This window comes from Pogoniulus pusillus, chromosome 40 (assembly GCF_015220805.1).
Source record: "Pogoniulus pusillus isolate bPogPus1 chromosome 40, bPogPus1.pri, whole genome shotgun sequence".
NCBI classification, from domain to species: Eukaryota; Metazoa; Chordata; class Aves; order Piciformes; family Lybiidae; genus Pogoniulus; species Pogoniulus pusillus.
Window position 1 is genome coordinate 7,334,260 of NC_087303.1, and position 60,948 is coordinate 7,395,207.

At 63.0% G+C, this 60,948-nt stretch overlaps 3 protein-coding genes across 7 annotated transcripts; 1 reads left to right on the forward strand and 2 right to left on the reverse strand.

Annotated features, from left to right (window-relative positions):
* Positions 1–19,398: 19,398 nt before the first annotated feature.
* GOSR2 (golgi SNAP receptor complex member 2) lies at positions 19,399–43,243 on the forward strand. Of its 4 annotated transcripts, none has more exons than XM_064174471.1 (6): positions 19,399–19,457; positions 24,037–24,101; positions 29,932–30,040; positions 33,751–33,883; positions 38,425–38,565; positions 40,672–43,243. In XM_064174471.1, exons 1-6 carry the CDS (start codon positions 19,429–19,431, stop codon positions 40,831–40,833), a joined length of 639 nt encoding a protein of 212 aa, XP_064030541.1. In that variant the 5' UTR covers positions 19,399–19,428; the 3' UTR covers positions 40,834–43,243. The 4 variants fall into 4 exon arrangements, with proteins under 4 accessions (XP_064030541.1, XP_064030544.1, XP_064030543.1 ...); XM_064174473.1 differs by lacking the exon at positions 19,399–19,457 and adding an exon at positions 19,986–20,008; XM_064174472.1 differs by lacking the exon at positions 19,399–19,457 and adding an exon at positions 20,916–20,941.
* Positions 30,646–33,014, reverse strand: LOC135191947 (uncharacterized). The gene is made up of 4 exons (XM_064174678.1): positions 32,979–33,014; positions 32,726–32,773; positions 32,200–32,483; positions 30,646–30,715 (listed from the first exon to the last, which is right to left on the reverse strand). Exons 1-4 carry the CDS (start codon positions 33,012–33,014, stop codon positions 30,646–30,648), a joined length of 438 nt encoding a protein of 145 aa, XP_064030748.1.
* Positions 43,244–45,067: 1,824 nt separating the features above from the next.
* On the reverse strand, positions 45,068–58,936 carry LOC135191912 (gametocyte-specific factor 1-like). Of its 2 annotated transcripts, none has more exons than XM_064174589.1 (7): positions 58,773–58,936; positions 56,378–56,475; positions 53,959–54,085; positions 53,093–53,170; positions 52,394–52,454; positions 50,560–50,645; positions 45,068–45,165 (listed from the first exon to the last, which is right to left on the reverse strand). In XM_064174589.1, coding segments are annotated over exons 1-7 (474 nt in total). In that variant the 5' UTR covers positions 58,795–58,936; the 3' UTR covers positions 45,068–45,163. The 2 variants fall into 2 exon arrangements, with proteins under 2 accessions (XP_064030659.1, XP_064030658.1); XM_064174588.1 differs by lacking the exon at positions 45,068–45,165 and adding an exon at positions 49,883–50,359 and having other exon boundaries at positions 58,773–58,935.
* Between the last annotated feature and the right edge of the window lie 2,012 nt (positions 58,937–60,948).

Below are 60,948 nucleotides of genomic sequence, written 5' to 3' on the forward strand. Positions count from 1 at the left end.
AGTGAGGTGTTCAGGGGGTGGGAAAGGTAGGGGGGGAAGCAGAGGGGAATTGCACCAATGGCTTGTGGCCAGCTGAGGGCTTCAGGCTGCTGGTGGCAAGAGGGGAGTCAGTTTGGCACACAGAGTGGTGGCACTGGGCAGGGCCAGTCCTTACGTGTGGTTACTGCTCCCTGGTACAAGGAGAGGACCATCCTAGGGGCACCTTGGCAGGCTGGGCAGGTGAGCCTGTGCCAGCCTCAGGAAGTCCAACAGGGCCAAGTGCAAGTCCTGCAGCTGGGTCAGGGCAGTCCCAGCCCAGGCTGGGGGAAGAGTGGATCGAGAGCAGCCCTGCAGGGAGGAGCTGGTGCTGGCTGCAGAGGCTCTCACCATGCCATGGCTTAAAGGTGAAAGAGGGAGCTTGAGAGTGGAGAGAGAAGTGCTTGGCACTGAGGGTGGGGAGAGCCTGTGCCAGGCTGCCCAGGGAGGTGGCAGCTGCCTCGTGGCTGGGGGCACTCCTGTCCCTGCTGGTAGCTGCCCCCCTGCCCGCAGGGCTCACCCTGGGCCACCTCTGGTGGTGCCCAGCACAGGGTCGCAGCTGACACAGCTCCTGCCTGCCCTGCTGCCCGGCCCAGGGCACCTGCAGGGGCACAGAGGTGAGACAGGAGCTGAGGCTGGGGGTGCTGAGCACCTGCGGGGCGGTGCTGAGCCCAGGCCAGAGCTGCCGCGGGGTGGCACAGAGCTGCCAGCGGGCAGCAGCCAGAGAGGAGCTGGGCAGGCTTTGGCCGTGCCCGAGGAGTTGCCCACTCCCGCAGGAGGCCTGGCAGGGGCAGCGTGGGCTGGGTGGGTGCTGCCTGCCCTGCGGGGAGGGTCTCTCACCTGCCGGCTGTGCACGGTGCAGGCTCACTGCAAGACCTTGGCAGGTGGCAGGACCAAACCATCCCCTTGCTTGCCAGACCCATTCCCGATGCCTCCAGCCGCTACCCATGGAACCACAGGAGGGGAGGGGTTGGAAGGCACCTCCAGAGCTCATCCTGTCCAACCCCCTGCCAGGGCAGGGCACTCAGGGCAGGGCACCCAGGAACACATCCAGATGGGGCTTGAAAGCCCTGAGGAGACTCCACAGCCTCTCTATGCAGCCTGCTCCAGGCTCCTGCACCCTCACCATAAGGAAGTTTCTCCTCCAGCTGAGGTGGAGGCTCCTGGGCTCAGCCTGGGCAGCTCCATCCCTGCTGGGGCAAAGCCTTCTCCGTGGGCTGAGCAAACACTTCCCAGCCGAGGTGTGCTCGCTGGCACAGGAGCCCACCCGTGTGCTGCTCCACCAGTGCTGCAGGCAGCAGCTGCCCTCAGGCCTGCCCCTTCAGCCCCGTGCTGATGTGCCTGTTCTGGCCACAGTGGAGGGCACTGCCAGCTGGCTTGGCTGCCATCAGGCCCCTCCAGAGCTGTGCCTTCGGAGGCTGGCCACAAGGCTTGGCGCTTGAGGGGGGCAGGACAATGGCACTTGGGGCACTGACTGAAGGGATCTGGAGCTGGGTGGGCTCAGCAGGTGGTGCTGGCTGCAGACCCTGCCCTTTGCTCCCCCACAGCCACAGCTGCACTTTGAGCCTCACCTTCAGCAAGAAGGACATTGAGAGGCTGGAGCAGGGCCAGAGAAGGGCAAGGAGGGTGAGGAAGGGTCTGGAGAAGAGAGCTGGGGAGGAGCAGCTGAGGGAGCTGGGGGGGTGCAGTGTGGGGAGGAGGAGGCTGAGGGAGACCTCATTGCTCTCTGCAGCTCCCTGAGAGGAGGCTGCAGCCAGGGGGGGTTGGGCTCTGCTGCCTGGGGTCAGGGGATAGGAGAGGAAATGTCCTGAGGCTGTGCCAGGGGAGGGGGAGGTTGGAGCTGAGGAACAATGTCTTTGGTGCCAGAGTGGTGAGGGCCTGGCAGAGGCTGCCCAGGGAGGTGGTGGAGTGCCCATGGCTGGAGGCGTTCAAGCAACTGTGGCCATGGCACTTGGTGCCAGGGTTTGGTGCCCCATGGTGGGGCTGGGTTGGTGTTGGACTGGCTGAGCCTGGAGGCCTATTCCAAGCCAAACACTGCTGTGGTTCATGTTCTCCTGACCTGGGGGTCCCAGACCTGGGCTCCAGCTGTGGCCTCAGAAGGGCAGAGCAGAGCAGGAGGAGAACTTCCCTTGCCCTGCTGCCCACACTGCTCCTAATGCCCCCTGCACACCAGTGGCCTTTTTGGCCAGGAGGGCACCCTGCTGGCTCCTGGTGAAGCTGTTGGTGCCTCAGGACGCCACTAAAGAGCCCAGAACTGGACCCAGCACTCCGGATTAGCCTCTCTGGGCAGCACCTTCACACCAAACAGGTTTCTCCTCCCGCTCAGGTGGCAGCTCCTGGGTCCCAGTTTGTGCCCTTTGCCTTTGTGCTGTCCCTGGGCAGCAGGGAGAGGATGCTGGCCCCGGGCTGCTCTCAGCCCTGCTCTGCAGGCCCAGCAGTGCCCCTTGGCTGTTACTCATTTACTGCTCTTATCCCTCCATCAGCTCTGCTTCCCCTCACCTGCCACCCTCCGCTGCCCAGCAGCTGCCCTCCTGCAGGGCTGCTTCTGCTCTGGCCAGCCCATGCAGGAGCTTTTGCAATGTCCACCCAAGCCACCCAACTGTGCTGCTACTTTGCAGCAGCCTGTCCCTGGGGAGCTTGGCAGCAGCAGCCTGCATGGCTGCCGTGTGGGGGGAGCCTGGGCAGGGCTGCTGAGCTCTGCCCCCAGCCCTGTGGCTGCCTCCTCACCTCCAGCACTTTTTTACTTATCAGATTTGGGGTCCTGCTTTCTGCTGCAGATTTTGTTTCCCCAGCTCTGGCTTGTGCTGGAGTTCTGCTCCTGGGTCCCTTTGTTAAGCTCTGGGAAGGCTCCTGGAAGAGATCCAAGCAGCAGAGAGCAAACTGCAGAGGGACAAGTGGAGAATCCTCCCCCAGAGCTGCCCGAGGGCCTGGAGGCTTTCTGCAGTGGAGGGAGAGCAGGAGGGGAGAGGGCACTGAGAGAGGCACAGAATGGCTTGGGTTGGAAGGGGCCTTCAAGAGCAGCCAGTGCCAAGCCTCCTGCCATGGGCAGGGACAGGTCCCATCAGCTCAGAGTGCTCAAGGACTCATCCAGCCTGGTCCTGAACAGCTCCAGGGAGGTCCCTTTCCAGCCTGAGCCATTCTGTGAGTCTCTGAGCCCCTCCAGGGGATGCTCTGAACCTGCAGCTCTGTCCACACTGCTCATTGTGCCCCTGGGGATGCTTCAGTGGGGAGGACTCAACCTGCTCACGCTGAAGATCTCCACAGGACATCCTGAGCTGAGGTCCAAAGGCTCCCAGCAGCAAGAACCCCTGGCAGGCCCAAGCCAGGCCACTGCAGCAGCAGCCACAGGAAGCTTTGCAGCAGGAAGATGAGCTCAGGCAAAACCTTCTTCTGCCTTCTCTGCTCTCTCCTGCACAGCTCCTGCCTGGAGGCTCACAGGTGGCAGCTCCTTGCTGCTGGCCCCACAGCTACCAGTGACTGCAGAGCCAAATTCCATGGGATGGGTTGGGCTGGAAGGGACCCTCAAGTGCAGCCAGTGCCAGGGACAGCTGCCACTGGCCCAAGGGTGCTCAAGGGCCTCATCCAGCCTGGGCCTGAACACCTTCAGGGAGGTTGTGGAGCACAAAAGCACCCAATGTGATCAAAGATCTTCTGTGCTCCACAACCTCCCTGGGCAACCTGTGCCAGGCTCTCACCACCCTCAACCTGTGCCATTGTCCCTCCTCTTGGTACTCCCAGCCCTTGTCACAAGTCCCTCCCCAGCTCTCCTGCAGCCCCTTCAGGCACTGCAAGGCTGCTCTGAGGTCCCCCTGGAGCCTTCTCTTCCCCAGGCTGCAGAGCCCCAACTCTTGGGCAGCAGATGGCACCGATCTGGCCTGCTGCAAAGCCTTGGGCACAGCTCCCCACATCATCCCTTTTGTCCCTGAGCTGGAGAGATGTGGATGTGATGGGTGGGCAGTGCAGTGGACAGAAGTTGGTGGGGTGATGGCATCCCACGGGGTTAACAGCTTGATGTGCAGTTGCCCATGGGTGCCTCAAGAGTCTGCATGGGGAACCAGGGCTGCTCAGTGCCCTCAGCAGTGGCACAGAGAGTGAGCCTGAGGCACCCTCAGCTCAGTGGGCAGTGCAGATGGCACTAAGCTGAGTGGTGTGGGTAAGAGCTGGGGAGGGACTTTGGACAAGGGCTGGGAGTGCCAGGAGGAGGGACAATGGCTTGGAGCTGGGAGAGGGGAGAGTGAGAGATGGTCTCGAAGGTCCCTTCCAACCCAAACCCATTCTGTGCTCACACCCAACTGCCTGCACTGCCCACAGCCAACTGCCTGCACTGCCCACACCCAACTGCCTGCACTGCCCACACCCAACTGCCTGCACTGCCCACACCCATCTGCCTGCACTGCCCACACCCATCCTGCCTGCACTGCCCACACCCAACTGCCTGCACTGCCCACACCCAACTGCCTGCACTGCCCACACCCATCTGCCTGCACTGCCCACACCCAACTGCCTGCACTGCCCACACCCAACTGCCTGCACTGCCCACACCCATCCTGCCTGCACTGCCCACACCCATCTGCCTGCACTGCCCACACCCAACTGCCTGCACTGCCCACACCCATCTGCCTGCACTGCCCACACCCATCTGCCTGCACTGCCCACACCCAACTGCCTGCACTGCCCACACCCATCTGCCTGCACAGCAAGGAGGCAAATGGGGTCCTGGGGGGCGTTAAGAGGAGTGTGGGCAGCAGACCCAGGGAGGTTCTCCTCCCCCTCTGCTCTGCCCTGCTCAGACCTCACCTGGAATCCTGCATCCAGCTCTCGGCTCCCCAGCTCAGGGGGGCAGGGACCTGCTGGGGAGAGGCCAAGGGAGAAGAGAAGCCTGAGAGGGGATTTGAGCAGTGTCTGTAAATGTCTGAGGCTGGGGGGCAGGAGGGAGGGGGCAGGGACAGGCTCTGCTGCACTGTGCCCTGGGGCAGGGCAAGAGGCACTGGGTGGAAGCTGCAGCCCAGGAGGGTCCAGCTCAGCATGAGGAGGAACTTCTGAGTGTGAGGGTGCAGAGCTGGGCACAGGCTGCCCAGAGAGGTTGTGGAGTCTCCTCTGGAGCCTTCCCAGGCCTGCCTGGATGTGCTCCTGTGTGCCCTGAGCTGGATTCTGTGGCCCTGCTCTGGCAGGGGTGGGGCTGGATGAGCTCTGGAGATCCCTTTCAAGCCTTCACCTCCTCTGAGCTGTGACTCACAGCTGCAATTCCTTCCCCCAGTGCCTGCCAACAGCCACAGTGTCCTGTGTGGAGGCTGAAGGCACAGCAAGGAGCTGATCACTGCAGGTCACAGAGTCACAGCTGGCATTGGGCTGGAAGGAACCCTCCAAGGACCTCCTGTCCAAGCCCCTGAGCTGTGATCTGTCATCTAAGGAGGTGCAAGGCACTGAGGCTACTGTGGGCAGGATGCTGAAGGGAGCTTGGTGGATCCTGTGATCCAGGTGGGCACAGCTGGCAGGACTCTGGCCACACTCTCCTGTGACTTGATCTCAGCACCAAGCACCCTGAAGTCCTCTTCAGGGTTCACTAAAGCTGAGCTGGGTTTGATTCCTGCTGCAGTTTGGTGGCATTTCAGCAGACCTGGAGACTCCCCCAAGCTTCCCAGGGCAGTGCAGCAGCAGCAGGAAAGCGCAAAGAGATGCTGCAAGCACAGAGAGAAGCTCAGAGAGAGGTGAACTGACTCAGGGACTCATCCAGCCTGGTGCTGAACACCTCCCTGGGCGACTTGTGCCTGTCTCACCACCTTCAACCTCTGCCAGTGTCTCTCCCTCTGCCCTCTCCCAGTTCCAAGCTGTTGTCCCTTCTTCTCCTGTCCCTCCCAGCCCTTGTCCAAAGTCCCTCTCCAGCTCTCCTGCAGCCCCTTTGGGTACTGCAAGGCTGCTCTGAGGTCTCCCTGCAGCCTTCTCCTCTCTGGGCTGAACAAGTAGCTGTGCTCCAGAGCCAGGTCTGGCCCTTCCAGAGCTGCTGAGGCAGGGGTGGCAGAGGGGCAGCAGCAGGGTGGCAGAGGGGCAGCAGCAGGTCTGGCAGGTGCTGTTCACTCGGGTGAGCAGCCCAGCCCCGTGCCTGCTCACCCCTTGCAGCCTCTCTGGCTGGTCAAAGGTCTCCCCAAGCATTCCCCATCCATTAAGTTCTGACCTTTCTCCCTCTATGTGGCTGAGCTTTGAGTTCTGGGATAGCTGCAGGCTATGGCTGCTTCTCCGGGGGTCTGTCAGACCCAGCTCAGCCTTCCCAAACCCCCCAGCAGCATTCCTGAGCTCCCACCCCCCCTCCCACCTCTCCTCCAGGAGCCTGAAAGCCAGGAGGAGCCTGCTGGCAGCTGGACATTCCTGGTGGGCACTGTCAGCTCTGCTGGGCCTCTCCCTCCAGAGACAAACAGCTCAGAGCTCAGGAGAAAAAGGTTTTGTGTCCTCCCCTGGGCAGGTTTTGACAGATTGGGAAGTTTTTTCCCACCCTGCTGTAAGCAAAGCAAAGGCTGTGGTGTGCTGGGGGCTGCAGGCAGCCTGGGCTGGGCTCAGGCAGACTTCTCCTTGGGGAACCTCTGCCCTGGAATGGGAATTTAGAGTCAGAATCAACCAGGTTGGAAGAGACCTCCAAGATCATCCAGTCCAACCTAGCACCCAGCCCTGGCCAATCAACCAGACCATGGTGCTGGGTGCTGAGCAGCTCCCCAGGAGCCTGCAGTGCCCTCCTGCAGCCCTAAGGCATCTGAGTGCTGGCTGCAGCCAGAGCAGAGAGGGCAGAGGGCAGGAGAGGGCATTGTGCCCCTTGGCTCTGCCCAGACCTCACCTCCAGTCCTGCCTCCAGCTCTGCTGGCCCCAGCAGAAGCACTCAGAGATGCTCCAGGGGCTGGAGCAGCTCTGCTGTGGGCACAGGCTGAGGGAGCTGGGGGAGGAGAAGGCTCCAGGGGGACCTCAGAGCTGCTGCCAGTGCCTGGAGGGATCCTGCAGGAAGGCTGCAGAGAGACTTTGGCTGAGGGGGTCTGAGCCAGGCCCAGGGGAATGGTTTGGAGCTGAGGCAGAGCAGGCTGAGAGTGGAGCTGAGGAGGAAGTTCTGCAGTGTGAGGGTGGTGAGAGCCTGGCACAGGCTGCCCAGGGAGGCTGTGGAGCACAGAAGATCTTTGATCTTCGATCACATTGGGTGCTTCTGTGCTCCACAACCTCCCTGGAGGTGTTCAGCACCAGGCTGCATGAGTCCCTGAGCACCATGAGGCTGGTGGGAGCTGTCCCTGCCCAGGGCCAGCAGAGTCTGGCTGCAGGCTCACAGAGCAGGTAGAAGTGTCTCAGAATGTCCCCACCAGAGCCTAATCCTCTGCTGCCTGCTCAGCCGTGGGAGAGTTCTCTTTGTCTCTTTAATTTGCTGCTTATCATCAAACCTCTCATTAAATACTGAGTACTGGGGGGGGGCACTGGAGGCTTTCTGCTCTGCCTTGTTTAATCCTTCAGCCCCTCCCTCCTCTCCTCCTCTCCCACTTTCTCTGTGGCACAGTCAGGCAAGGGGACAGGAGGCACAGCTTGGCACAGTCCCTGGGCAGAAGGTGAGGCTGCAAGGGCCCAGGTCGAGGCCAGGAGGGCAAACCAGAGAGTCACAGCATGAACCAGGCTGGAAAAGCCCTTTGAGGTCACTGAGCCCAACCTATCCCCTAACAGCTTCTGATCAGCTAACCCTGGCACCAAGTGCCTCATGCAGCCTCCCCTGGAACACCTCCAGCCATGGGCACTGCACCACCTCCCTGGGCAGCCCATCCCAGTGCCAATCTCTCTTGCTGTGAAGAACTTCCTCCTCACATCCAGCCTCAACCTGCCCTGGCACAGCTTGAGGCTGTGTCCCCTTCTTCTGGCCCTGGCTGCCTGGCAGCAGAGCCCAACCCCACCTGGCTACAGCCTCCCTGCAGGCAGCTGCAGGCAGCAATCAGCTCTGCCCTGAGCCTCCTCTGCTGCAGGCTGCACACCCCCAGCTCCCTCAACCTCTCCTCACAGGGCTGTGCTCCAGGCCCCTCCCCAGCCTTGCTGCCCTGCTCTGGGCCCCTTCCAGCACCTCAACAGCTCTCTGCAATGGAGGAGCCCAGAACTGGACACAGCACACCAGGGGTGGCCTGAGCTGTGCTGAACACAGAGCTGAAGGATGCCCTGCTCCTGCTGCCCACACTGCTCCTGCTGCCCACACTGCTCCTGCTGCCCACACTGCTCCTGCTGCCCACACTGCTCCTGCTGCAGGAATCCTCCTGTGCCGCATCAGAGCTCAGCTCTGGCTGCAGCACAGCCCCAGCACAGCCCTGGGCAGGGGGCAGAGCTGCAGGATGAGCCCCACAGGTCTGATCATTAGGAGGAAGATTAATTGTCTGTGAGTCAGGGGAATCCCCAAGGCACCCCCACAGGTGACAGCTCTGGGCTCTGGTCTCTGCTGCCTCACAGCACCTCGGGCTGGGGCTGAGCGCTTGGGCAGCAGCTCTGGGCAAAAGGAGCTGGCAGTGCTGGTGGGCAGCAGGATGCCCAGAGCCAGCAAGGTGCCCTCATGGCCAAGAAGGCCAAAGGCATCCTGGGCTGCAGCAGGAAGAGTGTGGCCAGGAGGTTGAGAGAGGTTTTCCTGCCCCTCTGCTGTGCCCTGGTGAGGCCACATCTGGAGTGCTGGGTCCAGTTCTGGGCTCCCCAGTTGAAGAAGGGCAGGAAAGTGCTGGAGAGAGTCCAGCAAAGGGCTGCAGAGCTGCTGAGGGGCCTGGAGCAGCTCTCCTGTGAGGGTCTTTTTAGTCTGGGAAAGAGCAGAGAGGATCTGATCAATGCTCACCAAGGGCAGGAGGATGGGGCCAGACTCTGATCAGTGCTCCCCAGTACCAGGACAAGGCCTAAGGGGCACAGACTTGAACAGGAACAGTTCCACCTAAACACCAGGAGGAGCTTCTTTAAGGTAAGGGTGCTGGAGCCCTGGAGCAGGCTGCCAGGGAGGTGCTGAATCTGCTGCTGCAGAGGCATCCCAAACCTCACCTGGATGTGTTCTTGTGTCACCTTCACAGTATCACAGCATCACCAAGGATGGAAGAGACCTCACAGCTCATCAAGTCCAACCCTTTAGCACAGAGCTCAAGGCCAGACCATGGCACCAAGTGCCACGTCCAGTCCTGCCTTGAACAGCTCCAGGGACGGCGACTCCACCACCTCCCCGGGCAGCCCATTCCAGTGCCCAATGACTCTCTCAGGGAAGAACTTTCTCCTCACCTCCAGCCTAAATCTCCCCTGGCACAGCCTGAGGCTGTGTCCTCTCCTTCTGGTGCTGCCACCTGAGAGAAGAGAGCAACCTCCTCCTGGCCACAACCTCCCCTCAGGTAGTTGCAGACACCAATAAGGTCACCCTGAGCCTCCTCTTCTCCAGGCTAACCAATCCCAGCTCCCTCAGCCTCTCCTCGTAGGGCTGTGCTCAAGGCCTCTCCCCAGCCTCGTTGCCCTTCTCTGGACACGCTCAAGCATCTCAATGTCCCTCCTAAACTAGGGGGCCCAGAACTGAACACAGCACTCAAGGTGAGGTCTAACCAGTGCAGAGAACAGGGACAGAATGACCTTCCCTAGGCCACTCTGCCTCAGCAGGGGATTGGCCTCCAGATGATCCCCAGAGGTCCCTTCCAGTCCCAAGCACTCTGTGATGCCACAGAATCAGAGCATGGTTTGGGTTGGAAGGGACCTCAGAGCTCAGCCAGTGCTGACCCCCTGCCATAGGCAGGGACAGCTCCCATAGCACAGGTTGCTCAAGGACTCATCCAGCCTGGTGCTGAGCACCTCCAGGGAGGCTGTGGAACACAGAAGCACCCAATGTGATCTTTGATCTTTGATCACATTGGGTGCTTCTGTGCTCCACAAGCTCCCTAGGAAACCTGTGCCAGGCTCTCACCACCCTCAACCTGTGCCAGTGTCCTGGCACTCCCAGCCCCTGTCCCAAGTCTCTTCCCAGCTCTCCTGCAGCCCCTTCAGCTACTGTAAGGCTGCTCTGAGGTCTCCCAGGCTGAACACCCCCAACCCTCCCAGCCTGTCCCCACGGCAGAGCTTCTCCAGCCCTCTGAGCAACTTCATGGCCCTTTACTTCCCTCCCAGTGGGCACCACTGCAACACTTCCAGCCCCTGGCAGGCTGCTGGACTGGGAGTGTTGCAGTCCCACCAAGGCAGTCCCAGCAGAAGGGTCCTGTTCAATGTCTTCATTGATGATCTGGAGCAGGGGATTGAGTCCAGCAGCAGTGAGTGTGCAGATGACACGAAGCTAGGAGCAGCTGTGGAGCTGCTGGAGGGTAGCAGAGCCCTTCAGAGGGACCTGGCCAGGCTGCATGGGTGGGCAGAGGCCAAGGGGATGAGATTGAACAAGGCCAAGGGCAGGTTCTGCACTTTGGCCACAACAACCCCAAGCAGCACTGCAGGCTGGGGCCAGAGTGGCTGAGAGCAGGCAGGCAGAGAGGGAGCTGGGGGTGGTGGGAGAGAGGAGCTGCAGAGGAAGCAGCAGTGCCCAGGTGGGCAGCAGAGCCAATGGCATCCTGGGCTGGCTCAGGAGCAGTGTGGGCAGCAGGACAAGGGAGGTTCTTGTGCCCCTGTGCTCAGCACTGCTCAGGCCACCCCTGCAGTGCTGTGTCCAGTTCTGGGCTCCTCCATTGCAGAGAGATGTTGAGGTGCTGGAAGGTGTTTGGAGAAGGGCAGCAAGGCTGGGGAGGGGCCTGGAGCACAGCCCTGTGAGGAGAGGCTGAGGGAGCTGGGGGGGTGCAGCCTGCAGCAGAGGAGGCTCAGGGCAGAGCTGATTGCTGCCTGCAGCTGCCTGCAGGGAGGCTGTAGCCAGGTGGGGTTGGGCTCTGCTGCCAGGCCCCAGGGCCAGGAAGAGTGATTGGCACTGGAATGGGCTGCCCAGGGAGGTGGTGGAGTGGCTGTGGCTGGAGGTGTTGCAGCCAAGCCTGGCTGGGGCACTTAGTGCCATGGTCTGGTTGGTTGGCCAGGGCTGGGTGCTAGGTTGGGCTGGCTGAGCCTGGAGCTCTCTTCCAGCCTGGCTGATTCTGGGATGTGTCTCACCTCGGTGCCATCCTCCTGCTCTCTTCCTGCAGTTTGGTTTCTAACGCCCAGGAGGACATTTCCCCACCAGCAATCTCCAAGCTGTAAACTTTTGACCTGAGCTAATTAATGAATTCCCCTAATAGAAGCAATGAGGTTCTGAGGCTCTGGCAATGCCTTGGAGGCTCTGGAGAGTCGGAGCCAAAACCTGAGCTCCCTAATCAGCTCTGCCGCTGCTTTCTGATCCATTGACTGAGTGCCCCCAGGCGCTGCCGCTCCGGGAGGGGCTGCGCTGCTGCTGCCTCTGCTGCTGCCTCTGCTGCCGCTGCCTCTGCTGCTGCTGCTGCCTCTGCTGCTGCTGCCTCTGCTGCTGCCTCTGCTGCCGCTGCCGCTGCTGCCGCTGCTGCTGCTGCTGCTGCTGCCTCTGCTGCTGCCTCTGCTGCCGCTGCCGCTGCTGCCGCTGCTGCTGCTGCCTCTGCTGCTGCTGCCTCTGCTGCCGCTGCTGCCTCTGCTGCTGCTGCTGCCTCTGCTGCTGCCTCTGCTGCTGCCGCTGCTGCTGCCTCTGCTGCTGCCTCTGCTGCTGCCTCTGCTGCTGCTGCTGCTGCCTCTGCCGCTGCTGCTGCTGCCTCTGCTGCTGCCTCTGCTGCTGCTGCTGCTGCCTCTGCTGCCTCTGCTGCTGCTGCTGCTGCTGTCTCTGCCTCTGCTGCTGTCTCTGCCTCTGCTGCTGCCCAGCCTGCGACTGGGCTCAGGCTGTGCTGAGCTCAGCACTCGGCAGCAAGGGCAGGAGTGAGCAGTGGCGAGCAGAGGGCAGGCAGCAAGGGGCTGCTTGCTTTGGAAGAGAGGAGGCTGAGGGCAGACCTTGGGAAAGGAGGTGTGGAGAGGCTGGTGCTGGTCTGTCCTGGCAGGGCATCAGTCACAGCATGAACCTGGTTGGAACTGAGGTCACTGAGTCCAACCCATCCCCTAACAGCTTCTGATCAGCTAACCCTGGCACCAAGTGCCTCGTGCAGCCTCCTCTGGAACACCTCCAGCCATGGGCACTCCACCACCTCCCTGGGCAGCCCATTCCAGTGCCAGTCTCTCTTCCTGGCCCTGGGGCCTGGCAGCAGAGCCCAACCCCACCTGGCTACAGCCTCCCTGCAGGCAGCAATCAGCTCTGCCCTGAGCCTCCTCTGCTGCAGGCTGCACCCCCCCAGCTCCCTCAGCCTCTCCTCACAGGGCTGTGCTCCAGGCCCCTCCCCAGCCTTGCTGCCCTTCTCCAAACACCTTCCAGCACCTCAGCATCTCTCTGCAATGGAGGAGCCCAGAACTGGACACAGCACTGCAGGGGTGGCCTGAGCAGTGCTGAGCACAGGGGCAGAAGAACCTCCCTTGTCCTGCTGCCCACACTGCTCCTACTGCAGGCCAGAACAAGAGGAATGGCCTCAAGCTGCCACTGGGCAGGGTCAGACTGGACATCAGGAAACATTTTCCCAGCAAGAGTGGTCAGGGACTGGAATTTGCTGCCCAGGGAGGTGCTGGAGTCAGCAGGCTTGGAGGTCATTTGGATGTGGTGCTTGGGAGGATGGTTTGGGGTGAGCCTTGCAGAGCAGGGGTCTGGGTTGGGCTGGCAGATGCCAAGGGGCTGTGCCCACTGGGATGCTCCTGTGCTTGTGTGGTTCTGTGGTGTTGGCCTCTCCTCCTGAGGAACGCAGCAGAGGCCTCCAGCTGCATTAGGCAGAGTTTCTTTGCTGCAGGAGGGTCAGGCACTGGCACAGGCTGCCCGGGGGGGTGGTGGAGTCTCCACCCGTGGGGGCTTCCAACCAAGTCAAGGAGGCACCTGGGGACCTGGTCTGGTGGTGATGGAGCTGCTGGCTCATGGTTGGACTGAGTGACCTTAGAGGTCTTTCCCAACGTCACTGACTCTGGGATGTCCTCCAGGAGTGAGCTGCCCAGGGAGGTGGAGTCTCCAAGCATGGCTGTGTTTGGATGCTCTTTGGGCTATGCCTCAGGCTGAGCTTGCAGGGCACTGCCAGCAGAGCAGCAGCAGCCCTGGGCAGTCCCTCAGGCATTGCTTTACCTGCAGTGATGGTGGCTGAGGGTCAGTGCTTGGACTTGCTGATCCCAGGGGCCCTTTTGCCTGGCTCAGTGACTCTGTGACACAGAAGCTGAGCTCTGAGCTCTCCTCAGGCCTGCTGCTGAGTTGTGTCTGCTCCTCTGGCAGCCTCCTGCACAGCTGCTGAGCACTGCAGGCATCTGCAGGTGTGGAATGGTGGAGAAGGACCTGGGGGTGCAGTGAGCCCCTGTGGCCAAGGAGGCAAATGGGGTCCTGGGGGGGGTTAAGAGGAGTGTGGGCAGCAGACCCAGGGAGGTTCTCCTCCCCCTCTGCTCTGCCCTGCTCAGACCTCACCTGGAATCCTGCATCCAGCTCTCGGCTCCCCAGCTCAGGGGGGCAGGGACCTGCTGGGGAGAGGCCAAGGGAGAAGAGAAGCCTGAGAGGGGATTTGAGCAGTGTCTGTAAATGTCTGAGGCTGGGGGGCAGGAGGGAGGGGGCAGGGACAGGCTCTGCTGCACTGTGCCCTGGGGCAGGGCAAGAGGCACTGGGTGGAAGCTGCAGCCCAGGAGGGTCCAGCTCAGCATGAGGAGGAACTTCTGAGTGTGAGGGTGCAGAGCTGGGCACAGGCTGCCCAGAGAGGTTGTGGAGTCTCCTCTGGAGCCTTCCCAGGCCTGCCTGGATGTGCTCCTGTGTGCCCTGAGCTGGATTCTGTGGCCCTGCTCTGGCAGGGGTGGGGCTGGATGAGCTCTGGAGGTCCCTTCTAAGCCCTCACCTCCTCTGAGCTGCAATGACAGGAGGTGAATGTTGCCCTGCAGGACCACACATGGACACTGCAACAAAGCCACACTCAGGGGCAGGAGGTGGTGATGCCAGGGGCAGGAGATGGTGACACCAGGGGCAGGAGATGGTGACACCAGGGGCAGGAGGTGGTGACACTCAAGTTGGGTGCTCCTGGCCAAGTCCTGCCTGCAGCTGCCAGCCCCAGAAGCAGCCTCCCCCCAGGGCAGTGTGCTGGGGAGAGCACCTCCAGTTCCCAGAGGTGCTGCAGAGGGGCAGCTTTGCAGCCACTGCCTCCCCTCCTGACCTTTGGGAGCCATCAGTGCTCAGGGGGGCTGCAGGCAGGTGTGAGCTCCTGGTGCTAAGGTGGCCTCCTGCTGAGCCTCCTCAGTGGGCAGTGTGGGACCCCGAGGGGAGCTACACTCCAGACTGGGCACTGCTGTAGCCCACGGAGAACCTTCTGCAGCCACATCCTGCTGCCCAGGGCAGAACAGAGGCAGAGCTGCAGCTGCCTGAGAGCTTCTCCAGCCCTGCAGAGCTCCATGGGCACTGGCACCCAGGAGGTGTTGCTTTATCTGAAGTGATGATGGAATGGACCAAAGGGGAGATGGAGTCCTCCCAGCATGGGCACCCAAAACCTCCTGGAGGGTGCAGCAAGTCCTGGAGCAATCAGACCACCCTCCCAGGCCAGGGAAGGAGCAGGAGCCTGGGAGGGAGCAGGAGCCTGGGAGGGAGCAGGAACCTCAGCAGCTAAGGAGACACCAACAGAACTCCCTGCAAGTGCCTGGGGGCTGCCTGGGGGCTGTGGCTAGCCCTGGGAATCCCAGAGCCAGCTCTGCTGAGCGAACTCTCCAAGGCCTCCTTAGAGAATCTTTAGCACAACTCTGCTAAGAAATTCTCCAACTGAACCCAGACCTTCTGCCTCCAAGCAGAAAGGAGCTTCCTGAGCCCACCCAGGGGCTGCAACTGGCACAAGCCCTGTGAGGAGAGGCTGAGGGAGCTGGGGGGGTGCAGCCTGCAGCAGAGGAGGCTCAGGGCAGAGCTCATTGCTGCCTGCAGCTGCCTGCAGGGAGGCTGTAGCCAGGTGGGGTTGGGCTCTGCTGCCAGGCAGCCAGGGACAGAAGTAGGGGACACAGCCTGAAGCTGTGCCAGGGCAGGTCTAGGCTGGATGTGAGGAGGAAGTTGTTGGCAGAGAGAGTGATTGGCATTGGAATGGGCTGCCCAGGGAGGTGGTGGAGTGGCTGTGGCTGGAGGTGTTGCAGCCAAGCCTGGCTGGGGCACTTAGTGCCATGGTCTGGTTGGTTGGGCAGGGCTGGGTGCTAGGCTGGGCTGGCTGAGCTTGGAGCTCTCTGCCAACCTGCCTGATCCTCTGATTCTCTGTTTCCATGACTCCATGACTCCATGGTTCCATGGTTCCACAAGTCCATGGTTCCATTATTCCATGTTTCCATGACTTCCTGTCTCCATAATTCCCTGACTCCCTGGCTCTATAATTCCATGTCTCCCTGGCTCTGTGACATCTCTCCCAGGTCAGTGCAGCTTTGCCCCTGCCCCCTGGTAGCTCTTGTGCTCTGTGCCAGGCTCACTCAGCCTCTGTGCACTGCCTGGCACAGAGTCTGGCGCCGTTAGCCCCTGGGGGGCAGTGAGAGCCCTGAACAGCAACAGCAGTGAGCAGCAGCATGCAGAAGGCAAACCCCTGCCTCCCACTGCACTCATCACCTCCACACCAGCACCCTGGCACCCCTCAGACCTCTGCCTGCCGGGGAAGGGACCTCTGGAGAAATCAGGGCAGCAGCAGAGACTTTGCCCTCACCTTTGAACTCTTCCACCCAGAGATGCTTAATTACATCCCTGCAGCTCAGAGCTGTGCTGGCTCCTGAGCAGAGTCTGTCCCAGCCCTCATTTGTGTACCCCACGGGGAAGGAATTCAGCTTTGGAAAGCCACAGCTGCTAAGGGCAGAGCCTGGATGGGATCTGGGATCCATGCTCAGAGGGTTGGAGGAGCTCCCTGTGGGCTTGGGAGAGCTGAGGTTGTCCAGCCTGGAGAGGAGAAGGCTCCAGGGAGAGCTCAGAGCTGCCTTTCAGTACCTGAAGGGGCTGCAGGGGAGCTGGGGAGGAGAGCAGGTTGAGGGTGTGAGACCCTGGCACAGGTTTCCCAGGGAGGTTGTGCTCCACAACCTCCCTGGAGGTGTTCAGGACCAGGCTGGATGAGTCCCTGAGCACCCTGAGGCTGGTGGGAGGTGCCACAGAATTGCAGCTGGGGGCTTGAGGGGCACCAGGTAGGGGGTTTGGGGGCACCACAGTGTCTGCAGATGGCTTGATAGAGAAAATCCTCCACGCTTGGCTGGGGCTGGCTGAGAGCAGGGAGGATGAAATCCTCTTGCTGCAGGAGATGCTGCCCAGGAATGACCTGGGGACAGCTCTGACACTGATAAGTGACTCTCTCCAGCCCCTTTTATCCTGTTTACAACACAGAGGCTTCAGCAAAACCTTTGCTCTGCTCTCCTGCTCCTGTCTCTTGTGTCTGAAAGCAGCCAAGCTGCCGAAGGACTCCTCCTGGCAGCACCTGAAGAGCACAGGAGAGGCTGCAGCAGGTTGCTTTGCCAGCAGGGCAAGGGAGGGGATTCTGCCCCCTTTTACTCTGCTCTCCTGACACCCCACCTGGAGCAGTGTGTGCAGCTCTGGAGCCCCCAAGACAAGGACATGGAACTTGGCATTGGCACTGCCTGCCATGGCATCCTGGTCAGCCAGCTCAGGAGGTGAGGGATGGCAGAGCAGGCAGGGAGGTGGATTAGGAGCTGGGTACAAGACAGAGTTGAAGGAGTGGTGATCAATGGTGCCAGGGCCAGCTGCAGAGCTGGGACCAGTGCAGTCCCCCAGGGATCAGTGCTGGGGCCAGTCCTGTCCAATATCTCCATCAGTGACACTGCTGAGGGCACAGACAGACAGAGGCTGCTCAGCAAGGTTGCTGCTGACACCAAGCTGGGAGGCTTGGCTGAGACAGCTGCAGGCTGGGAGGCCATCCAGAGAGCCCTGGGCACAGAGCTGGGCACAGAGCCCTGGAGAGACAGAGCTGGGCACAGAGGCACCAAGTGAGGCTCAACAAGGCCAAGTGCAGAGTCCTGCACCTGGGGAGGGACAATAAACTGCAGCAGCACAGACTGGGAGGTGACTGCTGGAGAGCAGCCCTGGGGAGAGGGAGCTGGGAGTGCTGGGGAAGAACATCCATGGGCAGCAATGTGCCCAAAGAGGGCAGGGGGGGCCTGGGGGGCATCCAGCAGAGTGTGCCCAGCAGACCCAGGGAGGTTCTCCCCTCCCTCTGCTCTGCCCTGCTGAGACCTCATCTTGAGCACTGCCTTCAGTTTGGGGCTCCCCAGGTGCAGAGGGACAGGAACTGCTGGAGAGAGCCCAAGGGAGAGCTGTGAGGATGAGGAGGGGACTGGAACTGCCTGGTGAGGAGAGGCTGAGGGCCCTGGGGCTGAGAGTCTGGAGAGAAGAAGCCTGAGAGGGGATTGGATCAATGTCTGTAACTGTCTGAGGCTGGGGGTCAGCAGGGGGGGACAGGCTCTAGGGGTCAGGAGGGGGGGACAGGCTCTGGGGTCAGGAGCTGGGGACAGGCTCTGGGGTCAGGAGGAGGGGGACAGGCTCTGGGGGTCAGGAGGGGGGGACAGGCTCTGGGGTCAGCAGTGGGGGACAGGCTCTGGGGTCAGGAGGGGGGGACAGGCTCTGGGGGTCAGGAGGGGGGGACAGGCTCTGGGGTCAGCAGTGGGGGACAGGCTCTGGGGTCAGGAGGGGGGGACAGGCTCTGGGGGTCAGGAGGGGGGGACAGGCTCTGCTCACTGCTCCCTGGGCTAGGCCAAGCAGCAGTGGATGGAAGCTGCAGCACAGGAGGTTCCAGCTCAGCACAAGGAGAACTTCTTGCCTGTGAGGGTCCCAGAGCCTGGCACAGGCTGCCCAGAGAGGTTGTGGAGTCTCCTGTGGAGCCTTCCCAGGCCTGTCTGGATGTGTTCTGTGTGCCCTGAGCTAGCCTGGATGGTGCTCCTCTGGCAGGGGTTGGACTGGATGAGCATTTTGGGTCCCTTCCAACCCCTCACATCTGTGAGCTGTGTGTGTGAGCTGCTGGCACAGCACAATGCCAGCCTGGAAGGGACCCTGGGATCATTGTTCCAACCTTTCATTTCCTGAACCTTCCTGAATTGGCCTAGAACTTTCTCCAGTGATCTGAGCAAAGCCTCTGCAGGGCTCTCAGCACTCACAGGGGGACTGAGTGCAGCAGATGCAAACCCAGAGCAGCATTTCCATGTCTGCAGGGGACCTACAGGGGAGCTGGGGAGGGACTGCCCAGAAGGGCTTGGGGGGGCAGGACAGGGAGCAGTGGTTTGGCACTGGGGCAGGGCAGGGTTAGGTTGGACATGAGGAGGAAGTTCTGCAGAGTGAGGGTGGGGAGAGACTGGCACAGGCTGCCCAGAGAGGTGCTTGTGGCCATGCCCAGAGCTGTTCAAGCTCAGCCTTGCTGTGTCCCTGTGCTGCCTACTGCAGCTGGAGGTGTCCCTGCTGCCTGCAGGGGGTTGCACAAGATGCCCTTGGAGGGTCCCTTCCAGCCCAACGCACTCTGTGGATTTAGTTTTGCCATCTTTTGGTACCTGTAGGCAACACCAACCTAGGGCTGGGCAGTGCCTGCAGGGGGCTGGAGGAGCAAATGTGCTGGGCTGCAGCCAGAGCAGTGCGGGCAGGGCAAGGGAGGGGACTCTGCCCCCTGGCTCTGCTCTCCTCAGCCCCCACCTGCAGCCCTGGGGGCAGGTCTGCAGCCCCCAGCACAAGGACATGGAAGTGTTGGAGCCAGCCCAGAGGAGGCCACCAGGATGCTGAGAGGGCTGCAGCAGCTCTGCTCTGAGCACAGGCTGAGAGAGTTGGGGCTGTGCAGCCTGCAGAGGAGAAGGCTTCCAGGAGAGCTTGGAGTGGCCTTGCAGGATGTGCAGGGGGCTGCAGGGGGACTGGGGAGGGACTATGGGCAAGGACTTGGGATGCCAGGAGGAGGAGGAATGGGTTTGGAGTGGCAGAGACGAGGCTGAAACTGGATGTGAGGAGGAAGTGAAGGTGGTAAGAGACTGGCACAGGTTGGCGGTGGTGAGACCCTGGCACAGGCTGCCCAGGGAGGTTTGTGGGGCACAGGAGCACCGAACGCGGAGCCGTGCCCGGGGCACTGCCAGGCTCCGGCTCCCTGCGATGCTCCCCGGGCGGCACCGAGCGGCGCTGCTGCAGCTCCCCCTGGCGGCCGCTGGCGGCGCTGCTGCAGCTCCCCCTGGCGGCCGCTGGCGGCGCTGCTGCAGCTCTCCCTGGCGGCCGCTGGCGGCGCTGCTGCAGCTCCCCCTGGCGGCCGCTGGCGGCGCTGCTGCAGCTCTCCCTGGCGGCCGCTGGCGGCGCTGCTGCAGCTCCCCCTGGCGGCCGCTGGCGGCGCTGCGGGAGCGGGGCCTGGCCGCGGCCGGCGGAAGCGGAAGGAGCTGCGGGCGGCGGCGGCGGAGCGGAGCGGGGCCGGGGCCGGGCCGGGCCGGGGCATGGAGGCGCTGTACCAGCAGACCAACCGGTGCGCGGCGGCGGGCGGCGGGCGGCGGGCCGGGGCGGGGCGGGTCGGCACCGCGGCCACGCCGGGACTCGGGACCGGGGCCGGGGCGGGCAGCCCGCGGGGCGCGGGGGGCGGCCGAGGGCGGACACCGCCTGCGGCCCAGAGGCCTCTCGGCGCCCGGTGAAGGCTTTGGCACCTCCTCAGAGGCTGCCGCGGAGCGTGGCCGTGGGGAGCGGTGCGGAGCGCGGGGAGCAGGGGCCGGGCCGGGGCTGGCAGCGGCGCCAGTCGCTGTCGGCCACGTCAGAGCGAGAGCAGCGCAGGCTGTGGGGGGGGCTCGGGGCCAGGCCTCGGCTCGGGCTGCGGACGTGCCCCGGGCCGCAGCGGGGCGGCAGCGCTCCTGAGCCCTCCGGACCCTGTGAGCCCCTCGGGAAGTGTCTCCTGACCTCTGCTTTCCAGGCAGCGCCGATCCGGAGGGAGAAGTGTGCAGGAGTTGCGAGTCAAAGCTAAACGATTCTCGCAGCTCTGATTTATAAGCAGAAACTTGTGGGAAGGAGGCCAAGAGGCAGCGCAGAGTGGGCACATTTCTCTGGCCAGGGAGCTCTGCTGAGGGAGGCAGTGAGGGAGCTGGGGGGGTGCAGCCTGCAGCAGAGGAGGCTCAGGGCAGAGCTCATTGCTGCCTGCAGCTGCCTGCAGGGAGGCTGTAGCCAGGTGGGGTTGGGCTCTGCTGCCAGGCAGCCAGGGACAGAAGTAGGGGACACAGCCTGAAGCTGTGCCAGGGCAGGTCTAGGCTGGATGTGAGGAGGAAGTTCCTGGCAGAGAGAGTGATTGGCACTGGGATGGGCTGCCCAGGGAGGTGGTGCAGTGCCCAGCCCTGGAGGCTGCATGAGGCCCTTGGTGCCAGGGGTCAGTGAATCAGAAGCTGTTAGGTGAGAGGTTGGACTCGGTGATCTCAAAGGGCTTTTCCAGCCGGGTTCATGCTGTGATGCTGTGATTCAGGAGACGATTACTGGGTGCTGAGAGTGGCCCTGAAGCTGCTGCTGGTCTGTGGCAGTGACTGGCAGTGAGGAGAGGAAGGAGCTTTGTTTGCCTCCCATTTCCACGTTGCCTCACTCTGTGACCGTAGAATGGTTGGCAGAGTCCTGTGAGGGTCCTGCAGCCCCTCCCTGGCATGTGTCTCACCAGGGCAGGCTGCTCGCAGTCCTGTCCGACCTCACCCGGAACCTTCCTGGGTGGGGATCTGCCTCCTCCCTGGGGCTGCAGTGCCTGAGCCGTGCTGCTGCTGAGCTTTGTTGTCGCTCTGGGGGCACTCTGCTGGTTTAAATAATCTCCCAGCCCTCCTGCTCCTCCTGCAGCAGCTGTTCTGAGCCAGCTGCACCTGCTAAGGCCTGGCTGCTGCACCTGGGCTCCCTCCGAGCCGCCTCAAAGCAGGGTGAGCCTCGGGCTGCCTGCGGCCCCCTGGGGGAACAACCTGAAAGCAGAGCTGCAGAACAAGTCTGGGCTGCAAGGTGCTGCACTCTGAGTCGGCCCTGGGGGGAGTTCCGAGGGCTGTGCTGCTGAGGACATCTCAGGAGCCCCTGAGCAGCACAGAGCTGAGCCTGGGAGCAGAACATCTCCTGACTGGAAACTGAAACTGTGACAGCAGGGACAGGGAGGGGATTCTGCCCCTCTGCTCTGCTGAGACCCCCCTGCAGTGCTGGGCAGCTCTGGAGTGCTCAGCACAGGCAGGGAGCTGCTGCAGCAGGGCCAGAGGAGGCCACAGCAGTGCTGGCAGGGCTGGCAGGGCTCTGCTGTGAGGCCAGGCTGGGAGAGTTGGGCTTGGGCAGGCTGGAGGAGAGAAGGCTGCAGGGAGACCTTGTGGTGGCCTTGGAGTGCTGGAAGGGCCCAGCAGAGAGCTGGGGACAGAGCTGTGAGCAGGAGCTGCTGGGCCAGGCCCAGGGGGGATGGTTGGAAGGTGAGAGAGGAGCTTGAGAGTGGAGAGAAGGGAGAAATGTTTGGCAGTGAGGGTGGGGAGAGCCTGTGCCAGGCTGCCCAGAGAGCTGGGAGCTGCCCATGGCTGGCAGCAGTGCAGGGGAGGCTGTGTGGGGCTGTGAGCAGCCTGCCCTGGGTGGGAGGTCCCTGCTGGCTGCAGGGTGGCTCTGGATCAGCTCTGGGGGTCCCTTCCCACCCAAACCAGTCTGATTGTCTCTCACATCTCACAAGCTGGTTGCAGAGGTCTGGGTTTGTGCTGTGGCCATCGAGTGGTGCCCACAGCAGGCAGGGAGGCAGCAGTGGGGAGCAGGGGCAGTGCTGGGGGCAGGTCAGGATCCCTTTGCATTGGTTGGAGCACAGCCCCTGCTGGCTTGGCCCCTACTGGCAGTCTGCCCCCAGGTGCTTGCTGCCCCCAGGTGTGGGCACAGCTCCACCTGTGCCATGAGTGCTGAGCAGGTTCAGCACTGCCTGGCTGCAGAGCTGCAGCAAGGGGAGTGAGAAATGGGCCAAGCTGCCCTGCCTCTGTGCACTGCTGTCCCCTCCTGCCAGCAATGGGAGGCTTGAGGCCTTCTGGAGGCTTTTAGTTTGCTCTCCTCTGCTGCCTGTCATAGAAGCACCTGGGCTGGAAGAGACCTCCAGAGCTCATCCAGCCCAACCCCTGCACACAGCAGAAGCATCTGCACTAGGTCAGGCTGCCCACACAGGAGCACAGAATCCTGCTGAGCCTCACCCTGAATGTCTCCAGGGATGAGGTCTCAACTACCTCTCTGGGCAACCTGTAGAGAGTTCCAGCAGCTTCCTGGTGCAGAACCTGCACCTCACATCCAGTCTCAATCTGCTCTGCCTCTTGCCCTGTCCCTGCAGGCCTTTAGGGCCTCTGCAGCCTGCTTGGAGCCCCTCAGGCACTGTCAGGCAGCGCTAAGGTCCCCAGAGCCTCTTCCCCAGGCTGCATCCTCAGCTCCCCACACCAGCTCCTCCTCTGCAGTTTTAGGATTTTAGCTTCCTGTGGAGCCTGTGTGCAAGTCACCTGCCATGGGGGTGACTGGAGGTCCTCTGGGGGACCATTCCTCCTCCCTGGGCTAGTTCTGCTCCAGGCCATCCCCTGCTGGCATCTGCAGCCCCAGTGGGAGCTGTTTCCTGTGTCCTGCCTTTGCTGTGTTGTCCTCTGAGCCTTTGCCAGTTCTTCTCTTTCCTTTGGGAGAAGGGAGGGACAAGGAGCTGGGTGAGGAGATTGAGGCACCCCCAGGGAGGCTGCAGGTGGCACCAAGCTGGGGGCAGTGGTGATCTGCTGCAGGGCAGGAGGCTCTGCAGAGGGCCCTGGGCAGGCTGGAGCCAGGGGCTGAGGCCAAGGGGATGAGGTTCAGCAAGGCCAAGGGCTGGGTCCTGCACTTGGCTCACAGCAAGCCCAGGAAGGCTCCAGGCTGGGGTAGAGTGGCTGAAAGTGGCCAGCAGAAAGGCCCTGGGGGTGCTGGTGGACAGCAGCTGGAGATGAGCCAGGAGGTGCCCAGGTGGGCAAGGAGGGCACCAGCAGCCTGGCCTGGGTCAGCAGTGGAGTGGGCAGCAGGAGCAGGGCAGGGATTGTGCCCCTGGGCTGGGCACTGGGGAGGCCACAGCTGGATGCTGGGTGCAGGTTTGGGCTCCTCACTGCCAGAAGGACATTGAGAGGCTGCAGCAGAGCCAGAGAAGGGCAAGGAAGGTGGGGAAGGGTCTGGAGAAGAGAGCTGGGGAGGAGCAGCTGAGGGAGCTGGGGGGGTGCAGTGTGGGGAGGAGGAGGCTGAGGGAGACCTCATTGCTCTCTGCAGCTCCCTGAGAGGAGGCTGCAGCCAGGGGGGGTTGGGCTCTGCTGCCTGGGGTCAGGAGATAGGAGAGGAAATGTCCTGAGGCTGTGCCAGGGGAGGGGGAGGTTGGAGAGGAGGAAAATGTCTTTGGTGCCAGAGTGGTGAGGGCCTGGCAGAGGCTGCCCAGGGAGGTGGTGCAGTGCCCATGGCTGGAGGTGTTCCAGAAAGCTGTGGCCATGGCACTTGGTGCCAGGGTTTGGTGCCCATGGTGGGGCTGGGTTGGTGTTGGACTGGCTGAGCCTGGAGGCCTTTTCCAGCCCAAACACTGCTGCGTGTCTGTGGCAGACCCTGTTGGTGCTGCAGCTGGGCAGTGCCCACCTGTGCAGGGGTTCAGCACTGGGGGGGTTGTTCAGCTCTGCTGCCTCAGGGCTCTGCACAGGGCTGGGAAGGTCTCATCTGAACCAACTCTTCCCTCAGGCAGATCTCTGCTGGGAAGGGACTCTGGGATCTGCTCTGCATGGCTTGGGCAGAGCTTCAGCTGGGAGAGTGGCACAGGGAGAGCCCAGCTGAGGCTGTCCCCAGGGCAGGGAGCTGGGAGTGCCCTGCTGCTGTCTGAAGAGGCAGCAAAAAGCTTTTTCCCCTGAGTTTGTAACCCCAAAGTGCCTGAAGCAGATTTGACTGCTGAAGGGCAGGGGAGAGTGTGTTCAGTCCTGGCCTCTGCACTCAGGGGCATGTTGCTGGACTCTGGTCTGTTCTAGAAAGTCCTTTGCAGGAGCAGAGCAGCTGCAGGTGAGCTGTGGGGCAGTGCTTTGGGCTGAAGCTGGTCCCTGACCTCTGCTCCTTGTCTTTGGCAGGCAGCTCCACGAGGTGCAGTCGTACATGGGGCGCCTGGAGACGTCCGACAAGGCCTCGGTGCACTGTGAGTAGCTGCCTGGGGGCTGGAGTCAGCATCAGTCACTGCAGCAGCTGACCAGTGAGGACCTGGGGGGTGCTGGGTGCAGAGCTGGCCCTGAGCTGGCACCGAGCACTGCCAGCCCTGCCCCAGCCCTGCCCTGGGCCGATCCCCAGCAGGGTGGGCAGCAGGGGCAGGGAGAGGATTCTCCAGAGGCTCTCCCAGAGGCTGAGGCAGCTCTGGAGGGCCCAGCACAGACAGGGACCTGCTGCAGCAGGACCAGGGGAGGCCACAGCAAGGTTGGAAGGGCTCTGCTGTGAGGCCAGGCCAAGCGAGTTGGGCTTGGGCAGGCTGGAGGAGAGAAGCCTGCAGAGAGAGCTCAGGGCAGCCTTGCAGTGTCTGAAGGGGCTGCAGGAGAGCTGGGGAGGGACTTGTGACAAGAGCTGGGAGTGGCAGGGTGAGGGACAGTGGCTTTGAGCTGGGAGAGGGGAGAGTGAGAGACCCTGGCACAGGTTGCCCAGGGAGGTTGTGGAGCACAGAAGATCTTTGATCACATTGGGTGCTTTTGTGCTCCACAACCTCCCTGAAGGTGTTCAGTCCCAGGCTGGATGAGGCCCTTGAGCACCCTTGGGCCAGTGGCAGCTGTCCCTGGCACTGGCTGCTCTTGAGGGTCCCTTCCAGCCCAACCCATCCCATGGAATTTGGCTCTGCAGTCACTGGTAGCTGTGGGGCCAGCACCAAGGAGCTGCTACCTGTGAGCCTCCAGGCAGGAGCTGTGCAGGAGAGAGCAGAGAAGGCAGAATAAGGTTTTGCCTGAGCTCATCTTCCTGCTGTGCTTCTGCCATGGACAAGCAAAGCTTCCTGTGGCTGCTGCTGCAGTGGCCTGGCTTGGGCCTGCCAGGGGTTCTTGCTGCTGGGAGCCTTTGGACCTCAGCTCAGGATGTCCTGTGGAGATCTTCAGCGTGAGCAGGTTGAGTCCTCCCCACTGAAGCATCCCCAGGGGTACAATGAGCAGTGTGGACAGAGCTGCAGGTTCAGAGCATCCCCTGGAGGGGCTCAGAGAATCCCCTGGAGGGGCTCAGAGACTCACAGAATGGCTCAGGCTGGAAAGGGACCTCAGAGCTCCTCTGCTCCAGCCTCCTGCCATGGGCAGGGACAGCTCCCACCAGCCCAGCTTGCTCCAGGCCTCATCCAGCCTGGTGCTGAACACTTCCAGGGAGGTTGTGGAGCACAGAAGCACCCAATGTGATTGAAGATCAAAGATCTTGTGTGCTCCACAACCACCCTGGGAAACCTGTGCCAGTGCTCCACAGCCTCCCTGGGCAGCCTGTGCCAGGCTCTCACCACCCTCACACTGCAGAGCTTCCTCCTCAGCTCCACTCTCAGCCTGCACTGCCTCAGCTCCAAACCATTCCCCTGGGCCTGGCTCAGACCCCCTCAGCCAAAGTCTCTCTGCAGCCTCCCTGCAGGCTCCCTCCAGGCACTGGGAGCAGCTCTGAGGTCTGAGGTCCCCCTGGAGCCTTCTCCTCCCCCAGCTCCCTCAGCCTGTGCCCACAGCAGAGCTGCTCCAGCCCCTGGAGCATCTCTGGTCTCCTCTGGCCTCACTCTCTGAGTCCTTCTGCTGGGGCCAGCAGAGCTGGAGGCAGGACTGGAGCTGAGGTCTGAGCAGTGCCAAGGGGCAGGATCCCCTTTGTTGGAAGCTCAGAGTGTGGAGGAATTGTGGCTGTGTCTGTCCTGACTCTGCTCCCCCAGCACCCCCTTGGCAGTCTGCCCCAAAAGGTGCCCAGCCCAGGGTCTGGGCTGCTGCTGAGCTGCTGCCAGCAGCTGAGCTTCCATCTGCACCTGAGGAGGGCACAGAGCAGGCAGGCCTGAGGGTGCCTGAGAGAGCCTGGCCTGTGCCCTGTGCCCCCCTGCTCCTGGCAGGGCTGCCATAAAGCACTGTGGCAGGACCCTTGACCCCTCAGCTGACAAATGGATTTTGGACCCACAGTGGAGCCTTGGTTGCTGCCTCGTGATGGTTTGGGGGTTACCCCGCCCCCCCACACTTTGTATTTGCCCCAGCTAACTCAGACGGACCCTGGGAATATAGATGAAGCAATTTATTTACAGCTAGCAGAATTTACAAGCAGCTATTTACAATATATACAGTTATATACAATTATATACAGTTATATACAAAGGATAAACAATACAAAAGCACAACTCCCCTCCCAGAAACCTGAGTCCCCAGGAGGGGCTCTCAAACCACCCCAACACCTCCCCCGGCCCTCTCAACCTTACCCCAGTTCTCAGGAAGAAAAGAGATGCAGCCAAGAGGTTAGGGAGCAAGGTTAGTAGGAGCAGGGTTAATGAGATGTGACCAGGTCTAAGGCCAAAGCAAGAGTGAGAGACCAAATGGAGAATGTTTTCTTCTTCTTCCCAGAGTTCTCAGCGTGACTGTGAGAGAAGTAGACACAATTGTTTTTCATTTCACTGCCTGTTATCTAGTTCTGTTACCAAAACATTCCAGCTTGCTTCAAACTAGCACACCTCAGTAGCTGCTGATGGCCCTGGGGCACTGACAGGGTGGGGCATGTGCCCTGACTTCTGCCATCCTGGAAGTGTCTGTGGCAGGACCTCGCTGCAGAGAGGGCTGTGGTGACCTTCCTGTCCCAAAACGGGCACTTGGCTGCTGCTGCTCTCTCTCCCTGGTGGCTGTGCCAGCTGCCAGTGCAGTGCCAGCTTCCCCAGCTGCTGGCCACTGGGTGGCGTTTTGGAAGCTCTGGGTGTGGAGTCACACAAGTGTTTGGGCTGGAAGAGGCTCTGAGGTCACCATGGGCACCAAACCCTGGCACCAAGTGCCATGGCCACAGCTTTCTGGAACACCTCCAGCCATGGGCACTGCACCACCTCCCTGGGCAGCCTCTGCCAGGCCCTCACCACTCTGGCACCAAAGACATTTTCCTCCTCTCCAACCTCCCCCTCCCCTGGCACAGCCTCAGGACATTTCCTCTCCTATCCCCTGACCCCAAGCAGCAGAGCCCAACCCCCCCTGGCTGCAGCCTCCTCTCAGGGAGCTGCAGAGAGCAATGAGGTCTCCCTCAGCCTCCTCCTCCCCACACTGCACCCCCCCAGCTCCCTCAGCTGCTCCTCCCCAGCTCTCTTCTCCAGACCCTTCCCCACCTTCCTTGCCCTTCTCTGGCCCTGCTGCAGCCTCTCAATGTCCTTCTGGCAGTGAGGAGCCCAAACCTGCACCCAGCATCCAGCTGTGGCCTCCCCAGTGCCCAGCCCAGGGGCACAATCCCTGCCCTGCTCCTGCTGCCCACTCCACTGCTGACCCAGGCCAGGCTGCTGGTGCCCTCCTTGCCCACCTGGGCACCTCCTGGCTCATCTCCAGCTGCTGTTCACCAGCACCCCCAGGGCCTTTCTGCTGGCCACTTTCAGCCACTCTGCCCCAGCCTGGAGCCTTCCTGGGCTTGCTGTGAGCCAAGTGCAGGACCCAGCCCTTGGCCTTGCTGAACCTCCTCCCATTGGCCTCAGCCCCTGGCTCCAGCCTGCCCAGGGCCCTCTGCAGAGCCTCCTGCCCTGCAGCAGATCACCACTGCCCCCAGCTTGGTGCCACCTGCAGCCTCCCTGGGGGTGCCTCAATCTCCTCACCCAGCTCATGGCTGCAGACACTGAACAGAGCTGCCCCCAGCACTGAGCCCAGGAACACCTCCTGTGCCCTGCCACCAGCTGGGCTCAGCTCCACTGCCCAGCACTCTGGTGCCAGCCACCAGCCAGTTCCTGTCCCAGGGCAGCCTCCCCCACCCCAGGCTCTGCAGCAGGATGCTGTGCAGGGTCAGGGTCAGTGTGTGTCAGTCCATGGCTGGCTGAGCAGGGCTGGGAGCCAGGACATCAACCTCTGCCCTTAGCTTTCCTCCTCCAGTTCTGGGTACATCCCAGCATCATGTGGGGTGCCAGGGCTGTGGGTGTGACTGGGAGCTGTGCTCTCCTGCCTGCTTTTCTGCCAGCTTCAGCTGTCCTTGGTGGAGCTCAGATGGGTGAGGACAAATGGATTGATCTGTGAAGTTGCTCTTTGCCTGTGTGAGGGCAGAGGGCAGGGAGCAGAAGTTGGTTGTGCTGCCTGCTCCTGGGGTTCTCCCAGAGCCCTTTCTTGGGAAGCCTGAGTGGCAGTGCAGGAGTCAGAGCTGGAGGATCCCAGAACCAGAGGGTGTTAGGGGCTGGAAGGCTGCTTGGAGGTTCCCCCAGTCCATCCCCATGCCAGGGCAGGGTCCCCAAGAGCTCACACTGCTCTCAGCCTCCTCAGCCTGAGGTGGGACCTGAGCTGGGGGGGCTGCAGGCCTTGGGGTTCCTTTCCAGTGGCTGTGCCCAGCAGCCTGGGTCTGTCCCTGTGGCTGCACAGCCACCCTGTGGTCCCTGGGGCAGTGGTCCCTGGGCTCTGCTTTCCCCCCGTAGGGGCTTCAGCTCTCTTCTGGCCACATCTTTCCTGAGCTCCTTGCCCCCTGCTGTCTGCTCTGAAGCCCAGGGCCCAGGCCCAGCCAACCTCCCCTCCTGCAGGCCCGGAAGGGTTTGGGCCAGCAGGGATCTGGAGGGTCCAGTGCCAACCCCTCTGCCATGGGCACAGCTCCTGCTGGACTCGATTGCCCAAGCTGCCACCCAGCCTGGCCCTGCGCAGCTGCAGGGCTGGAGGTGCCAGCTCAGGCTGGCTGTGCCAGAGGCCTGAGTCCCTTCCTGGCTCCGGCTTGGGTGAGCCAACCCTGCAGGGGGCAGCGTGGGAGCTGCAGGCCCTGGCGGTGGAGCCGGAGGGAGCCAGAGCCAGAGCCTGGCCTGGCTGCTGCTGGGAGGAAGGCGAGGCAGGACCCTCGGCTCCTGCGCCCCAGGAGTGGCCTTCCCTGCCCGCACTGCCTCAGGGAGGCTTTGGCCAGGCAGGATTTGCCTCTCGGGGCTCTTACGGCGGATTGGAGGAGGTTGAGTTCTGCCTCTGCTCAGGCTGCAGCAGCTGCACTGCCCCTGCTCAGAGGAGGCTCAGCTGCACTGCCCTGCTCAGAGGAGGCTCAGCTGCACTGCCCTGCTCAGAGGAGGCTCAGCTGCACTGCCCTGCTCAGAGGAGGCTCAGTTGCACTGCCCTGCTCAGAGGAGGCTCAGCTGCAGTGCCCTGCTCAGAGGAGGCTCAGCTGCACTGCCCTGCTCAGAGGAGGCTCAGCTGCACTGCCCTGCTCAGAGGAGGCTCAGCTGCACTGCCCTGCTCAGAGGAGGCTCAGCTGCAGTGCCCTGCTCAGAGGAGGCTCAGCTGCAGTGCCCTGCTCAGAGGAGGCTCAGCTGCACTGCCCTGCTCAGAGGAGGCTCAGCTGCACTGCCCTGCTCAGAGGAGGCTCAGCTGCACTGCCCCTGCTCAGAGGAGGCTCAGCTGCACTGCCCTGCTCAGAGGAGGCTCAGCTGCACTGCCCCTGCTCAGAGGAGGCTCAGCTGCACTGCCCTGCTCAGAGGAGGCTCAGCTGCACTGCCCCTGCTCAGAGGAGGCTCAGCTGCACTGCCCTGCTCAGAGGAGGCTCAGTTGCACTGCCCCTGCTCAGAGGAGGCTCAGCTGCACTGCCCTGCTCAGAGGAGGCTCAGCTGCACTGCCCTGCTCAGAGGAGGCTCAGCTGCACTGCCCCTGCTCAGAGGAGGCTCAGCTGCACTGCCCTGCTCAGAGGAGGCTCAGCTGCACTGCCCTGCTCAGAGGAGGCTCAGCTGCACTGCCCCTGCTCAGAGGAGGCTCAGCTGCACTGCCCCTGCTCAGAGGAGGCTCAGCTGCACTGCCCTGCTCAGAGGAGGCTCAGTTGCACTGCCCCTGCTCAGAGGAGGCTCAGCTGCACTGCTCTCCCTTCTCTTGCAGCAGTGGAAAACGAGATCCAGGCCAGGATCGATGACATCTGCGGCAGCCTGCAGCGCCTGGAGGTCCTCTGCAGCAAGGAGCCCCCAAGCCGGCGCCAGAATGCCAAGCTGTGAGTGCTGCCCTGTGCCCAGTGCCCAGCCACAGGTGCTGCCCTGTGCCCAGCTGTGAGTGCTGCCCTGTGCCCAGTGCCCAGCCGTGAGTGCTGCCCTGTGCCCACTGCCCAGCCGCAGGTGCTGCCCTGTGCCCAGCTGTGAGTGCTGCCCTGTGCCCAGCTGTGAGAGCTGCCCTGTGCCCAGCTGTGAGTGCTGCTCACACCAGGGCAGGCTGCTCTGTGGCACCGTTGCCATGAGGCTTACTGAAGCTCTTTGCCTTCAGAGCTGAGGAAAACCTTCATGCTGTGCATAACTGAACCTCTGCTCTGCAGCAGCGAGACTGAGGCCGTGGCAAAGCCACTCCCTGCAGCCGGGCACGGGCTGGTGGTGGTGCTGGGCTCCAGGCTGAGCTCAGGGATGGGCAGAATGTGGCACATGAAGGCTTGCAGAGGTTGCTGCTCTCTTTAACAGCACTCGGGGAGGGCAGCAGCAGCATCCCCTCAGCTGGTGGCGTTTTCTTGGCACCGTTTTGCTGGAGCAGGAGGGGGGAGCAGGAGGGGGGAGCAGGAGGGGGGAGCAGGAGGGGGGAGCAGGAGGGGGGAGCAGGAGGGGGGAGCAGAGCTCAGCACTCGCAGGGCGGAGCTGGGATCCATTCTGTGGCTCTGCTGTCATCGTTTAGTCCCCAGAGGCCTCTGCAGGCACCGGGGGCAGAGGTAAGCATCAGGAGCAGGTTCTGCACGGGCAGGGTGGTGAAGCACTGCCGCAGGCTGCCCGGGGAGGGTGCTTGAGACCTCACCCCTGGAGACATTGAAGGCCAAATTGAACAGCCTGTGGGAGCAGGAGGTGTCACTGTGGGGGGGGTTGGACAGGATGACCTTGGAGGCTTCTGGGCTCTTGTTACAGTCACCAAACGTTCGTCAGGGGCAGTGCAGCTCTGGAGTTTGTTTTAGCCCAGAGGAGAGGTCTCCTGCACTGCCTCAGTGCCTGCTGAGCTGCTTCTAATGAGCACTGAACCCCAGAGCAGGCTGATGGTGAGGCAGGGAACCATGGAATGGGTTGGTTGGGAAGGGACCCCCAGAGCTGATCCAGTGCCACTCTGCAGCCAGCAAGGACCTCCCACCCAGGGCAGGCTGCTCACAGCCCCACACAGCCTCCCCTGCACTGCTGCCAGCCATGGGCAGCTCCCAGCTCTCTGGGCAGCCTGGCACAGGCTCTCCCCACCCTCACTGCCAAACATTTCTCCCTTCTCTCCACTCTCAAGCTCCTCTCTCACCTTCCAACCATCCCCCCTTGGCCTGGCCCAGCAGCTCCTGCTCACAGCTCTGTGCCCAGCTCTCTGCTGGGCCCTTCAAGCACTCCAAGGCCACCACAAGGTCTCCCTGCAGCCTTCTCTCCTCCAGCCTGCCCAAGCCCAATTCTCCCAGCCTGGCCTCACAGCAGAGCCCTGCCAGCCCTGCCAGCACTGCTGTGGCTGCCCCCAGCTTCCCCAGCACTGCCTTGGAGCGCTGCAGCTGGCAGCTCGGAGCTCCCAGGGGGTGCTGGAAACAAGAGGCTGCCTTCGGCCCAGCCTCCCGAGGGGACTCCTGCTGGGCTGGGCCAGATGGGCTGGGATGGGCTGGGCTGGGCTGGGCTGAGCTGGGCTGGGCTGGGCTGAGCTGAGCTGGGCTGAGATGGGCTGGGCCGGGCTGAGCTGGGCTGAGCTGGGCTGAGCTGGGCTGGGCTGGGCTGAGCTGAGCTGGGCTGAGCTGGGCTGGGCTGGGCTGAGCTGGGCTGGGCTGAGCTGGGCTGGGCCGGGCTGAGCTGGGCTGGGCTGGGCTGAGCTGGGCTGAGCTGGGCTGGGCTGGGCTGAGCTGGGCTGGGCTGAGCTGGGCTGGGCCGGGCTGAGCTGGGCTGAGCTGGGCTGGGCCGGGCTGAGCTGGGCTGAGCTGGGCTGGGCTGAGCTGAGCTGGGCTGGGCTGGGCTGAGCTGGGCTGAGCTGGGCTGGGCCGGGCTGAGCTGGGCTGAGCTGGGCTGGGCCGGGCTGAGCTGGGCTGAGCTGGGCTGGGCTGAGCTGAGCTGGGCTGAGCAGGGCTGAGCTGAGCTGGGCTGAGCTGGGCTGGGCTGGGCTGAGCTGGGCTGGGCTGAGCTGGGCTGGGCCGGGCTGAGCTGGGCTGAGCTGGGCTGGGCTGGGCTGAACTGGGCTGGGCTGGGCTGGGCTGAGATGGGCTGGGCCGGGCTGAGCTGGGCTGAGCTGGGCTGAGCTGGGCTGGGCTGAGCTGGGCTGAGCTGGGCTGGGCTGAGCTGGGCTGGGCTGGGCTGAGATGGGCTGGGCCGGGCTGAGCTGGGCTGAGCTGGGCTGAGCTGAGCTGGGCTGAGCTGGGCTGGGCCGGGCTGAGCTGGGCTGGGCTGAGCTGGGCTGGGCCGGGCTGAGCTGGGCTGGGCTGAGCTGGGCTGGGCTGGGCTGAGCTGGGCTGGGCTGAGCTGGGCTGGGCCGGGCTGAGCTGGGCTGAGCTGGGCTGGGCTGGGCTGAACTGGGCTGGGCTGAGCTGGGCCGGGCTGAGCTGGGCTGGGCTGAGCTGGGCTGGGCCGGGCTGAGCTGGGCTGAGCTGAGCTGAGCTGGGCTGGGCCGGGCTGGGCTGAGCTGGGCTGGGCTGGGCTGAGCTAGGCTGGGCTGAGCTGGGCTGAGCTGGGCTGGGCTGAGCTGGGCTGGGCTGGGCTGAGCTGGGCTGGGCTGAGCTGGGCTGGGCTGGGCTGAGCTGGGCTGGGCTGGGCTGGGCTGGGCTGAGCTGGGCTGGGTTGGGCTGGGCTGAGCTGGGTTGGGTTGGGTTGGGCTGAGCTGGGCTGAGCTGAGCTGAGCTGAGCTGGGCTGGGTTGGGCTGAGCTGGGTTGGGCTGAGCTGGGTTGGGCTGAGCTGGGCTGGGCCAGCTGAGGAGTTCTGCCTCACAGTCAGTTGTAAACCTCCAGTTAAAGAGTTGCTGTTTGGGAGAAAAAGGAGGCAGGGAAGATGCACATCGGGGTCGTGGCTCTGGCCTGGCCTTCATCTTCCAGAGGGCAGAACCCATGGGGCAGCAGTGAGCCCTGTGGCCAAGGAGGCCAATGGTGCACTAGGGAGTGTGGCCAGCAGCATGAGGGAGGTTCTCCTGCTCCTCTGCTCTGCCCTAGGGAGGCCTCACCTGGAGTGCTGGGCCCAGTTCTGGGCTCAAGAGGGGCAGGGAACTGCTGGAGAGAGTCCAGGGAAGGCTCTGAGGGAGCTGAAGGGACTTGAACACCTGTGTGGTGAGCAGAGGCTGAGCCCTGGGGCTGGCAGTCTGGGGAGGAGAAGGCTGAGAGGGGACCTGATCAGTGTACAAATATCTGAGGGGTGGGTGCCAGGCTGAAGGTGCCAGGCTGAAGGTGCCAGGCTCTGCTCAGTGGTGCCCAGCGACAGCACAAGGGGCAGAGGGCACAAACTGGAATTCAGGAGGTTCCACCTCAGCATGAGGAGAAACATCTTTGGTGTGAGGGTGCTGGAGCCTGGAGCAGGCTGCCCAGAGAGGTTGTGGAGTCTCCTGCTCTGGAGGGTTTGAAGCCCCACCTGGATGTGGCCCTGGGTGCCCTGCCCTGGCAGGGGCTGGGCTGGATGAGCTCTGGGGGTCCCCCAGCCCCCACCCTTCTGTGGTTCTCTGGGTCTGTGCTGCTCCTCACTGCTCCCAGGGAGTGCTGCCCTGCTCAGGCACTGTCACCACTTGTGCCCCCCCTGTGCCCCCAGCCGTGTGGAGCAGCTCAAGTACGATGTGCAGCACCTGCAGACTGCCCTCAGCAACTTCCAGCACCGGCGCCAGGCGCGGGAGCAGCAGGAGAGGCAGCGCCAGGAGCTGCTGGCCAGGACCTTCACTGCCAACGTAAGCAGCTGCTGCCCTCTGCCCCTCCCCCTGCTCCCCTCCTTCCCCCCTTCCCTTCCCCCCCTTTCCCTTCCTCCCCTCCCTTCCTCTCCCCTCTCCCCTCCCTTCCCCTCTCCCAGCTCTGGGCCTCTCAGCTCAAGGAGCTCAGGGAAGTGCTGCAGAGAGCCCAGCCCAGAGCCAGAGCTGCTGCAGGCAGTGAGCATCTCCTGTGGGGCCAGGCTGAGGAGCTGGGGCTGGCAGCTGGCAGCAGAGCAGCCTCAGGGCTGCCCTCAGAGCTGTGCCAGAGATGTGCAGGGCAGGGTGGGCAGGATGTGCCCAGGGGTGGCCAAGGGCAGCACAAGGGGCACTGGGTGCCTGCTGGGGCAGAGGAGGTGCCAGGGAACAGGAGGGGAAACTGTCCCTGGAGGGTGCTGGAGCCTGGAGCAGGCTGCCAGAGAGGCTGTGGAGCCTCCTGCTCTGGAGCCTTTCCAACCCCCCTGGGTGTGCTGCTGTGTGCCCTGCCCTGGCAGAGCTCTGCAGGGCCCTCCCAGCCCCTGGCATTCTGTGACTCTGTGCAGCTCTCCCACGAGGAGAAGTTTGGCTCGAAGAGGCAGTAGGAAGAGATCCCAGAACCTGCTGCTCCTCTTTTAGATCCACAGCAGATGGGGAAGGGAGGAGGAGGTCAGGGCCCAAGTGTGCACCCCCTTGGCTGTGTCTGAGCTGTCTCAGGGCTCTTAGCTCTGTGGTTTTTAGCTCTGCCTCATCCAGCCTGGTCCTGAACACCTCCAGGGAGGTTGTGATCTTTAATCACATTGGGTGCTTCTGTGCTCCACAACCACCCTGGGAAACCTGTGCCAGGCTCTCCCCACCCTCCTCATCTCCTCCTCCCACCCAATCTCACCAAGCTCAAATGGCAGCTGAGCCTCTGAAGCAGCCAGATCCCCCCTGCAGCATGCAGCATGGCTTGGCAGAGCTCAGTGGGGCTGAGCATTGAGCTTCATCAGCAGACCAGTGTGGCCCTGGGCTTTGGAATCTTCCCTTGGAACACTCTGGAGAAGGCCCCCAGCAGCAAGGCAAAGCTCTGATGCCATCTGATGCCCTGTGGGGATGGGGCTGAGCAAATCATCCTGCAGGCTCCTGCCTGGGAAAAGCAGTCCTGAAGAGCAACTAAATACCTGAAGCAGCACCAGGGAGCTGCACCCAGGGTCTGCTCTGCAGGCTGAGCTGAGGCAGACTCTGGGCTCTGCAGCTGAGCAGCTAAGCTGGGGAAGGGTCTGGAGAAGCCTGGCCTGCCTCTGCTGCCTGCCTCTGCTGCCTGCCTCTGCTGCCTGCCTCTGCTGCCTGCCTCTGCTGCCTGCCTCTGCTGCCTGCCTCTGCTGTGTTGTCCTGTGAGCCTTTGCCAGTTCTTTCTATTGGGAGAAGGGAGAGACAAGGAGCTGGGTGAGGAGATTGAGGCACCCCCAGGGAGGCTGCAGGTGGCACCAAGCTGGGGGCAGTGGTGATCTGCTGCAGGGCAGGAGGCTCTGCAGAGGGCCCTGGGCAGGCTGGAGCCAGGGGCTGAGGCCAATGGGAGGAGGTTCAGCAAGGCCAAGGGCTGGGTCCTGCACTTGGCTCACAGCAAGCCCAGGAAGGCTCCAGGCTGGGGCAGAGTGGCTGAAAGTGGCCAGCAGAAAGGCCCTGGGGGTGCTGGTGAACAGCAGCTGGAGATGAGCCAGGAGGTGCCCAGGTGGGCAAGGAGGGCACCAGCAGCCTGGCCTGGGTCAGCAGTGGAGTGGGCAGCAGGAGCAGGGCAGGGATTGTGCCCCTGGGCTGGGCACTGGGGAGGCCACAGCTGGATGCTGGGTGCAGGTTTGGGCTCCTCACTGCCAGAAGGACATTGAGAGGCTGCAGCAGGGCCAGAGGAGGGCAAGGAAGGTGAGGAAGGGTCTGGAGAAGAGAGCTGGGGAGGAGCAGCTGAGGGAGCTGGGGGGGTGCAGTGTGGGGAGGAGGAGGCTGAGGGAGACCTCATTGCTCTCTGCAGCTCCCTGAGAGGAGGCTGCAGCCAGGGGGGGTTGGGCTCTGCTGCCTGGGGTCAGGAGATAGGAGAGGAAATGTCCTGAGGTTGTGCCAGGGGAGGGGGAGGTTGGAGAGGAGGAAAATGTCTTTGGTGCCAGAGTGGTGAGGGCCTGGCAGAGGCTGCCCAGGGAGGTGGTGCAGTGCCCATGGCTGGAGGTGTTCCAGAAAGCTGTGGCCATGGCACTGGGGCCAGGGTTTGGTGCCCATGGTGGGGCTGGGTTGGTGTTGGACTGGCTGAGCCTGGAGGCCTTTTCCAGCCCAAACACTGGCTCCGTTTGTGCTCCTCAGCTCCTTCAGGCAGTAGCTGAGCTGCAGCTCACAGCTCTGCTGCCTGCAGTGTGGGCACAGCCCCAGGCACTCCCACTCCAGTCCCTGCCCCTCTCCCGGCCCCATGTTCACTTATCTGCAGTGACCACCTGAGTGCTGGGAGCAGGCTCTCAGGAGCAGGCTCTCAGGAGCAGGCACTCAGGAGGGGCACTCAGGAGCAGGCACTCAGGAGAAGGCACTCAGGAGCAGGCTCTCAGGAGGGGCACTCAGGAGCAGGCACTCAGGAGGGGCACTCAGGAGCAGGCACTCAGGAGGGGCACTCAGGAGGGGCACTCAGGAGCAGGCACTCAGGAGCAGGCATTCAGGAGGGGCACTCAGGAGGGGCACTCAGGAGAAGGCACTCAGGAGGGGCACTCAGGAGGGGCACTCAGGAGCAGGCACTCAGGAGGGGCACTCAGGAGGGGCACTCAGGAGAAGGCACTCAGGAGGGGCACTCAGGAGCAGGCACTCAGGAGGGGCACTCAGGAGGGGCACTCAGGAGCAGGCACTCAGGAGCAGGCATTCAGGAGGGGCACTCAGGAGGGGCACTCAGGAGAAGGCACTCAGGAGGGGCACTCAGGAGGGGCACTCAGGAGCAGGCACTCAGGAGGGGCACTCAGGAGGGGCACTCAGGAGAAGGCACTCAGGAGGGGCACTCAGGAGGGGCACTCAGGAGCAGGCACTCAGGAGGGGCACTCAGGAGCAGGCATTCAGGAGGGGCACTCAGGAGAGGCACTCAGGAGCGGGCACTCAGGAGGGGCACTCAGGAGCAGGCACTCAGGAGGGGCACTCAGGAGGGGCACTCAGGAGGGGCACTCAGGAGCAGGCTGCCAGACACCTTCTGCCCTCGGTGCCAGCTCTGCACCTTGTGGCTGCTGAGGCAGAGCTCCCTGTGCCACCCCTGGCCAGCAGCCAGTGTGGGAGCCAGGAGCTGTCCTCTGGACTCCCAATGGGATTAAACTGGAGGCCTTCTGGGGAGAGAAGTCCTCTGAGCCCTCTGTGCAGTGCAGGTGACAGAGCTGGGCCCAGCTGTGGCAAGGGTCACAGTTTCTGGCTGAGCTAAAGCATCTCTGCAGAGTTCTGGCTGTGGTGCTGAGCCAGGCCTGAGGGGCCTGAGCTGCTGGCTGCAGGCCCTCACTGCTGGCACCTTGCAGCATGTTGGGCATGGCAGGAAGCATCTCCCAACTCCTGTTCTGCAGCCTCTTAGTGCACAGAGCTGTGACCTTGGCCCTGCAGAAGCCTTCCAGCTGCAGGGGGCAGGTGGTTGCTGGGGAAGTCTGCTCTGCTCTGCCTGGCCCTGCCCTGCTCTCCCCTTGCCCTGCTCTCCCCTTGCCCTGCTCTCCCCTTGCCCTGCTCTCCCCTTGCCCTGCTCTCCCCTTGCCCTGTCCTGCTCTCCCCTTGCCCTGCTCTGCCTTGCCCTGCCCTGCTCTGCCTGGCCCTGCCCTGCTCTCCCCTTGCCCTGCTCTCCCCTTGCCCTGCCCTGCTCTCCCCTTGCCCTGCCCTGCTCTCCCCTTGCCCTGCCCTGCTCTCCCCTTGCCCTGCTCTGCCTTGCCCTGCCCTGCTCTGCCTGGCCCTGCCCTGCTCTCCCCTTGCCCTGCTCTGCCTGGCCCTGCCCTGCTCTCCCCTTGCCCTGCTCTGCCTGGCCCTGCCCTGCTCTCCCTTTGCCCTGCCCTGCCTTGCCCTGCCTTGCCCTGCTCTGCCCTGCCTTGCCCTGCCTTGCCCTGCCCTGCTCTGCCCTACCCTGCTCTGCCTTGCCCTGCCCTCCCCTTGCCCTGCCCTGTTCTGCCTTGCCCTGCTCTGCCCTCCCCTTGCCCTCCTCTGCCCTGCTCTCTTCCTGCCCTTCCCTCCTTCAGCTGGAGGAAGACTCTCTGCTGTCTCACTCTGACTTCCAGCCTTTTGTGCTGCCTGCACTTAAGGCCTGATCACAACCACCCCTGGAAGGCTTGGGGCAGAGTGGCTGGGAAGTGCCCAGCAGAGCAAGCCCTGGGGGCACTGGGTGCCAGCAGTGGGGCTGTGCCAGGCTGTGCTGCCTTTGCCTCCCTGCAGGCCTCTGCACTGCCTTTCTCCTCAGCTGCTGATTTCACATTCCCTACCCTGATGGCACCCACAGGCAGCCTGTGGGAAGGTCCCCGGGAGCCCTGCCAGGCTGGTGCCCGCTGGCCCTGCCAGGCTGGTGCCAAGTGGCTGCATCTCACCCACAGGACTCTGCCACCTCCATCCCGATCGACGAGAGCCTGCAGTTCAATGAGTCCCTGCAGAGTGCCCACCGGGGCGTGGACGAGCTGCTGGGCAGTGGCACCAGCATCCTGCAGGGGCTGAGGGACCAGAGAGTCACACTGAAGGTGGGGGCACTGTTTGCTTGCACAGGGCACCCCTGGGTTTGCCCTCTGTGATGCCCAGCGGCTGAGTTGCTGCCAGCTCCCTGCTTCTGGCCCAGGCTGCTGGGAAGGGCCCAACCTCCCACCTGGCATCGTAGGGAACTCTTCAGGCTGCAGAGGAGAAGGCTGAGAGAGACCTGACCAATGTCTGGAAATACCTGAGGGGTGGGTGCCAGGGTGAAGGTGCCAGGGTGAAGGTGCCAGGCTCTGCTCGGTGGTGCCCAGTGACAGCACAAGGAGCAATGGTCACAGACTGGAACCCAGGAGGCTCCACCTGAAGATGAGACAAAACTTCCTTGGTGTGAGGGTGCTGGAGCCTGGAGCAGGCTGCCCAGAGGGGCTGTGCAGCCTCCTTCTCTGCAGAGCTTCTGACCCCCCTGGATGTGTTCTGGGTGCCCCTGCCCTGGCAGGGCTTGCACTGGGTGAGCTCTGCAGGTCCCTTCCACCTCCTACCATTGTGTGATTCTCAGAGCTCTCTGTGGGGCCTGGCAGGCTCCAGCTGGACCACAGCTGCAGGCTGAGTGTCCCTGGGCTGTGCCCTCTGCTCATTCTGGGCTGAGGTGCTAAGGGGTGGGAAGCTGTGGGCAGCTGCAGCCAAACAGCCCCACAGTGGGCACAGTGGGCACAGCTGGGGGGCAGCTGCTGGGGGCTGGGGCAAGGGAAGCTTGGGGCAGGGGTGAGGATGGTTTGGGGCAGGGGTGAGGATGGTTTGGGGCAGGGGTGAGGATGGTTGGGGCAGAGGTGAGGATGGGAGCAGAGGTGAGGATGGTTGGGGACAGAGGTGAAGATGCTTTGGAGCAGGGGTGAGGATGGTTGGGGGCAGAGGTGAGGATGGTTGGGGGCAGGGGTGAGGATGATTGGGGGCAGAGGTGAAGATGGTTGGGGGCAGAGGTGAGATTGATTCGGGGCAGGGGTGAGGCCTGAGACCATCCCTCAGGCCTGATGCAGCCCAGCAGTGCAGCCTGCCCTGAGCACTGCTCTTGGCTGCTCTCTGCTGCTGTCCAACCTGCTCCAAGAGCTTAGAGGGACTCCAGGAGCTGCAGCCCCCAGAGCCTGGGCAGCTTCCTCACTGCTGCCCTCACCCCTAGCTGGGCACAGCTCTTGTGCTCTGGGCTCTGACTCTGCTCTGGTTTGGGGTGGATCTGCCAAAGGATTTAGGCTCCTTTAGCAGCTCAAGGACTCATCCAGCCTGGTCCTGAACACCTCCAGGAAGGTTGTGGAGCTCAGAAGCACTGAATGTGCTCCACAACTTTCCTGGGCAATCTGTGCCAGGGTCTCACTACCTTCACTCTCAGGGCAGGAGTGGAGCTGTGCTTCAGCCAGGGGTTGTTGGTTCTGCAGGGAGGGGAGGAGGAGGCTTTGATTCGAGGTAATGTCTCTTGCTGGGCTCCGGAGGGCTCTGAAGAAGGAAGCAGACAGCAGAAGCCAGGAGAACTTCACTGCTGGCAGGCAGGGTAAAAGCCTTGCTCCTGGAGAGGGAGGGACAGAAAGGGACCCCCAGAGCTGATCCAGTGCCACCCTGCAGCCAGCAGGGACCTCCCACCCAGGGCAGGCTGCTCACAGCCCCACACAGCCTCCCCTGCACTGCTGCCAGCCATGGGCAGCTCCCAGCTCTCTGGGCAGCCTGGCACAGGCTCTCCCCACCCTCACTGCCAAACATTTCTCCCTTCTCTCCACTCTCAAGCTCCTCTCTCACCTTCCAACCACCCCCCCTTGGCCTGGCCCAGCAGCTCCTGCTCACAGCTCTGTGCCCAGCTCTCTGCTGGGCCCTTCCAGCACTCCAAGGCCACCACAAGGTCTCCCTGCAGCCTTCTCTCCTCCAGCCTGCCCAAGCCCAACTCTCCCGGCCTGGCCCCATAATTAGTCTCAGCCAGGAGCGAGTCAGTCTCAATATTCAGCCAGGAGTTAATTGGTCTCAGGCAGGAGTGAAGTGCTCTCAGCTCCCATGTCTCATTGCCACCTCCTCTGCCACTGCAGCAGCTGTTGGCAGTTCTGCCCGGGGCCTGTCCCTGTGGCCCAGCAGGAGCTGGCACACCAGGGCGGTGGTTTCTTTCCTCTCTTTCTGCTCAGGGCACGCAGAGGAAGCTGCTGGATGTGGCCAACATGCTGGGGCTGTCCAACACGGTGATGAGGCTGATCGAGAAGAGAGCCCTGCAGGACAAGTACCTGATGGCCGGGGGCATGCTGCTGACCTGCCTGCTCATGCTGCTCGTCGTGCAGTACCTCACCTGAGCTGCCAGGCTGTGCCCAGGAGCCGCCTGCCGGCAGGAGGGGCTGCCTGGGCACTGCTCTCCTCCTACTGCCACAGAGCTGGGGAGAGCTGCTGGGGGAGCAGAGTTCCGGGGGGGCTGCAGCTGAGTCTCTGCTGCCCTCCCCTCGCTGCCCACAGCACCAGGGCCTGCTGGCATGGGAGCCAGAAGGGGGCCTTGTTGCCCTGCTGTGCTGTCAGCGTCCTTTGGGCAGGCAGGGGCAAGGCCAGAGGCAGAGCAGATGCCCTGAGCCTTCCCTCTGCCAGCTGCAAGGGACCTCTATGGCTGCCATCTGTGCTGGCACCGAGGAGCCACCCTGTGTGTGGGCAGAGAGGGGCAGCAGGTGCAGGGCTGCCAGCTGGAGGCTCTCAAAGGGCTGCTGGGGAAGGGCCTCGAGGCATGGCCACAGCCTCAGCTCCTGCCTGTGCTCCCGCAGTGGTGCCCAGCACCAAGCTGCCTGCCCTGGCCTGGACTTCTCCTCTGAGCTTCTGGCACTTTCCATCCCTGCTGAGTGCCGCAGTGGGGGCACATGAAGCCTGTGCCACCTCCCTGCAGCCTGTGCCAGCTCATCCAGCCTGAGCTGGTTCTGACTCTGTTGTGCTGTGGTTGTGTCCTGAGCTTCTCTGGGGGGCTCTGCTCTGCTGCACCAAAGCTGCAGCTCCTCACTCTGCTCCCACCCGAGGTGGGAATGGGCCCAGGCCGGAGTGGGCTTAGCTGTTCCTCATCCTGGGGTGACAGTGGGACCCTTCCTCTTGAAGGCAGCTGGCAGCCCTGGGCCCGAGGCTGTCCCTGCCCGGGGGGGCTGTGAGTGTCCCTCCTTGCCCTGGGGGCAATCCTCAGAGCGCCTCGCCCCGTGCCCCAGCGGTGACCCCGCATAAAGCTGTGCCCTCAGCCCTGGGTGCCCACAGTGCATGCCCACAGCCCTGCCCAGCCTCCTCTCTCTGTGCCTCTGCTTCCCCTGCAGGTCTACGCTGGGCGCTGGGCTGGAGTGGCCCTGCCAAGCTTTTGCCCCTCCCCCCCCACACTTCAGTCTCCCCTCAGATCCATTCCCATCAGCTGTGCCCAGGGCTGCAGTGGTTCCAGCCCTGGCACAGGGGCCCTGGCATAGAGGTGCCCTGGCAGATGGCCTCGAGCTGGAGTGGTGCTGGGTCTGTGGGCAGCATCAGCTGAGCAGTGCCACATCCTGGCACTGCTGCCCTCAGCTTTGCTCCGAGTCCCCAGGCTGGGCCAGGGCAGGCTGTGCTCGGGAGGAGCAGGTGCGAGGGGCTGCAGCCACAGCCACAGCTCCTCCAGCTCTGTGGCTGCTTTGGTGCTTGGTGCAGGTCCCAGGAGGTGCAGAGCCCAGAGCAGAGCTCACAACTGGAGCAGCTGGCACAGAGCACTCAGCACCATACTGGGAAGCCAGGGCAGGAGCTGGGCCAGCGGTGGCTGCTGCCCATGCCAAGATGAGCCTGGGGGCACTCACTGGAGGAGAGCAGGAGGGTGTTCCCCACGGCCCTCTGGCAGCCCCTGCCCTGCTTCTCACTGCCTTTGATGCTCTTCACCTTCAGCCTGCTGGGGGGGGGGCAGGGAGGCCTTCAGAGCCACTTTGAGCCTGAGGGAGCAGGAATGAGAAGGAGCAGAGGAGGTCTGCAGTGAGGGTCCCCTCTGTGCTGGGGGTGCAGTGGGGGTCCCCCTGTTCCCCTGTTGTCTTTACCCCAAGGTGGCTGCAGCTCATCCCAGCTGCCCAGCCTGGGCAGTATCTCACCCCTGTGCCCTCTGCCATGGTGTCAGGTGGGCACACTGCAGGGGCTCCCTGGCAGGTGGTGTGTTCTGTGAGCTGCTCCCCCGAGGCTGGTTTGGTGCTTGGAGGGCAGTGGGAGGTGCTCAGGGGCTGGGTGGTGGTGCCCTGCTGCAGCAGGGTTTGCCTGGCACCCAGCGGGACTCAGCTGCCTTGTGGTTGTGCCCTGGTTCTGAGGGGCCCCAGGCCTGGCACTGGAGGCCCTGTTTGTGCTTTCAGAGCCCCCCGGGCCTTGCACAGAGCCCTGCCCCTGCTGCCCGCTGAGGCCGAGGGTGGCTGAGCTGTGGGGCCTGCAGGAGCCACTTTGCTGCCTGGGGTTGAGATGCTGCAGCCGCAGGCACGGGGGAGGTGCTGCAGGAGCAGCTGTGCTGGCTGGGACCGCCCTGGGCACCCTCCCTGGCACCGACCTGGGTCTCTGCTGTGGCACAGGATGGAGCTGGCACCCTGCTGGCTTCACACCTGCTGCAGCTTTGTCTGTGCCCTTGGAGCTCTTTGGCTGCTGTCCCACAGGGCACTGCAGTTGGCCCTGCCACGGTACCAGCGTTGATGCCAGGGGGGGCGAGAGGGGGTGGGGCCTGCCCGATGGCAATAAAGATTTTTCCAGCAACCTGAAGTGGTTTTGCTTTCACTAAGGAGGGAGCTGCCCAGATGCTGCCATCCAGGGGCAAAGGCCAGGGCAGAGGAGGCAGAGGCTGGCTCGGCCCAACAAGGAACTACCTGAGCTGAGCTGTGAGGAGGAGGAGGGTGAGAGGAAGCAGAAGCCAGGTCAGGTGCCCCACAGGAGGGCCGTGCTGGAGTCCCTGCCTGCTGCCGCTTGTCCTAACCTGCCAGCAGCTTGTGGTTGGCACCAGCAGCAGGTTGGGGCACGAAGGGACCCCACAATGGCACTTGGCATCACCAATCTGCCAGCCCAGAGCTACCCCAGGGACACTCCTTGTGCCAGCCAACGGGGACAGGGCACCCTTTCCACAGGCTCTCTGAAGGCTCCCAGGGGGCGCAGCCTCCTGGCACAGTGTGGGGGCTTTGGGCTCCCCTGTGGTGGAGGGGAGAAGTGAGTGGTGCGAGAGGATACTGCACAGAAATCTCCTCCAGTATTTGAGCTTTCACCCCCCCGGCCACTGATTCCGATGTGGATCCGCACGGGCATGGGGGACGTTATGGGAATATGTCACCAGTAACTCGTTACCGACTGGCACGGTCAGAGAGCCGCCCGGGCTCAGCACACTGCCCAGCAAGGGTGGGCTGAGAGCTCTGCTCTGTGGCAGAGGCAACAGCAATTGCAGAGGCATCAAAGCATCCACGCACAAGCAGGATCTGGTGGTGGCCGAGGAACAGGTGGCAGAACAGGGAAGAAAACGAGATCAGTGCCGTGCACAGGAGCCACTGCCCGACCGGGAGCGTCCCTCCTCACCACTGCCCGACCGGGAGCGTCCCTCCTCACCACTGCCCGACCGGGAGCGTCCCTCCTCACCACTGCCTCACCGCCCAGAGGGGGCGCTACCGCCAGCACCCTTGCGGCTCGCCCTGCCGCTTGAACTCGGCTCCAGGGCTGCCGCTGCCGCTTCTGCCTCCGCTGGAAACTCGGCGGGGATCCGCGGGGACACACTGCCCTTTGCCGCTAGTCCTGGCTGGCTACCCCCGTGCAGAGCCGGCAGGAGTGCGCGGGAAGGGAGGTAGAGCCCTGCCCGTGCCGTGCTCGGTGCCGCCAGTTCCGCCACTGCAAAGCCAAGGCTGGGTCGCAGCGTGGGCAGGAGCTCCCCATCGCCGCTCCCCGCAGGAGCTCTCCACCGCCGCTCCCCGCATCTTGCCCAGCAGGACACACTCCAAATGCAGACTCGCCGTCTGGCTGGGGCAAGAGGGGTACCGAGGCACAGCCGTTTCTTCTGGAGCCATCAGCTCATCCCCTGAGCGGCTGCGCCCAGCAAGAGGTTGGCCGCCACGGCCACCAGCCCGCCACGGCCACCAGCTCGCCACGGCCATCAGCCTGCCACGGCCACCAGCCCGCCGCGGAGGCTGCTTCTGCGTGGCGCCATCTCCGGGGCGCGGCCGGGATCTGCGGGCCCAGAGGCAGCCATCGGCACGTCCGGAGCCGCCTGCGCTGGCGCCGCCGGCGCTGGCACCGCCGGCGCTGGCACCGCCGGCGCTGGCACCGCCGGCGCTGGCACCGCCCGCGGATGCCCATCCGGAGGGGCAAACACGCAGGGGTTTGCCTGCCCCGCTCCACCCCACGCCTCCCGCTCGCCCCGGGCAGTGCCGCTGGGCACCCTGCTGTGGACCAGCAGGAGCCGTGGCCGCTTCAGGGGCGGGGGTCCCCTGTCACCTTCAGCCACCTCAGACCCTTCAGATCGCTCCTGGCTGCTTCCCTCTCCCCGCTCCGCCGCCCAGGAGGGCTCACTCCCCCGAGCCTTCCCTCTCCATGCCAGCTTCACTAAGGGGCAGCGTTTCCCCTGAGCTCTGTTTTGCCCAGTTCAGCCCACGCAAGCCAGCAGCCGTCTCGTCCCCGCAGGGGCCACCTCTGATCCTGTCGTGGGGTTTCTGCAGACAGCGACAAAAATTAAACTCTCAAACAGGAGAAAAAAAACAGAATTCTCTTCAGAGAGAGAGGATGCAGAGCCAGGCACTACAGAGCAACTACCCCGCCCGTGGCAACCCCCCTTGGAGTCTTCCCCCAACCCAAAAACCAAATCTAACGCTCCCCAGCGCTCCCATCCCCCCCAGTGCCTCTGCCACCCAGAGAGGCCCCAACAAGCCTCCGCAGGGCTGCCGCTCACCTGCTCTGCCCAGCTGCTCACCTGCCCTGCTGCTCACCTGCTCTGCCCAGCCACTCACCTGCCCAGCCGCTCACCTGCTCTGTCCTGCTGCTCACCTGCTCTGTCCTGCTGCTCACCTGCTCTGCCACTCACCTGCTCTGTCCTGCTGCTCACCTGCTCTGCCGCTCACCTGCTCTGCCACTCACCTGCTCTGTCCTGCTGCTCACCTGCTCTGCCCTGCCGCTCACCTGCTCTGCCGCTCACCTGCTCTGTCCTGCTGCTCACCTGCTCTGCCCTGCCGCTCACCTGCCCTGCTGCTCACCTGCCCTGCTGCTCACCTGCTCTGCCGCTCACCTGCTCTGCTCTGCCGCTCACCTGCCCTGCCGCTCACCTGCTCTGCTCTGCCCTGCCACTCACCTGCTCTGCTCTGCCGCTCACCTGCTCTGCTCTGCCGCTCACCTGCTCTGCTCTGCCCTGCCGCTCACCTGCCCTGCTCTGCCACTCACCTGCCCTGCCGCTCACCTGCTCTGCTCTGCCGCTCCCCTGCTCTGCCCTGCCACTCACCTGCTCTGCTCTGCCACTCACCTGCTCTGCCGCTCACTTGCTCTGCCGCTCACCTGCTCTGCTCTGCCCTGCCGCTCACCTGCTCTGCTCTGCCGCTCACCTGCTCTGCCGCTCACCTGCTCTGCTCTGCCGCTCACCTGCCCTGCCGCTCACCTGCCCTGCTCTGCCACTCACCTGCCCTGCCGCTCACCTGCTCTGCCGCTCCCCTGCTCTGCCCTGCCACTCACCTGCTCTGCTCTGCCACTCACCTGCTCTGTCCTGCTGCTCACCTGCTCTGCCCTGCCGCTCACCTGCTCTGCCGCTCACCTGCTCTGTCCTGCTGCTCACCTGCTCTGCCCTGCCGCTCACCTGCCCTGCTGCTCACCTGCCCTGCTGCTCACCTGCTCTGCCGCTCACCTGCTCTGTCCTGCTGCTCACCTGCTCTGCCACTCACCTGCTCTGTCCTGCTGCTCACCTGCTCTGCCTCTCACCTGCTCTACCACTCACCTGCTCTGTCCTGCTGCTCACCTGCTCTGTCCTGCTGCTCACCTGCTCTGCCCTGCCGCTCACCTGCCCAGCCGCTCACCTGCTCTGTCCTGCTGCTCACCTGCTCTGTCCTGCTGCTCACCTGCTCTGTCCTGCTGCTCACCTGCTCTGCCACTCACCTGCTCTGTCCTGCTGCTCACCTGCTCTGCCGCTCACCTGCTCTGTCCTGCTGCTCACCTGCTCTGCCCTGCCGCTCACCTGCTCTGCCGCTCACCTGCTCTGTCCTGCTGCTCACCTGCTCTGCCCTGCCGCTCACCTGCCCTGCTGCTCACCTGCTCTGCCGCTCACCTGCTCTGTCCTGCTGCTCACCTGCTCTGCCACTCACCTGCTCTGTCCTGCTGCTCACCTGCTCTGCCTCTCACCTGCTCTACCACTCACCTGCTCTGTCCTGCTGCTCACCTGCTCTGTCCTGCTGCTCACCTGCTCTGCCCTGCCGCTCACCTGCCCAGCCGCTCACCTGCTCTGTCCTGCTGCTCACCTGCTCTGCCACTCACCTGCTCTGTCCTGCTGCTCACCTGCTCTGCCGCTCACCTGCTCTGTCCTGCTGCTCACCTGCTCTGCCCTGCCGCTCACCTGCTCTGCCGCTCACCTGCTCTGTCCTGCTGCTCACCTGCTCTGCCCTGCCGTTCACCTGCCCTGCTGCTCACCTGCCCTGCTGCTCACCTGCTCTGCCGCTCACCTGCTCTGTCCTGCTGCTCACCTGCTCTGCCACTCACCTGCTCTGTCCTGCTGCTCACCTGCTCTGCCTCTCATCTGCTCTACCACTCACCTGCTCTGTCCTGCTGCTCACTTGCTCTGTCCTGCTGCTCACCTGCTCTGCCCTGCCGCTCACCTGCTCTGCCGCTCACCTGCTCTGTCCTGCTGCTCACCTGCTCTGCCCTGCCGCTCACCTGCCCTGCTGCTCACCTGCCCTGCTGCTCACCTGCTGTGCCGCTCACCTGCTCTGCTCTGCCGCTCACCTGCCCTGCCGCTCACCTGCTCTGCTCTGCCGCTCACCTGCTCTGCCCTGCCGCTCACCTGCTCTGCTGCTCACCTGCTCTGCCGCTCACCTGCTCTGCCCTGCCGCTCACCTGCTCTGCTCTGCCGCTCACCTGCTCTGCCCTGCCGCTCACCTGCTCTGCCGCTCACCTGCTCTGCCCTGCCGCTCACCTGCTCTGCTCTGCTGCTCACCTGCTCTGCCCTGCCGCTCACCTGCTCTGCTCTGCCACTCACCTGCCCTGCTGCTCACCTGCTCTGCTCTGCTGCTCACCTGCTCTGCCCTGCCGCTCACCTGCTCTGCCCTGCCGCTCACCTGCTCTGCTCTGCCGCTCACCTGCTCTGCCCTGCCGCTCACCTGCTCTGCTCTGCCACTCACCTGCCCTGCTGCTCACCTGCTCTGCTCTGCCACTCACCTGCCCTGCTGCTCACCTGCTCTGCTCTGCCGCTCACCTGCTCTGCCCTGCCGCTCACCTGCCCTGCTCTGCCGCTCACCTGCTCTGCCCTGCCGCTCACCTGCTCTGCCCTGCCGCTCACCTGCTCTGCTCTGCCGCTCACCTGCTCTGCCCTGCCGCTCACCTGCTCTGCCCTGCCGCTCACCTGCTCTGCCCTGCCGCTCACCTGCTCTGCTCTGCCGCTCACCTGCTCTGCCCTGCCGCTCACCTGCTCTGCTCTGCCGCTCACCTGCTCTGCTCTGCCGCTCACCTGCTCTGCCCTGCCGCTCACCTGCTCTGCCCTGCCACGCTCGCAGGGCAGCAGGGGGAAAGCAGAGCGAGCTGCCGTCCTTGTGAGCTCGTAACAAGGTAGCAGCACTGTGGGGTTGAAGAACGATCTTCAGTCCCCAGAAGACTTTTAACCCTATTGTCTCACCCTGGGACAGGTCTACAGATGGACAGTGGCAAGGGCAGGCCAGCTGGGTCCGCGGAGGTGCCAGGCACAGGCTGGGGGCAGGTCTGTGAGCTGCTGCCCGTGGCCATCCCAGGATCTCCAGGCTGGGTCCTTCTGCTCCCTGCAGTCAGGGAGGCTCTGGCCAGGCCAGGGCAGGGGGAAGAGCTCTGTGGAAACCCTTAGGGCCTCTGGGATGTGCCCTGGAGTGGGTGGGCACAGCTCTGCCCCCAGGTCCCATGTCCCACACTGCCAATGAGGGCTTTGTCCTGTGGCAAGCTCAAACAGCCCAGGGCTGGAGCTGGACACACTCAGGGCGCTCAGGCATGGGACCCTCACAGGGAGCAGTCCCTCTGGTGCCCAGCAGTCGCGGTCTGGTGCCCAGCAGTCGCGGTCTGGTGCCCAGCAGTTCAGAGGCAGTGGCAGGATTAGGACATGCCTGAGGACCTGGCCCAGTCCCAGCTGTGTGCTGGCTGTGCCCAGCCTGCAGCACAAACCCACCCCTCGTGGTCCCTGTGCCCTGCTTGCTGTGGCCAAGCCCAGCTGGTCCTCTCCAGCCTGGCAGAGCTGAGCCTGCATGAGCCCTGGAGCAGCTGTGCCCAGGGTCACCTCTCCTGCGGTGAGCTTAGGCCCTGCCCCAGCTGCCTCCAATGCTGCTTAACTCTGCGGGGCCCTGAGAATGCTCTGCCCCAAACCCTGCCAAGGAGCTTCTGCAGCCTGCCACAGAGGCTGGGCTGAGAGCTGGCACCACTGCCCCTGGGGCACAAATCACGGCTGAGTGTCAGCAGGCTCTGAGCTGTGCTGCTGTGAGGCACAGCAGAGCTGAGCTGCCCAGAGCTGGCCTTGCCCAGCTTGGCCTCTGCTCACTGAGGCTCCTGCTGCAGTTCAGGGCAGGTTGGCACTGCCAGGGGTTGCTGTTAGCAAGGAGAAGCTGATGGGGAGAGCTCCTGCCAAGGGCTGGCTGCAGAGAGGCTGTCCTGGACTTGCTCCTGGGCACACCAAGGGCAATGCCACAGCTCACATCACACCCTGGGGGGCAGGAGGGCAGAGGTGGCAGCTGTAGGGAGGAGCAGCCAGGACAGGTGAGCCTCAAGTGCCTATCAAGGGACTGCAGCCCATGGGTGGCATCTGCTAGAGCAAGCTGTGGGATGCCCAGGCTGAACCCAGTCCTTCCCTGGCCGTGTCCCAGCAGGACTCTGTCCCTTCTGCCTTCCATCCCCATCGCTGTTCCTGAATCCAGCTCCCAACCTCTGCTGAGTCCAGGCTGGGACTTGCCCAGTGCCTGCCCCCAGCAGCAGTGGTGTCAGTGGCGCCACCAGGGTTGGGATCCAGGCTGTCTCTACCCCATGGCATTGTTCCCCTTTCCACCTCAGCTGGCTCAGCTCCTGTCCCCCCCAACAGCCTCTCTGCCTTCTTCCCCTGCCCTTCCCCGGGGGCAGCAGAGGGGTTCATGGAGAGCCTCTGGCACTCTGCTGGTGCCAGCCCTGCCCTGCCTCAGCAGAACCAGAGGGTAAGGACTCTGCAGAGCTCTGAAGCCAACAGGGGAAGCCTAAGAGCTTTCAGAACCTTTTTATTGTAAATTGCCAACAAGAATCTGAACAGAACCAAACTGTAACCCCCCCAAGGCTGCCCCTGCTGGCCCAGCTGTGGGCGATGCCCACACAGGAGGCATTCAGGAGGTGCAGAACTCTCCAGAAGGGAGGCAGCAGCTCTGGACACAAACCCTGCCTGGCTCCTTGTGTGTTGGATCCCATCCTGCACCTCCCGGCCCTGCCCAGAGTCTGCTGCTGGACACAGACCCTCCCACAGGCCCAGACAAGCAGTTTAGTGACTTCATCCACTGCTCCCCCTCCCTCCCTGCTGCCCCAACCCCCACTGGCCGTGGTGCGGCTGCCAACGCCTCCGGGGCCAGAGAGGCTCTCAGGAGCAGGCTCTGAGCTTCACCTGCTGGGACCCGCGGCCTGGGAGGAGCTGGCACAGCCTCTGCTGGTCTGGGCCTCAGGGGCTTGCAGGGGGCACCCAGGAGCTTTCTGGGGAGAAGAAGCCTCTGTAGCATGGCACATAGGGCACAGAGCATGCCCCAAGCACCAGCCTCCCTCAGCAGCTGCTGCTGTACCCCACCCCTCCTGCCCATGCAGCGGTGCCCACAGGCTGCTGCTGAAGCCAGAGATGCCAACAGCTGCCACTAGGGCAGAAGTGACAGTGCCGAGGCCACTCGCAGGCTACTTACAGCTTTTCCATGGCACCTGAGGGAATGGGGAGGACTTGGGGGCACGAACTCTGCTGGGCAGCTGGTTCTTGTCTTCAGAGGTGGCCCTGGAAGTGAAAAGGTTCTTTTGCCAAGGGCTGGGAGCGGCAGGAGGAGGGACAATGGCTTGGAGGTGGGAGAGGGGAGAGTGAGAGTGGAGAGGAGGAAGGAATTGCTGAGAGTGAGGATGGGGAGAGACTGGCACAGGTTGAGGGTGGGGAGACCCTGGCACAGGTTGCCCAAGGAGGTTGTGGAGCACAGAAGCATTGAATGTGATCAAAGATCTTCAATCACATTGGGTGCTTCTGTGTTCCACAACCTCCCCAGAGGTGCTCAGGACCAGGCTGGATGAAGCCTTGAGCACCCTGTGCTGGTGGGAGCTGTCCCTGCCCATGGCAGGGGGTTGGCACTGGATGCTCCTGAAGGTCCCTTCCAACTCAATCCCTTCTGTGTCTCTGTGCTAATTCTCCTGACTCACTCTGCTCTGGCCAGAGCAGGGGGGCAGGGCCATAAGGGGCAGTGCCCTGCCCCTGTGCAGAGCTCTCTGTGGGCTCACACCAGGCACTTGTCCTCAGGGCTCTGACAAGTGACACAGGACAGCACCGTGCTGGGCCTGGGGGAGAAGGGAGCTGCACCATGACTGAGCTCCTGCAGAGCTGCCCAGGGCAGGACTGCTGCTGGCCATGGCTCAGCCAAAAGGTTCTCTGGCAGCTCTGGTGGCTCCTTCACACCTTCTGCACAACCCAGACAGAATCCCCAGATCAGTGAAACCAGTCCAGGCAGCTACAACCAGTTCCAGCTGCTCCCCACCAACCCCAGACTGTGCTTAGGCTGTGCAAGGGGCAGGAGAGATGTCTGCTGGCACAGGGCCTTGCCACCAGCCCAGCCTAGGGTGGCAGGAGGTCACAGGGGGCTGCCACCTATCCCTTAGCTCCACAGAAGCTCAGCACTGCTCCAGAGGCAGACATGTGGCCACATCTTCAATGGCAGCATTAAGGCTCAGCACTTTCACCTCTGGCATCCTGGGGTGCATCAGGAGGCCAGCAGAGCAAGGGAGGTTCTCTTCTCCTTCCACTCCATCCTGGGGAGGCCTCACCTGGAGTACTGTGCCCAGTTCTGGGCTCTCCAGCTCAAGGACAGAGAAGTACTGCAGGGAGTCCAGAGCAAGGCCACTGAGGGCACTGGAACAGCTCTCATGAGGAGAGGCTGAGGAGCTGGGGCTGGTGAGCCTGGAGAGGAGGCTGAGGGGGATCTGATCAATGCCTACCCAAGGGGTGGGTGTCAGGAGGATGGGGCCAGGCTCTTCTCAGTGCTCCCCAGAGACAGGACAAGAGGCAATGGGCACAGAGGAAGCTCCATCTGAACATGAGGAGGAACTTCTTGACTGCGAGGCTGGCAGAGCCCTGGAGCAGGCTGCCCACAGAGGTGCTGGAATCTCCATCTCTGGAGATGTTCAAGGCCCTCCTGGATCTGTTCCTCTGTGCCCCACCCTGGGTGACCCTGCTCTGGCAGGGGGTTTGGACTGGATGATCTCCAGAGATCCCTTCCAACCCCTACCATTCTGATTCTCCTCTGCCCACTGCCCAGGGCCTGAGCACAGGCAGGAACCTGCATTGCACAGCACAGCAGAGCAGCTCTGGGCCTGCTGGGGGCCTCCTCCTGCGTGGGCCAGACACAGGAGAGAAGCAGCAACACAGAATTAGCTCACTGAGAAGGTTCAGTGCTCATCTTCTGCAGGGTTTGCACAGCAGCAGTGCCAGGCTGGGCTGGGCACAGGCTGCACACAGGGCACTGCTGCCAGGAAGTAAATCAGTACCTGCTGATGCCAGAGTTGGTCTCACCCCAGATAAAAAGAGACTCAGACTGCTCCTGCTGCTCTGCAAGGCAAAGAGAGGTCATGGGTCAGGACCAAAAGCCCACAGCAGAACAGGAACATCTCTGCCTACTTAGGAGACTGTCTGGGTTGGAAAAGCCTTCTTAGACCCCAGAGCCTTCAACCCAACACCCCCAGGGCCGCTAAACCATGGCCCCAAGTCCAGCGGTCTGCTGCACCCCTGCAGGGCTGCTGACTGCAGCCCCTCCCTGGGCAGCCTGCTCCACATCCTGCACATTCAAGAGGGAGCAGAAGTTGGTCTGAGGCCTTGAGTGACCTGTTCCAGTGGGAGGTGACCCTGCCTATGGCAGGGCTTGGAACTGGCTGATCCTTGAGGACCCTTCCAACCTGAACCATTCTCTGGTGATGACTTCATCTGCTTCACTCTCACCTGAGGAGCACAAAAGTCACCCAGTTCCCCTGGCCAGCACTCCACAGAAGGTACAAAGCCTTATGTTGGAGATGAATCCCCCCAGCAGGCTGGGCAGGGCTCTGTGCCAGGGAAAGCCTGAGAGGGCCAGGAATGGGCCTCAGCAAGTGTGCTACCAGTGCAGCCCCTCTGGGCTCCCCCTGCCCCAAGTGGAGCTGGAGGACAGGCCCAGGGAGAAGGTAGCAGCCTGCCAGCTGGGGAAGCTTCCTCACCTGTTTCCCAGTCTTCATCACACGGAGGTGCCTGCCAGGTGCTGACAGCCTTCCCCTGGGAGCCACAGGACTGACTCACTGCAGGGAGAGAGAGAGCTCAGGCAGCAGCTGCTGGGCCTGCTCCACAGGCAGGAGCAGCTTTGCACCAGGCTGTGAAACATCTCCTGGCTCTAGAGCAAACCCCAGGGAGTGCAGCCAGGAGCCAAGCTCTGAAACCCAGCAGCTTGGGATTCACCTTCCTGCACAAGCAGGACAAGGCTATGTCCCCTGGGCCCCTGCAGCAGCAGTGCTCAGTGGCTGCAGGGATCTCTGCTGGCCTGACAGCAGCCCTGGAGCAGAGACTCCTCTGGCTGCACTGCAGTGTGCCAAAGGCTCTGCACAGCACAGACCTGTCTGAAGTGCTTGGGGAGTGCTGGGCAGGCCCCACCTTGCCTCTGCCCAGGAGGCTGAAAGCTTCACTGCACTGCAGATGAAGTGAGTGCAGCAGCAGAGCAGCCTGCCAGAGGAGGTGAGTCAGGCTGCCCTGGGGCAGGAGAGCTGAGGGCTTTCAGAGCTCAGGCACCTGCTTGCCCTCAGCAGCACTGCTCAGGCCTCCACAAACAGAGGCCTGGGCCCTGCTCAGGTAAGCAGCTCAGCTGCTGCTGCAGCTACTTCAGCCTGCACAGTGCAGGGCATGATCTTTTCCTGCACAAAGAAGGTTGGTACCAGAACCTGCAGCCCCCTCAGGAACCCACCCCAGGAGTCCAAGCAGAGGAGGCTCCCACAGCAGCTCAGGCAACAGAGTGAACTCCTCTGCCTGGCTTACTCTGGGAGCTCCCCTGACAAAGGGACCCCCAAGGAGTGCACACAGCCAGAAGGTTCCTTACCTATGTCTTGCTCCAGGAAGCCTTTGTCACTGCACTTGATGATGTGGTCGCCGAGGCGGTGGTGCGGGACCAGGTGGCGAGCGTTGAAGGGGCAGGTGGCCAACTGCTTGGCCACCTCGGGGTGGCTCTGCACAAAGCAACCCCCAAACCATTACTACAGCTCCACAGCTCCCCCCTGCCCTCCTAACCCAGGCAAAACCCCCAAGCACGTTTGTGATGCTGCTTTAGGAGACCGAACAAGGTGGGCAGGGCTGGAGAGAGGAGGTCACAGGATCACAGAATCAGCCAGGTTGGAAGAGAGCTCCAGACTCATCCAGTCCAACCTAGCACCCAGCCCTGGCCAGTCACCCACACCAAGGCACTAAGTGCCTCATCCAGTCTTTTTTTCAGCACCTCCAGAGGTGGTGCCTCCAGCACCTCCCTGGGCAGCCCATCCCAATGCCACTCACTCTCTCTGGGAAGAACTTCCTCCTAGTATCCAGTCTGTACTTCCCCTGGCCCTCCACTCTGCTCTGGGGTGGCCTCACCTGCAGCTCTGGAGCCCTCAGCACAGGAAGGACCTGGAGCTGCTGCAGAGGGTTCAGAGGAGGCCACCAAGCTGATCAGAGGATGGAGAACTTCTGCTATGGGGACAGGCTGAGGGAGCTGAGGGTGTTCAGCCTGAGGAAGGCTCCAGGGAGACCTTAGAGCTGCCTGCCAGTACCTGAAGGGGCTGCAAGCAGGCTGCAGAGGGACTGCTCCCAAAGGCCTGCAGGGACAGGACCAGGGCAATGGCTTCGAAGTAGAGCAGAACAGATTGAGATTGGATGTGAGGAACAAGTTCTGCACCAGGAGGGTGCTGGAACTCTGCAACAGGTTAGACAGAGAGAGTTGAGGCCTTGTCCCTGAAGAAAGTCAGGGTGAGGCTGGACAGGACTGTGGGCAGCCTGCTGCAGGGGACTGGACTGGATGAGCTTTGGAGGTGCCTTCCAGCCCAGACCTCTCTGTGGTTCCATGACTGGGCCCTGTGTTGATCAGATCAGACACTTAGAAGAACAGAGGGAAAACTAAACTGAGTCCCCTTGAGCTGACTGAAATGAAGCCACCTGGGCTGAGCTCCAGCCTTGGCAGTGGGGCCGAGGGGTTGAAGCACACTGAAACCATTCCCAACCCCAGGCCTTGGCAACCCTCTCAGTGAAGAAATTGCTCCTCATGCCCAACCTGAGGTTTAGGACACCTAAACCTTCCCTGGCACAACCTGAGGCCATTTCTTCTGGTCCTGTCACTTTCGACTAGGGGAAGAGCCCAACCCCGATCCAGCTCCAGCCTCCTTTCAGGGAGCTGTAGAGAGCAGGGAGGTCTCCCTGCAGCCTCCTCCTCTGCAGGCTGAGCTCTGAGCCAAAGGGCTGCACTTCACTCAGGCTGAGCTCTCTTGTCAATGGCAAGTGGACAAATGTATCTGACCTCCAGAGCAGCTGCTGGGAGAGACCAGAATCTTCTCCCTGACCCAGCCATGAAGGATCTCTGACTCAGGTACTAATGTCTGTGAGACAAGGGTCAGACACTTGGCTTTGGAGTAGGCCTTGGCACCTTAGGGGGCACCCAAACTGCTGCTCACAGACTCACTATTTCCAGAGCTGGACTTGAGAGACTGTAACCAAAAGCTAGGAGAGGGCTGGGAGATGCAACTGGCACAGTACGAGAAGCATCTGGGCTGCTGCTGCTGCTGCACAAATGCACTGGCTCAGAACTTTGCTCTCAGGATGGTGGAACACTGGAACAGGTTCCCCAGAGAGGTGGTGGAGGTCCCATCCCTGGAATCATTCAAGGTCAGGCTTGATGTGGCTCTGAGCAGCCTGACCTAGGTGGAGATGTCCCTGCTGACTGCAGTGGAGCAGGGTAAGATGACTTCTGAAGGGCCCTTCTCACCTATTCCACAACTCTAAACCTAAACATTTCAGTCACAGAGTGTCAGGGGCTGGAAGGGACCTCCAGAGCTTATCCAGTCCAGCCCCCTGCCAGAGCAGGAGCACCCAGGGCAGGGCACACAGGAACACATCCAGGGGGGTCTTGAATGTCTCCAGAGCAGGAGACTCCACAACCTCTCTGGGCAGCCTGCTCCAGGGCTGTGTCACCCTTGCAGTGAGAAAGTTTTCCCTTCTGTTCCTATGGCACCTCCTCTGCTCCAGCTGGCACCCCCTGCCCCTTGTCCTGTCACTGGCCATCCCTGAGCAGAGCCTGGCTCCTGCCCTGCACATCTTTAGCAGCAGCACTGAGGGCAGCCCTCAGGCTCCTCTGCTCCAAGCAGCCCCAGCTCCCTCACAGGGAGATGTTCCACTGCCTGCAGCAGCTCTGTGGCTCAGGGCTGGGCTGTCAGAAGCTTACCCAAAGATGAGGACATGCAAGTCACATATCTCAGGGTGCCAACTCTGCACCTTACCTTCCTGCACTTCACCAGGTGGTAGGGGAAGCGACAGGCTCTGATCTGGTGGTGCTTGTCGTAAGGGCACTGCACTAAGCGCTCTGGATCCCGAAGATCTGGCAGGACAGAGAAGGCAGCCCTGGTTAGCACCACCAGCACTGGCAGGCAGGAGAACACCACCCCCCAGGCAGGGCACTGAGCCACCTGCCCTTTGTTTGCAACCATTCATCAGGGCAGGCTCTGAACCCACTGTGAAGTTTGTGGTGAGTGAGATGTGAGCCAAGGCAGGGAGCAGCCAGAGGCAGCCAGCAGGACACCTCCTGCAGCTGCCATGAGGGAGGTCTCCACAGAGCCAGTGATGACAGCAGCACTGTCCCAGCTGCCTCGGGGCAGCCCGGGGGATGCTGACACATTCACTGCCCCAGGCTGAACCAAAGCTCCTTCCACTCTGCTTTCGCTGGAGGGAGATGCCAGGGAGTGCAGTGCCATGCCTGAGGAAGCAGCGTGCCCAGCACGGTGCCTGTGAGCCCTGAAGGAACATCTCCTAAGTCAGGTCAGTGTGCAGGGGCTGGGGAGTTACCAAGCTGGCGAACAGAGCCCAGGCAGCCAGCAGTGAGGCAGCCTCAGTGCAAGCAGGCATCATGTGAATTGTCTCCAATAGCTACTAACGTCTGAGCAGCTTCGTGTGATTGAAGGTCCCTGCTGTCTGCATGGCCTTGGACTAGAGGACCTTTAATGGCCCTTCCCCACCCGAAGCATTCCATGATTCTCTACAAACCACATTCTCATGTTCTCAGCGAGGAAGAGCAGCAGCCAGAAGACAGAGCCAGGGGAGCTGTTTGTGGGGTGACACCAGGGAGCCAGACCTGGCTTCCTTCATCCTTTCTTCTTTGCCTCTCTCTTTGCCCAGACATTATCACATTCAGGTCTTGATTCCAGATCCAGGTGCACTGGTGCTCTGCTGGCTCAGCAGCCAGGTCAGGAGCTGGAGCAGCCCACAGCTGGTTAAGGTGGTGTACCCCAGGTCACAATGAGCAGGCTTTATACTGAGTCACTAGGAAGGAAGGAAGGGAGGACCTAATCCTTCTTTCCATCTCAGCTCTGCCACCTGTGAGCACCTTTCCCCTCCACTAGCCAGTTTGGGTCACCAGAACAGCTGAAAACTAAAGACCTCCTCCTCCAGAGGGCTGAGCTCTGCACTCATCAGCTGCCTGGAAGAGCAGCCAGGGCTGGGGGCTCTCTGGCTTAACACAGGACCAGCCCAAGTGCACTCCCAGAAAAAAGCAAGAGACAGAAACTGTACCAAAGGAAAAGGAAAATCCTCCCCACGGCTGTGGTGCTGTAGAACACCGAAGAAAACCACCAGAGTCTGCTCCACAGGCACAGGGAGCCCAAGGCTGTAACCAGCGAGGCCTCCAAAGCAGCACCATGTGCACAGCAGAGCCTTGTCCTGAGCCCCTGCCCACAGCAGTCCTGGAAGCCTCCATCTGAAGTCAGCTGAGCCAAGAGCCACAGCTGGAGCGAGGCTGCAGCCACCTGGAGTCACTTCGGCCAGGACCTGGGACCACAGCTTGCGTCGGGCTGGAAGGGACCCTCCGAGCTCATCTTGAGCCAGCCCCTGCAGGCAGCAGACACAGCTCCAACCAGAGCAGGCTGCACAGGGACACAGCAAGGCTGAGCTTGAATGTTCCCAGGCCTGGGGCCACAACCACAGCCCAGGGCAGCCTGTGCCAGTGTCTCATCACCCCTATTCTGCAGAACCTCCTGATGGGAACCTAAGTCTGCCCTGCTCCAGTTCCAAACCTACCACCACAGCCCCTTCTGAACAGTCCCTCCCCTGGTCTCCTACAGCTCCCCTGCAGATACTGAAATGCAGCTCTAAGGTCTCCCTGGAGCTGAACAGCTTCAACTCTCCCAGCCTGTGCCCACCGCAGAGCTTCTCCATCCCTCTGAGCATCTTCACGGCCTCCTCTGGACCCTCTCCAGCAGCTCCAGGCCCTTCCTCTGCTGGGGCCCCAGCCCTGCGGGTGAGCTGTCCCCAGGGCAGAGCAGAGGGGCAGGATCCCTCTCTGCAGCTCTGCCCACGCTGCTCTGGATGCAGCCCAGGCTGCCCTCGGCCTTCTGGGCTGGCAGTGCCCACTGCTGCCTCCCGCCCAGCTCCTCCCCCACCAGCAGCCCAAGTCCTCCTCTGCAGGGCTGCTCTCAGTCTCCTCACTCCCTGGCCTCGACTGACGCCGAGGATTCACCGCCCACAGCCCAGACCTCACCCACAGCAGCAGCAGGCCTGGCGTGGGCAGCATCGGCCCCGTCCAAGCGTCAGCAGCCGCTGGGCCCAGAGGGTCCGGAGCCAGACCCGGGCCGGGGCCGGCCCTCAGAGGCTGCGTTCGCCTTCCCTGCAGCCTCGGCGCCTCACCGGACTCTTCCTCCAGCTCCATAGCGAGCAGGGCTGTGCGCGGCGGGAGCCGGGGCCGGGCCGGGGCACGGGCAGGGCTGTGCGGAACTGAGGCTGCTCCTCCCGGCAGGCTCCGCCGACAGCCCCCCCCGCCAGCCCCGCCCTCCAGCCCCCCCTGCCACGCCCCTCCCTCCAGCCCCCCCTGCCACGCCCCTCCCGCCAGCCCCCCCCCGCCAGCCCCTCCCTCCTAGCCCCCCCCGCCAGCCCCTCCCTCCAGCCCCCCCTGCCACGCCCCTCCCGCCACCCCCCCCCCGCCAGCCCCCCCGCCAGCCCCTCCCTCCAGCCCCCCCCGCCACGCCCCTCCGCCAGCCCCCCCCGCCAGCCCCTCCCTCCAGCCCCTCCCTCCAGCTCCTCCCTCCAGCCCCTCCCTCCAGCCCCCTCCGCCAGCCCCCCCCACCAGCCCCCTCCCGCCAGGCCCCCCCCGCCATGCTCCGCCGCCTGCTGGAGGGGGTCCGGAGGGGCTCACCGAGGTCACAGAGCGACAGAAACATTCAGGCGGCAGAGCCCCTCAGGACCTCCAAGCCCAACCCCTGCTCTGCGAGGCTCACCCCGAACCGTGTCCCCAAGCACCGCATCCAAACGGCCTCCCAGCAGCCGCAGGCTCCAGCACCTCCCCGGGCAGCTCCTTCCGGCCCTGACCGCTCCTGCTGTTTTCCTGACACCCAGCGCAAACCTGCCCAGGGGCAGCTTGGAGATGAGCAGAGGGCTGGAGAGCACTGCTGGGGGCAGGCAGGACAGGGCCCCTCTGGGCAACCTGCCGGGGGTTTGGCCTGGATGCCCCCAGGTGTCCCAGCCCCAGCACCTGGGGGTCGCTGCGTGCTGAGGTGCGGCTGAGCTGCGATCCCTTCCCAAAGCCATCGGGAGAGCCTCTGACAGGAGCTGCCTCTCCGCAGGCGCAGGCCACTGGTGGCAGCACACAGGGCCTCTGCTGAGCTCCCCTGGCGCAGCCCTCAGCCCTGCCGTGCCCCCTGCCGTGCCCCCTGCCGTGCCCCAGCTGATCCTCACCTTCACCTCTTCTGCCTTTGTCTTGGCCACAGCAGAGTTCGTTCAGAGTTGTCATCAACGGCACAGATCAAGCTGGAGGCCTGTGCCCATGGTGCTCCCCAGAGACCAGGACTGGGTCCAGTTGTGTTCAGTGCCCAGGGCCGGGGTGAGGGCACTGAGTGCACCCCCAGCAAGGTCACTGATGGTACAGAGCCGGGGGGGTGCTGACAGCCCCCAGGCTGTGCTGCATCCACCCACATCAGGGCAGGCTGAGAGAACAAAGCTCATGGAGCTCAGCAAGGACAAGTGCAGGGTCCTGCACCTGGAGAGGGGTAACGGCAGGCACCAGGACAGGTTAGGGCTGCCCTGCTGGAGAGCAGCTCTGTGGAGAAAGGCCTTGGGGTGCTGGTGGGCAGCAAGTTCTGCATGGGCAGCAATGTGCCCTTGTGGGCAAGAGAGCCAATGGCAGCCTGGGGGGCATCAGCAGGGCTAGGGAGGTTCTGCTGCCCCTCTGCTGTGCCCTGCTGAGGCCACTCCTGGAATACCGTGTCCAGATTTGAGATCTCCAGTTCAGGAGAGACAGAGACCTGCTGGAGAGAGTCCAGCAGAGAGCCAGAAGGGCAATTGGGGGACCTGAGCATCTCTCCTGCAAGAGAGGCTGAGAGCCCTGGGGGTGTTCAGTCTGGAGGAGGCTGAGCGGAGATCTGAGCAGGGAGTGCAAATGGGTGAGGGTGGGGGGCTGGGCTAGGGCCAGCCTCTGTTGTGTGCTCAGCAGCAATGAGCCAAGGAGCAATGGACACAAACTGGAGCAGAGAAGGTTTCAGCTCCACAGGAGGAGAAACTGCTTTGGTGTGAGGGTGCAGAGCTTGGAACGTCAGCCAGGGGCGTCTGGACCCTGCCTGTGCTCCCTGTCCCACTCGGTTATCTTGGTCATGGACACTCCTGGCTCCTGCCAGCTACGGCTGTACCTTCTTATCTTGCAGATTAGGAAAGCCTTATTGTGCAGAAGCCAAATCTTCATATTACAACTTCACATCAGGAGAAACTTCTTTGGTGTGGGAGTGCTGAAGGCCTGGAGCAGGCTGCCCAGAGAGGTTCTGGAATCTGCTTCTCTGCAGACTTTCAAAACCTGCCTGGGTGTGCTCCTGTGCAG

Bases quoted from the DNA above. Each gene is read 5' to 3' on its own strand.
- GOSR2 (XM_064174471.1), top strand. From the start codon at position 19,429: ATGGAGGCGCTGTACCAGCAGACCAACCG. The intron at 30,041-33,750 runs GTGAGTGCTGCC...CTGTGCCCCCAG, and splicing joins CGGCGCCAGAATGCCAAGCT to CCGTGTGGAGCAGCTCAAGT. The intron at 33,884-38,424 runs GTAAGCAGCTGC...TCTCACCCACAG, and splicing joins CCAGGACCTTCACTGCCAAC to GACTCTGCCACCTCCATCCC.
- LOC135191947 (XM_064174678.1), bottom strand. From the start codon at position 33,014: ATGTGCATCTTCCCTGCCTCCTTTTTCTCCCAAACA. The intron at 32,484-32,725 runs AGCTCAGCCCAG...GGCCCAGCCCAG, and splicing joins AGCCCAGCTCAGCCCAGCCC to CTCAGCCCAGCCCAGCTCAG. The intron at 30,716-32,199 runs GTTCAGCCCAGC...CGGTGCCTGCAG, and splicing joins GCCCAGCCCAGCCCAGCCCA to AGGCCTCTGGGGACTAAACG.
- LOC135191912 (XM_064174589.1), bottom strand. From the start codon at position 58,794: ATGGAGCTGGAGGAAGAGTCCG. The intron at 56,476-58,772 runs GTGAGGCGCCGA...CTGTCCTGCCAG, and splicing joins GGAGCTGGAGGAAGAGTCCG to ATCTTCGGGATCCAGAGCGC. The intron at 50,646-52,393 runs GTACTGATTTAC...TTTCACTTCCAG, and splicing joins ACCAACTCTGGCATCAGCAG to GGCCACCTCTGAAGACAAGA.